A 72,089-nucleotide genomic window follows, 5' to 3' on the forward strand; every position below is an offset into this window, starting at 1 on the left:
CATCAAAAACTTGGAAATAAAATTCTAAAAGATTCTTAATGTTTTGATGTTAAAATGCTTTCAGTTTAATGTGCAGATTGGCTTTGTTGCACTTTTAAAGGAATGGTTCACTTCAAAATGAAAATTCTCTCATCATTTACTCACCCTCAAGTTGTTTCAAACCTGTATGGATTTCTTTATTCTGCTGAACACAAAGGAAGATATTTTGAAGAATGTCGGTAATCAGACAGTTGATGTACCCCATTGACTTCCATAGTAGGAAAAACATACTATGAAAGTCAATGGGGTACAACAACTGTTTGTTTACCGATATTCTTCAAAATATCTTCTTTTGTGTTCAGCAGAAGAAAGAAATTCATACAGGTTTGAAATAATTCGAGTGTGAGTAAATAATGACAGAATTTTCATTTTGAAGTGATCGAATCCTTTAACATTTGCTGTTAGTTGAAGTGGCCTGACATAGCAACATTGACTCAACCAATGGCATGAGTTCTGGGCAGGACAATGTCCTAAAATGAGTGGAGTGTTTGGAAATCCAAACTACCATCCGAGTACCGTCGCTCACTATACACAGAATACGTGTGATCGCAAATTTGAAAGTGAAAAACGGGCGCAAATTCAAAAGAGGTTTCACTACGTAGGCTACAATAACTCCCTGCACCACCCAGTGCTATCTGTAATATTGATGTTGTCACAAGTTTATTTACCGATGTGAAAGTTTCACTGTGACATCCTTAAAGTGGACTTCCTGGTTCTAGTGGTCTTTGCTGAGGATCTGTGCCGATGGCTGTCATGTTGACGAGGCCTTCACAGGGGATTGTCTAGTTGACAGGATCTCTGCTGACATTCAGGGATGCGTTGTGGTCGTGTCAAGGTGCAGGTCAACCATCTGATCTGGATATGGACCAGATGCGGCTGACAACGGTAACCTTGGGATAAACAGAAACTAATATTAGCATAGATGCCATTCTTCTTATGATTCCATATATGAATTATAGAAATGTGATAATGTGTTATGTGTATGCCAGGTTAAAGAGATTTGTTTTTGGCCTATATTTAAACTTACAGAGTGTGTCTGCTTCCCGAACAAGGCTAGGAAGACTGTTTCAGTGTTTGGGTGCTACATAGGAAAATGATCTACCGCTCGCAGTTGATTTTGATATTCTAGGTATTATCAACTGGCCAGAATTAGACGTGAAGGACTATAATGCGTTAAGAGCTTGCTCAAGTACTGAGGAGCTAAACCATTTAGTGCTTTGTAAGTAATTAGCAAGATTTTAAAATGTATGCGATGTTTAATAGGGAGTCAATGCAGTGTTGACACAGCCGGGCTAATATGGTCATACTTCCTGGTTCTAGTAAGAACACGAAGAGCATTATAATAGTCTAGCATTGAGGTTATGAACGCATGAACTTTTCTGCATTTGTCATTGAGAGCATATGTAGTAATTTAGATATGAAATATAGAGCTGAGGATCATCAGCAAAACAGTGAAAACTAAAGCCATGCTTCCTAATGATATCTCCCAAGTGTAGCATGTGCAGGGTGAACAGCAACGGTCCTAGTACTGAGCCTTGTGGTACTCCATACTGAACTTATGATCGATATAACAATTCTTCATTTACTGCTACAAATTGATAACGGTCAGATAAGTATGATTAGAACCATGCCAATTCAATTCCACTAATGCCAACGTAATTATCGAGTCTATTCAAAAGAACGTTGTGGTTGATTAGTATCAAATGCAGCACTAAGATCCAGTAACACTAATAGAGAGATAAAACTATGATCGGATGATTAGAGAAAATCATTTGTTACTCTAATGAGAGCAGTCTCACTGTGACACGGTCTAAATCCTGACTGGAGATCCTCGCAGATATAATTTCTTCCTAAAAAAAAAAAAAGGAATAGTTGTGAGGATACTGTTGAGTACTTTTGTAATTTTTCTACTTAAGAAAAAAAACAAATTTAATTAAAATAAAATATTATTAGGATTCAAAATCCTGCCTTTAAAAATTATTAGCTTGTTCAAATTTTCTAAAAGTTGTCTGCAACATCCAATTCAGAAAAATTGTCATTTGGTCATTTGTTTACTTGTGTCTTAGTGTTCCTTGCTTTAAAATGTCATTAGTCATATCATATGTTAGATTTTTTCCCATTGTAAACTTGACATTCCTTCTTGGAGTGCCTGCATTTTTTTTATCATCCTACTTTTTGTTTGCTCAATGTAAAAATATAAAATAAAAACATTTATGATGTGTGAATGCCACAATGTTCCATATTCAGAGCTGCCATGATATAACCTTCCAAATAAGCAATAATGAAGGCACATATCCAACATGGAAGCCTGTTGCTACGGTCAGTTTGTGGTCAGATGTCTTCACAGGCACTCTCTGTGGTCTGCTGGCGCAGGGATGAGCAAATCCTGTTGGTGAGTCATGGGACTTTGCAGAAAGCTCCATTCCTTCCCTTATCTCCGTTGTTGTTGCCAGAGTTTTCATGTTTACAACTGGACAGCTGAACATCTGCTGTGACGAGTCCTCCTCCTTCACTGTGAAACTGACTCACTCAGTCAGAGGCTTAATATCAAGGTCTGAGTAACTGGCTTCAGAAAGCAAAACAGATCTATCTATCCATCCATCCGTCCGTCCGTCCGTCTGTCTATCTCTCTGTCTATCTATCTATCTAAGGATTTATTTTTCTAATTTTAAACAAGGCTTTAAAATTTAAACCAAAATCTGTCAGTATGTGCATTTCATAAGAATTAAATTGTCTTATTCAATTTTCTTCCATTACAATTCTAATTGCAATTCTATGCTAATTTTGCTACTATAATTCAAATTTAATTTAGGAATTGAATTGTAATTTAAAAGGCATTCAAATTTCAGGACATCTGGTCAGTGGTCACCATCAGCACAGATCCTCAGCAAAGACCATCAAGAACCAGATAAGACTAATTTCGTCTCCATACTGGCGTGATGAATCCAAACTTCAAGCAAAAAGAACTGGATGAATGCTACAGATCCACAATTTGATTTCTGATTTGTGATGCAGCCTGAATCATCACACCGTCTTCGTTCATTGGCCACAACTGGCCCCCCGACTGAGCCTAGTTTCTCCCAATTTTTTTCTCCATTCTGTCACCTGTTGTAGTCCGGGTCGCCTCTGGCTTGCTTAGTTGGGGACACTTATTATTTTTATTCAACAATATTATTGTTTTGACTGCACTGACACTATTTAATGAGAACTGAACTGAGCTGGACGATGACATCACTGTTTTCTGCAGAACTGCTTTATTGATGAAATGAACTAATTCGATAATGATCTTTACGACAGAACTGAATCAACACTGAACTGACTTTGAGCAATGACAACACATACATTCATTTAGAGCCGCTGTACAGCCAAAATGAACTCTGTGTGCATCATTGAATAATTCTCCTGTTATCACTGTAAAGCTGCTTTGAAACAATCTGTATTGTATAAAGTGTGACTTGACTTGACATGCTATGGATAATAATGTCTCATAAACACCTTAAATGTTTCATCACTTATTAACATGCAAAAGCAAGTGTATGGAATTATTACGGTTGCTATTTTTTAAATGAGACATGCCTATAACATTTATGAGGTTTCCCTACCTGCAATCCACAAATCCCAAAGGTTTACTCCACCCTTAACATAACATTGCATCAGACACATACCACGTCTGGATCTTCTCACACTCACACACATTACAGCAGCATGAACTTAGCATTGGAGGCAATGTCTTCTTTTCCTGTGAGTGTCTATGTGTCAGTACCGATACGGCAAAGGCCTGCTGCTCTTGAAGCACACACTGCATATCTTTCTCATTGGCTCTCAGCATGCAAACAGCTGTCCAACTTCCCAATCTAATCTTGACCCTGGCCTGGTACTCGGTCGCTTGTCTGCTGGCCTTCACATCAGCTGATAATTGTGGTCAACATGAGGAAGTGGCTGAGATAACTGAGGGATTATTCAATGCTTAAGGGCATTAGGTAAGATGTGTGGAATCCAGTCATTACCTCAGTCATTTGCGCTTGAGCAATCCACACCCAATGCCACCTTTTTTGGGCAAATGGCTCATGTCATCATTGTGGAACTGGAAAAAACAGCATTAAAGATTGACATGTGCTTTGTATGGTGGGGTTGAGCTTTGGCAGTTGTTGAGCTTTGGTTGCTGTAGAGTGGGTAAAACAATCTGAATCACCACATTATTATGCCTCACCTTATTATTGAGTAAACCGGGATGAGACGGGTCAGGGACAATGAATATGAATGTAACATTCAAAGGCAAACATTTCCCTCTTCACAGCATTCCTGTTTCTGTTTTCCCCCATTAAATAGTTACCTGTGGTGTGGTTCTGGCACAGGCTGTTGGAATGTTCTGTATGCACCTGAAAATATCATCAATCAAAGTATTTACATTAAATCACACAATGGGATCCATATTAAAACAGAGGCTTTTGTTGCGTTCGCTTCCTTGGTGGTAGATTACGGGCACGCTTCCAATCTCACATAGAGCAGCCTTTGAGAGTGGAAAAAATTAAGATGGTATCTCGAGCCAAGGCATCATCATCAGAGGCATTGGAGAACCGCACGCTGTGTGTGGTTCTCATTCCCTCTTTGACTCAGCGCTCTGTGAAATTCATTTGAATCGGGTGATAACCGTAGCCTTTGACTTGTGTTGTACCCCCGAGGGGAAAGCCCAAAGTCTGACAGATATCTAGTCCCGCAGAAGTCCAGCTCTCTGTTCTTTGATGCCGCACTGTCCTTGGGTCCCTCACTGCTTTCCAATTAACATCCCATTTTGGTTTTATCGCTGTGTGTTGAATCAGATAACGGTGGAAAATAAACATTCTCCTAGCATAGGAGTTCATATCTCCAACTGGCAGTAACTGTTCCTACATGTTAAAAGACATGATATTGCTTTGCTGCTGTCTCTTTAAGAGGACTGCGTTTAATTATTATTTTGGTCATTTGATTAATCTGTTGATTATTTCTTTGATTACTTGAATAAAAAGCAACATTTTGCTGATTTATTGAAGAAGAAAAAAAGTATTATTTCACATGCTGTCCTTTTTATAATTACATTTTATTATTTTGTTACAGGTACTGCTCTCATAAAAAGACAATAGATGCATCCCATGCAGTTAATGCACTTATGTACTATTCAAAGCAATTTTTGTAGTAGAAATTTTGTATGCGATTACTGTGTTCACACTTAAAATTCCAACAAGAAAAAGTGCAATTTAAATGCCCTGAAAATACACTTATTTAACTGAAATGTTGGACACCTCATGCACCTTTCTTTTTTCTTTTTGGCGCACAGACCTGGCAAATTAAGGAAATTCTTTCAGCCCTATTCAGGACAGTCTTGGATGCACTGTAACCTGTCGTGTGTGAGAGCTAAAGATTCAGGGATTCATTCAGTTTAGGTCAGTCAACGTTTCATATATAATTCACAGCTCAGGCCTTTATTAATGAGGCTTCATCCACGGGAAAGAAGCAGTGTGCACAACTGTAGCTCACTTGCCAATTTTGCAGTTAGACCTATACATTGTCTCCAGACACATTTTGATGATATGATGCCGAATATTCCCTTCCATGTAGAGCATTCCCTCCATATATATTGACTTTGTCCACATTCATTAGCGTAGAAGAGCATGTCAAGCCTCTGTGTGTCTTTTCATCTGATCAGGTTGCCTTCTCTCTTTGTGTCTTTGTTTCTAGCTTCCTTTTAACCAATAGGCGTGTCACCCAAGAGCGACATTCCGCTACTCTTTCCACTGCCCTTCTCTCTTACAGGTCTCTTCCGACATCAGTTTCTCCTCACAAAGGTCTTCTTTCTTCCATCCGTGATGGAGACGGCAGCATCATGAGACGCCCACAGTCAGCATCTCTGTTTTGGTCAAATCATAAAAATTCCCTACAAGCTGAACAATGGAAAACAATAAGGCACCTGCAAAATAATGAGCCCTCAGTCAGCCGTGATGAGGCACGCAGGCATGATGGCTCGCTTTAAAGTGGCCAGCGATGAATGTACAACCACACCTGAAATCCCCTCCAATGGAATTCCCCCTATCACAAACACACAGTGTGCTCGGCGATGCAAATATGCCCTAATTTGCCCCCATATTTTCCTTGTGTTGTGAGATCAGAGAGTCGCAGGCCTTTGTCTGTGAACTTGAAGGCAGAGCTGTGCTGCAGTTTCACTTGTACGCGTCATTGTCACTATCACCGTCAGCGGTTTCAGCCCTTGCATGCACCACGTCACATGAATGCGAGCAGAAACTCTGCCTGGCTGAACAAAAGGCCAGCTGTTTGCTCTTGGCTCCCCTTTTAACTGCGGTGTGCGCGCGGGGAATTACTCACAAGTTCAAGTCTTCTTTCTGCCTTTCTTCCGTTCTCCAAAGGTTAAAATAATCCTATCCTTCAGAACACTGCCACAAAGCAGCTTCATTTAGCTCAGCCAATGGCCAGACCTAAGCCAACATCAACATCGTGTTTGGCTATGATGGATATTAAATGAGTTTTGGATGCCAGACAGAAGGTTAGGGGTGGTTGACTGTGGGCTTTCAGTGTTTAGTTGCCCTTTTTATGCCATACACTGTACTATCAGCTCTTTCACAGTGGTGACTCTCTCCTAGGTTCCCTATAGAGGTGACCCTCGTTGATCCCTGATCCCCCAGTCGGTACTAGGTAGAACCATGGCACAAATGGAAGCTTTGTTGGCTTGAATGTACGCTAGTGCTCAGGGAGTCAAGGGGTCAATGTGGAGGGGAGGAGGGAGGTGGAGAGTGACAAACCTTAAGTTGTTTCCTTGCAGAGTAAAAGGTGTTTCCTTCGAACATGGCAGTTGGGCATTCATTTTCGATTTAGATTTGAGCTTTAAAGTCAAACTTTTTGGTTTTGTTTGTTCGTTTAAATGTTTGAAGTAGCATAAGTGTGCAGATGTTGGAGAATTGCTGGATTAATTAACCTTCTGCTCATTGGGCCACTCAAGTATGCTTGCAAGTTCTCAAGCTTTTTTACCATGGCCTGTAATCCCTCTCTGAGTGTTCACAGGCCTTGTGCAGGTCAATTCTAGGGTCAACATTTCTGTGACAATAAATTGCATGTTTTTCACTTCTTCTTCTTTTAGAATTCAGAGCAGGATCAATTTGGTAGTTATTCATTAATGCAATAAAACCAAATGCAAATCTAACACTGCCTGTTGGAAAACTATCTAGTACGTCGTAGCACTGCAAAAATAAAAAGGGGAAACACACAGGGAAATTCTTGATACAGCTGAGTCACAGTTACTCTCGGTAAAAAAGTTTACAGTCGGTAAGATTTTAAAATGTTTTTAGAAGTCTCTTATTTATAAGGCTGTGCAAAAATACAGTAAAAGCAGCACTATTGTGAATATATTATTTAATATATTTTAAAATGCAATTTCTGATGGTAAAGCTGAATTTTCAGCAGTCATTACTTCAGTGTCACATGATCCTTCAGAAATCATTCTAATATACTCACTTGAAGCTCAGGTAATATTGCTCATTATTATCAGTGTTGAATGTTATCAAACAGTTGTGCTGCTTAATTGTGGAAACCATGTTTTTTATAATTCTTTAATGTTAAAAAAACACCAGTTATCTGAAATAGATTTTTTTTAACAATGTGAAAGTCTTTACTTCATTTTTTATGTACATGTTTTTTATTAACACAAAAACACTGTTTTAGGAACTGCACTTACTTGGTTCACTTCGAATGCATGTGAACCAAGTATATCCATATGTTTGCTTATGAAATTCTAAGCATTTTTACCCAAGTATGTGTCTATATGTTGTTTTACATTCAATTTAGTCCCCATAAATCTCTTAACACCTGTTAACCTCAGATGTTGTGTACAGATTGTATTGTATGTATTTTGCAGGTGAGATGGTTTGATGTGTTTTCTTAACATGTGTGTGGCTTCATGAGTTTGCCTGCAGCGTAGCTATGGTGTCATTAACATTCCAGCAGTCATAGCGGCACTGTTAACTCTCTGCTGCATGACGAGACAGCTCTGCCTGTACCTCTCTACCTGCTGCTCCTTCTCTCTGAACGTCGCTCTTACTTTTCTCACGCTGAACACCCACCTACACAAACAAATACACATACCAACCTCCATAACTTAGAAACTAAAAGCGAAATATTTATTTTTGTTACATGTGGGTGTCAGTTCTGACTCATATCTATCTTGTGCTGTCATTTTGAGAGGACTTCTACAAACAAGTAATTTTTCACACCACTTTATCTGCCTCTCTTGACAGATGCAAGACAGGTACATTTCAGGTAATTATCTGACTTGGGTTATGTGGTATGTTTTGGAAAGTGCTTGTTGTTTTGTACCAGGATTTGTCTGAAACGCCCTGACCATTGGTAGGTGTGCTGGTCTGGTCTCTCTGTTTGCCTAAGGTTTTTTTAGTGCCGCATATTTAGCATTTATACCTGTAGGGCTCAGAAAAGGCAGTACTTGTTGATAGTGCTTTCAGGGGATCCACTCTGATGTAATCAGTCTCTGTGCCTACATGTTGTGCAGTGAGAGTCCTCTTGACTCTGAGCCAAGAATGTACTAAGAATGACAAATATTGAAACCATGGAGCATTGCATTTATGTGCAAAGTGTTATCTGGTGTATATATAGGTATATACTGATACTATCTCAATTTGTTGATCGATATCTCAGTGTGTGGTTTAAGTTAAGGCAGTGTGTTCTCCTAATTATGTTAACGAAGCGCTCTTGCAGACTTGCAGAACTTCAGTAGTTGCACGTCTTGTGATTATGTGGGGTGGGGGGGGGGGCAGTATATTCTTTTAAATGCATGCAGAAGTCAGACTGTCAATGAACAATCTGTATTGTAGTTTTGATACGCTGTTAAAAGCAACTTGTTCACAAGGATGCAAAGTAAGAATTTATTTTAAAGTTACAAAATATTTAAGAAAGAATATCTTTATTTTACATAATCTGTACAGAGATGACATCCGTTTAACTAAATGACTTTGTAACAACAGCTAAGAAATAACTCTTATTAAATAGAAGACTGGAAAATTAAAGACAAGGAAGAGATTGTTTCATCGGTTTGCTGTACATAGTATAAAAAATTAGACAGAGCTACAAATGGAATCCATAATGTTGTACCCTGATTATTAGGCCTCTTGAGAAGGATAATAATTATTATCAATAATTATTTTACAAATATTGGAATGGCCTTGCCACCTTATTATAATAGCTAAAATATTGGCCTCTTTGGTACAATTAATTAGGTACAATACATTTTTCACAAAATTCAGTTTTACTATAAAAATAACATTTTCAATGGCAGTTTTTTTTTTTTTTACTAATCCCGCAACTTTTCAGTGCAAACATCGTAACAATCATCCGCTTTGGAAAGCAAGCGAAAGATCACATTTCAAGTATTGATAAAGATTTAAAGACAAGCAGGAAGAAGAATTCAGTTTGACATAGTTCAGGATTACTATACATTGCATAGTTCGTGCGGCACTTTATATTAAAAGGACTATGGGCAAGGGTAGGTCCACCTCTTTATACCCTTTTGAAGGCTTTGCATTATGCAAGTGCTTTAAATTGTGCATTTCGAGAGTTTTCGCAAGTGCTGTACTCCCTGTAAACCAGCTGGACAGAATGGAAGCGGCTCCGTGGAATGCACACCGCTGCAAGCGTTTGTCAGTCACAGAACTGTGCAGATGAAGGAAGTGGTGAAGTTTGTGATGTACCGGTTAGACCTCAAGATCTAGTTAAGAAGTCGGCCGCAGTCGAGACGTGCACACATTAGTAGAACGGCAGAAGTAGTTTCAAGATGATCTTGTCCAGAGGTGTTTGCAGTTTGAGTAGAAGCCTCACAATGGTTTAACAATGCCGCAGACAACTAGAGTCATTGCTAAGGGAATGCCTCTGAGAACGACTGGGATGATGACATGCACTGATTTTGAAATCTCCCCCTCAGCTGGAATGATTTGTCATGTTGTCTTAAACAAGCTGTTGAAGTGCTGGTGTTCTGAAGTAGAAGGGACATTGAGATATGCCAGTGCTTGTAAAACAGTTTCTAAGTACTTGTATCAAAGTGTGACACCAGTTTGTCTCCTTTTTGCAGTCGGAGAGGAAAGTATTGAGCCATTTTTTTTTAAGTCTAGAAATGGCAAACTAGAGAAAAACCAGGTTGTTGTTCCATTTCCCTTATCATCCCAAAGCCTTTTTGTTCATTAGAAGGACCCACCTGTCATACATCTGATGATCTACTGCTTGATGCACACACACACACACGTGCGTGATTGTACTTTGTGAGTGCACAAATATTAACACAATCTATATGCATGTGGTTCAGAAAGACTGTCACTGCTTACGTAACATGTCCTAACATGGATTTTGTTCAGGCACAGCCACACTCCTCCACGATCATGTTAGGCACGTCGCGCTTGACGATGTTGTACTCATCATCGAAGTAGAGCATGGACATGGTGCTGAGTTTAGTAGGTATGCAGCAGGAGTTGACCGATCCAGGACTCATGCCTCTCAGGCGGTACTGGTTAACCACAGCCGTGTGAAACGACGAGGCAGAGCCCGGAACACCTGCCATGTAAGCTGGGCAGCTGCCTTCACAGTAGTTCCCATAGTACCCTGCTGGCGCGATGATCCAGTCGTTCCAGCCAATGAGCCGGAAGTCAATGTAAAACTGCTGTCGGCAACACAAACCGCCATTGGTGCCGTCACACTCCAGGCCTCGCTTTCGGATGCGGTGCTTCCCTTCTGCCTGCTGGGCGCGAACCACCAGAAAGGGTCTGTGTGAGGGGTCGCTCGCGTCCACCAGGATGGGCAAAACGTTGGCAGCTTCGCATCCCTCGCAGTGGATGTCGAGGTCCTGACGGCGACCCCCTTTCACCAGCATTTCCCTTACAGCCTCGGACACAGGGAAGGTGTGCCAACCACTGCGTTTCAACTCCACACGTTTTTCCATCACGGGCCAGTGCATGTTCTGCCCACCGGGCTCATAGTAGTGCACTCTCACTGTCACTTTCCGTCGCAGTCCCTTTTCCTGAGCACCTGGCAACAGCTTGAAGTACAGCCACAGGTGTGCCTGCAACACGTAGAGGTTCTGATTCCCCTCATTGGAGATCAGGAAGTACAGGCTGGACTTAGATGGAGTCACGTCATCTGTAAGAGACCAAATAAGTTTGTTAATGGTGGTTCTTTCTTACAAAACAGTCTTGTTTATGCCTTTTGTCAGATTTGAAATGGCACAAACAGGTTGTGATTCTGCTGACGGCTACCTCTCCTTAGCCACATTCACTGACATAAACCCCCCAACTTGTCAAGATTTACTAGATGCCACAGGTCTGGGCCCAAGTCCAGTTGGCCTCATGGTTTGGGCTGAAGATGCTGGACCGGGTGAAAGGCTGGGGGTTGTCGGACGTGGGCCTTGCCCCAGGGGGTTCATTGAGTTCACAGGGAGAACTGTGAAAACCCAGAGCTTCTGGAGCCTCAGAGACTGACAACACAATGCTCTGTGAAAGGTATTAGGAGAGTGCTATGGCACAGCCTAGCATTGAGCGTGTGCCCTTCAAATGAGAAGCATTATGAGGTATTTACATGACACTGGCAACTAGTGAATTGCGTAGTCCAAGATGCAAGAGTTCATTTATGTGTGTGTGCACACATAAATTAACTCTTGCATCTTGGACTACTATATATATATATATAATTTGATTGCAAAGATTTATTTGACCACCCAATAAAATGAGGGAAATCCAGATATATTGAAAGCTGCACATGAATCATGTTCTCCGTAACCCTGATTTGAATGCCAGAGCTGTTTGGCATGTTTTGAAATAGTAAAACAACCATGTTTGCAAACAGATTAGTTTGGTTTAATGTCAACAACTTGCCACAAAGGGTGGCTTCTTCATTTCATAGCTTGATCTCACATACAGTAGCAGTGGCTTTACATGCACTTGGCTCGCCCTGCTTTTCAGAACATTTTAAAAACGATTGTCTTGAAAAAAAAAATTCAAAACTACAAACTAATCAGTAATCATTTTTTCACACAATACTGTATGACTTAATTTTCCAGTAAAAGTGTTATAATAGTTATTCTAGCTGTCAAAATTTCAGATAAACCCTAACCAAGTTTGTAAAGAAAACCTTAAAAAATCCAAAACACATATATTTTTATATATACGTTTATATTTTTTGAACAGGGCTGTCAAGGTTTGTTTATATCCCACAGTGCAGAAACACAGTCAAAGTTTATCAGTGACAGAGAATCAAGCCCTGGAGAGGTGTCAGGTGTGAACAAGTATGTTCTATGATGATAGGGAACACATTCACCGAACTGATTACTCCACCATTTACCTTGTTACCTGCTTTTATATGCCCCCTGGATACAAATATACTTGTATGGCCATGTGCTCAAGTGTTTCAGAACCTGCCTCAACAGCTCCTGCTAAAACTGAATTTAACAGGGCAAGGCTTTGTCCACTTTGCACTCTTCCATGAAAATGCGAACAGGGAGACAAGGTGCAGTATGTGTTGTGGCATACTTTCTCTCCATCAATATCAACACACTTACCTACATCAGAATTCTTTCATTACATTGACATCTTTAATTTAATAAAAACTGTCAAAACATTACAGTTATTTTATATTTTTAATGAGTTATATTTGAAGGAAATGAATGGTTCAGCTGTTAATTTCAAAATATTTAAAATATTTTTTTAAGTTTCAGTATGCTTGCTTCTTCTGCATCCTGTGGTTCACAGTCTGCGTTTAACTTTGATCTTTTCTGAGCTAGTTGATTGGCAGACCAGGTAAAAAGGTAAGTTATCTAATCAGTCAGCATGACAAATATTCATTTCAGCAATGCATTTCACATTTCACGCAGTTATTTCTGTTATAGTAAAACGCTATACAAATTTTTTAGCTTCCACTTCCCAGGTAATTATATATTTCATTTAATTGATAGACTCTTGATTTGTAGTCATTTCTTAACTTTAACAATGTGTTTATTAATCAATTAAGCTAAAAAGCCAATAGCCTACAAGACACCACACATGCAGAATACTGTCAAAATAAGCAGTCAACAGTACTTTTGAGAAAATGGACATTAGGTTTGTTTCTGTGTTTCACTTTAGACTAATCTCGTGTTAATTCAACTGCTTGTTGAAGATCAATAGATCAAGACCATGGCATGCTGCCTGATTAGATTTTGACTGTCAGCCAATCAGTTAGCACTACAGGCTCTAATGTCCCTGCTTGGATCAAATGTCAAAAAACAAAGATTTTCTAAAGAGATCAATTTGGCTCTTTGACCTTATGGACACTGTGCCACACTGAATAATGTCTAATAATGAAGTCTTAATATCCCGTGTTGAACTGGTCCTGAAGAGTTCAGCGAGTCCGAATGGTTACGCTGACAAATGAGAAGCGAGCATCTACCGCTCCGCTTCTGTGGCTACGGGACACCAAATACTTCTGAAATGGCCCATAGGACAGTGTCAATAGAGACCTGAAATTGGCAGCCGTCCTCTCCTGTACCTTGGCAGTCCTCTTCTTATTGCTCTCCTAAAGCATGGAGTGAGATAGGAGCCACCTTCTGGCTTGCCATCATAGCGCATAACAGCAGGGAAGAGCATGCAACACGTGAGGCAGCACAATTGCCTGCAGCTGCAGTGATTTGCACATTGCATACCTCACAAATTCCTCTTTTTGTACCTCTGAGCAGATTCAGAATAGATCTAGGGTTGTCCTAATGCTATGCCCTGGCTGGCAGCCTTCACTTGAGGGGTTAGTGCCAGCTGGCCTTGAGGCAGATGGGGGTTCGGAGAGCCAGTTTCATGATGCATTGCTGCTCAGTGGTTCAAAGGTGTCGTGAATAATAGGGGACACTGAAAAGAGGCCTGATAGAGCTTTGATATTTGAAATGCATTTTCAGAGTAGGATATAAGAAGGCCACCCCCCCCACCCCAGCCTCTGTCACCCACAACGACTCAAATGTCTCATGCATTATTCTGAGTGATTTCTTTTGTTGTTTTTGTTCCCAATGTTGACATATTGGGTTTAGCAAGAACGCACAGTACTCGCTCAATAATTGCCTTCTTTTGTTGCGCTGTCATGAGTGTGTTCAGATCATTCTTATTGGAGCAAGAAGTCCGAATAATGTCCAAGCTAATTGTGCTGCAGTGTGTAAGACTAGAAGATAAAGAAGCCAGTTTTACAAGATTGAATGTGCATCAAACCGAGATATTGGAAAATGTATTCAAAAAATGATAAAATATTTACATATCAATTATCCTTCCTAATAATGACGACAGATTACGATTATAAAAATCTGCTTCTATCATATAATTTTGTTATCCATGTTTTTTAACACTTTACAAGCTCCATACATTTCCCTGTAAATTGAGCTGAACCGCGGATCTATAATAGATGAACTGGTTCAAAAAATGAAATACAGAGCTTCATCACTTTGCTCTGGAACTAATGGGTAACTATGCTAGTTACAGGGTTCCCGTTCCTTTTGACCAATGAATTTCCATGACATATTCAGGTGTCAGACAGGGTTACTTGCTGCATAAGTGTTTTTAAAAGTAATTGAATATACATTTCCATTACTTTTCTGACCATTTCATAATTACCTCAAATTTCCAGGTTATCTATGACCATGGGAACTCTTATTTAAGTGTTATAAATTCCTTTGAAGTAAATACAAAGGCATTAGTTTTATTCATTTTAACAAGTTTTTTATTGCTATATTGTCTGTTAATAAGGAAAAAGGCAGGGCATGTCCTTGCCCTCTTATTAACAAATTATCTGTAATGCTTTGATTGCCATGTTTTTGATGCTCTTTTGGCGTTCCCGAAGATGATCCAGGATTTTAATTGCCTCAACACCCACCTAGCAAAATTCATCATTTGACAAATTACTCATTATTTTCTGTCAGCATCTCTAATTGTATGTTAAGAGAGGGTCACGTAATCTAATTGCTCCAGTCATAATCATACACATATTAGATCAAGGATGCAGGTCTCAGTAGCAAAATTGCAACACTTGTTTAAAGCAATTCAGTAATATTCAGTACTGTAATTTACTACATCACTGCAAAAACTTTGTCATGAAAATCTTGTATTGGCTAAATTCTAATCACAGAATGCACACACATACATACATGCCTATATATATATAGAGAGAGAGAGAGAGAGGCATGTATGCATGTGTGTGCATTCTGTGATTATTAAAACTATTCTTTTTTATTATAAGTATTAAATCTAATCTATTAAAGAAAGATAGATAGATTCCAACTACACATAAATAGTGCAATGCATGAAAATGGAAAATATGTTCCCTATGACGGCAGTAGGCAGTGGTTTTGGAACAGGAACACACTGAATGTCACAGCTTACTAAAGTCAGACAAGGAGGTCACCGTGGCATGTACTGACACCATGGTAACACTTTATTTTAATGTGTCCTTGTATTTACTATAGTAATAGATTTGGCATAATTACATGCAACTAACCCTAAACCAAACCCCAATCCTACCCTAACCCTATAGTAAGCACATGTAGTTAACTGCTAATACTTTTGGTACAAAGTATTGATAACTATTTGACCAGCAAATGAAATATTTGATCTGTAAAACATGTTTAGTGATTGATGATTGCATCCTCTAAAATAAATCCCCTCCATAAATTTAAGTTACAGCCAAGAAATTGAAATCTTTGTACTTTGTGCTCAACTGTAGTGACATGTTGAAAGTTTCAGGTATGCCAAAATGTGCTTAAATATGATTTCATAACTAATATAATACACATTATCAATACTTCTACAATGAAGGTAAAAGTAGCCATGCAGCATGCTATTTCTTGTACACACCTGACTCGGCGAAACTGATTATTTCCGACGTTTCTTCTTGCACCTCGTTGTAGGCAGCATGTCCATCTAAGTTGGGAATTTCAACCCTCCCGTCCTCCCTAACTTTACCCGCGTGAAGTTTGCGCAGCGCCGTTACCATGGCAGCTTTGGGAATGGGATGCGTGATATTTGGTCTCTCTCTCATCTGCAGTCGGTTCAATATGTGCCTTTTAACCGCCTCCAGAAAGTCCGTGTCCATTCGCCCCGAATCATCCGAGTGCCCAAGTCCACAAGAGACACACTGAGACTCCTGAGATACTGTCTCAGCTCCCAGACTACATTGAACCGAGAGCATGCAAGCCATTAAACAGGTTAGAGAGAGGATGTAAATACTCATTTTCTTAAATAACGTGTCCATACAACAAACAAATCAGTTCATTAATTCAATTGATCTATAAACAAGACAGAGTTGTACTTCCAACAACCTCCTTTGACAGATCTCCATTCATCATCATGCTCGCGGTCATTTTTGAGAGACGTTCACAGAAAGTGTAAACACGGTAAACACATTGATTAATAATGAGGGCTAGTCGCAAAAATATCAGTCTTAATTGATGCCAGTTAAAAAGCGCGAAAACTCCGCATCTCCGGGGTAACTGACAAATTGACTTGTGTGAAGAATCAAAACAAACCGGCTATTAGTCTTGTATTCCTTTAAAGTTCAGTGTAGTCAAAACTCTTTCTTGTTTGAAGACAAAATTGCACTTTCCACCGAATGTCAAGTGCTCGTGCTCCTCTTCTCTCTGTAATAGTGTTGTGAATTGTGTATGTTCTCTCGTATTTCTTCAGCCTCAGGAGGGATGTTGTCCTTTGGTCTTTTCTCTCGTGTAATCACGACACTAAAGCACCTCGCGCTGAAACTTTTTTATAGTTCAAACCACGTGGGACGCCCAGCCAACTGGACGCGAGAGATTAATATAGGCTACGCTAAAACAGGTTACGCTATTAGCGTGCTGCATGACCACTGGATCTGCAAATGATAGGCTATAGCAACCTTTTTCACATTAACCTTTTCAATGTCAACATACAAGACTGCAGTGTTTGTCATAGCTCAACTTAAATCTGTTTCTTTCAAAAAGCAGAACAATAGGCTACATAAGCATAGCCTAATATCTAAAGTAGGCTACAAGCAGTTGTTGCTTTTGACGTCAGTTTATGCATCGAGTGTTTTTTTTTTTAAAGTAATAAAGCAGCACCTGTATGGTTTGATGGTGATTATAATTGTCATTCATTTTAGATTCAATTTATAAAATATGCACTTAAATGATGGAGACGCTTTTGCAAGGCCCGAGACAATTCTTAAGAAATTTCTCTCAAGTGTCGCTTTGTTTGGCAAATTAACACGCCGGTTTAAAATTTCAGTGTTAATAGACTTTTTGTAATGCGGGTAGGAGCGGGATTACAATGTCAAATTTTGTTCTTAGGTGATATGGTGCCATCTATCGCTTCAATAAAATAAATACATGTTACATTGTCAAGGTACTAGGCAACATTAATCCGTATACATTTGAAAACGGCCTTTTCGACTTTAATTCTGAGCTTTTCTCTTTATCAGAGAAAATCTTTAACAATTTTGTCATATAAAATAATGTAATATTCATTGTTATCATATTGAATATAGCGTAGGCTACATATTTAGTAGGCTAATAATGTAGCCTACGCTATATTTATTTAATTAATGGTTCTGGTTTCTGTATTTGTAAAGGAAATTATTTAAAGAAAAAATTAATAACTTTTGCATTTGCATTTGTAATTCTGCAAAAATAAACAACAAAAACACCTTTTTGTGGAGTATACAGGCTTTGTGCCACTGCAGAATAATTTCTGTGCCACTTCTGCAAAGATGACTTAAGTGGCATCTTCATATGGATTATCAGCATATATAAACACGTTTTACCCACACATGTGGTTTGTCCTAATATATAACAATTGTAATTAATTCCCAACTGAATGCAGTTCAATACTATTTAAAGATGACACATTGTCTTGTGTTCAGTTCTTTGATGCCACTTGCAACTTGGATTTTTCATAATAGAATACCATTTACTTGGTAAATTATCCATTTATATTGTGGATGAAGGATACTGAGATGGTCTACATCTGTTTTTTGTTGTTGTTGTTTTTTTTTCATTAGAATTAACTGATTGAATGTTGATCACATAATATACAAAAATACTGTGTAGAATAATCCCAAGAGTTAAGATGATTGTTGAATATGCTAAAGATTTATGCTAAATCTGTTTGATTTGTACATTTGTTGAATTTTTGTATGGTGTGACTGGCATAGTTTGTCGCCCTCAAGTGGTAATAAATACTACATGCATGTAGAAATGTATGTACAATATTATAATTGGTATGATATATTTTTTTACTAGTGGGTGCAGGACATTATAGTTCATTTATGGAAGTGATGATAGCAAAATAAAGTAAACTGAGACATATTATACCCAAAAATTATTCATACAGTGGACTACCAGTAAAATTGCTAAAAATTTGGGACCAAAAATTATTCAGACACTTTGACCTGACCATGGTTTGCTTAAGTGTTTTTTCTTTAATTGCTAATGCGAGCTTTTTACACCACATACTGAACAAAATTAAGCAGTGCTAGGTAATTTGTTGACCTAAATTGGTATTATCTAATTGTGTTCTTAAATTTAACAGTTGACAGCTATTCAACCTAATTCATTTGTGAGACAGTCTAACAGAAGGATGGCCAAAACCAGTGGAATATCAACTGATTTGATAACTCTGCGTTCTTGTCATATTTTATTACCATTTTTGAAACTATAGCGAATAAACTGTGATATTGTGAGAAATGTTGAAGGTGTCTGAATAAATTTTGGTTTGACTATACTGTATATGCATAATTTATATATTTTTGAATATCTAACTATTTTAAATTTTTTTAGCTAGCATAGTTTATTTAAAACAAACATGCTACAGATTTAGTTTTCTAGGAATATCTGTTCTTAAACATTGCTAGATTACTTTTTAAATCTGAAAAAAAGAAATAACAATGATAACATAACTACTGCTGTAACAAATTTGAATTGTTGAGAATGGATTCCACATTACTCGCGTAATGCATTACTTATTAAATCATTTAAGGGCAGCCATCTTGAAACAATGTGAAGGCAAGAAAATAAATGGTTGCATGATGCTACTGTTCTGCCAGCAATATCCGTGGATCTTACAAAACACACAGAGAACATTACAAAATGTTTTGTTCAATGTAATGTAATGACAATGTTTGGATTGAATACTATCATATAATGAAAATTCAAATCAGCAGTTTTGACCGGTATTTCACATTTAGTTAAGATTCTTTCACGTAAAACTTTGATACACAGTAAAATAATAAGGCTAAGTGCGGCTCTTACAGAAATGACACATTCTGTAAAACTGAAAAGCCCAAATTGGTGGTTTTTCAGAGTAAATGTGAATCACAATCGAGAAATATCGCAGTCTGTGTCAATTAAATTTTACAGAGCAATATTCTGATAGCACCTCAGAGTGCAAGTATGTACATTTTTCAGGGAAATCAAGCTACAAATATCTAACTTATAGTTGTTGATTATTGTCTATACACATTAAATTGGTTGTGCCATACAAAATGACAAACTTCACCTTCAAGGTAATAATTACAGACGCTGTAAAGAGTTTTTACATGACTGAATTCCATTTTAATGCAAACGTTCTCCCGCAAGGATATGGGTATTGTTGCTAATGCCTTTCCTTTTCTCACAGAGAAAGTAGAATGCACTGAAAACATCAGATTTATCCCACTGTCATATGCCACACTGAAATCATATCCTGTCCTTGTAGGGGTTTACCACCCAGGACTAACAGCAAGTCAGGCATATGGAGAAACATGGCGTCCTCGTTTTCCTCTGTCAGGTCACCACTATTCCCCTTCTTGCGAACAGCTTCCTGATTCTCAAAGGTGAGACAGCTTCCTTTTAGCTTAGTGTCTTTCAGTGCAGTACTCAAATCTGGCAAACACTTCTTATTGTCCATGTAGAAAGTCTGGAGCTCAATACAGGGCTCTTGCATTGTGCTGCGGGACGGTTGGCACTTGTTCTTAAAAGGTCTCAGCTTGTTACTGATGTTGTGAGAGTAGGGTATTTCCCTGAAAAAGATGTTGTTTGGTGCTGTTGGCTGGAAACTCTTGCCTAGGCCAATGCTGCAGTGATGGATCCGGCACAGAGAGGCAGATCCAGGCAACAATGCAAGCTTCTTCCAGGTCTCTGTCTTCAGGTTGAACCTCCACAAGCTGTTCTGAGGGGAACTCTGGGTTTCCCATCCACCAAAGATGAGCATGCTGTCTTTGAACAATACAGCAGAGTGACCAACCAGCCTGGAGGGACCAGAACTGCAGAGTAAGAAATATGTGTTTAGATGTTTCTGATTAGTTTTTCCTCAGTCGCTTTGGCTCATTTTTTGAAACAGAACTATAATTCTCTAAACTGTAAATCCAATTGCAAAACTGTTTTATAATGGGACATCTCAACTCTATCCAAAATATGTCGGTAAATTGGCCAATGCCACCAAAGATTTTGTTATAGAGCGAGTCGTACAGGTTCAAATGTTTAGATGTTTTTTTTTTTTCACCATGGAGTGTATCCTGGAAATGTTCGCTACATACAAATGTTTTGTTCTACTTTTTTGTTGATACTGCCTGCTTACCTTATGTCAGTTTTGTTTAGAGGAATGCTATTGTTTACCACACTGAGCTTTTTTCGATACAACTTAATTGAATGGATCAGTTTACATGTGACGGTTCACACGATGAAAGAATGTTTAGAAGTTGTATGACAATTTTACTGGGAATAATTGTGATCATGAAGCCAGGGAATTTAGATGGATATTACAGGCAGAATTAAAGAATGAAGGAACGCTGGATGTTAATAAAGAAACTCACTGGAAATTGATGCGGCTCCAGGTTTGACTGGAAAAATTCCAGCTCCACAGGTCCTTCTGTTCTCTAAGGCCCTGCAAGCCACCGAAGAGGTACATACAGTCCTGGTGTGTCATAGCTGAGTGACCATGTCTGGGACCAGGCCCACCTTGTGCACTGCTTAGTAGTGACCACATCCTGGAATCTAACATGCAGTAAATATAATTAGTTTGGACAGGTCATTCAGCTATATGTAAATTACAAAAATCATCCCTGAGGTGGATAACAGTAAATATTCAGTCTTACCAAAAAGCATAAATATGTAATAACACTCACCAAAATCAAATTTCCAGAATTCTTTTGTTGATCCTCTTATATCAATGTATCCACCGTAGACATACATAAATGACCCAAAGATGACAGCACTGTGCCCTTTTCTGTTTGCTGGTGTCACTCCCTGCAAAAACAGTTTACTATAATAAAAGGACCATCAAGTGTTTCAGCTGTAAGTCTTGTAAAATCAAAGATGTTTACCTGTAAAGTTTCTCTCTCTGTTTTCCAGTTAATCCAACACTCTTTAACTGCAGAGAATATAAAACTGAAGAGGTGAACAACTAAGTGACATATTGCTGTGGTAAAACAAAATCTTCATTTATGCAATTCAAGTGTTGCTGTCAGTAAAGCAAAAGGGGACAAAACAAATTGTAAAAAATCTGAAATTCAGATTAATTTTGACCAATAAATTTTTTATCTTAGATTGGTTATGCTTATAATTTGTCATAAAATTGTAGTGCAAATTGTAGTAAAATGTATGAATTTTCAAGTGGACCCCACTGAATATGCAATAAAAAAATACCTGTATCAAACACCCAAAAAGGAATTTTTGAGTTAGTATACGATGAATCTTGCATTCCTCCGAAGACATAGAGAAATTCCTTAGAAGAAAAAGTGGAAATAATTATATGATTATAAGAAATATGAAAAATGAAATCTATGTAAATATATGAAAATGTACATTTTACAATGCCACATTGTTCCTCATAACTGGTGAACACCCAATCCCCAACTGTGAGTTTGTTATTATTAATAAATTAATTTATAATTACCTGATGTGCTACCATGGTGTGCTCCTCCAGTTCTTCAGGTGCTTCTTCACTATTACAAGGAAGCTCGGTCCACTCATTACAGACTAAAAATATAGACATTTCCCCTGAATTATAATCAGTCAGTGCTGCAGGAACTAACCATTAACTGTGCAATAACAAGTGCAAGTGTCCAAAGCAGCAGACAGACACAGATAAATAACAATAACATACCCACATTATATTTCCAGAAATCTCTCAGTGAGCATTTTTCTCTACCACCTAGTAAGTAAACATGTCCTCTGTGGGCACAAGAAGCATGCTTGTAACGATCAGATGGTGCAGGGCAGTGCTGCGGCACTGGGGTCCACAAGCAAGCACCGCTCCCCTGGTTCATGCTTGGGCTTTGAGAGTCTCATGGGTTAATCCCTGTGAACACAAGCATGAAATACACAAGGGCTACTAATGAAGTCAGGTTAACAATACTTCCTAGAATAGCAGACACAGCAGAACAAGAATATTGCAATGAAAGGAATTTTTATTATGGGGTTAGGTAATAGATTAGGAAAGTGTTGAGCAAATATTTGACTAGAAAACAGGTATTTAGTAAGCAACATTGGAGATTTTAGACCAGGGTTCACCAATCTCGGTCCTGGAGGGCCGCTGTCCTGCAGAGTTTAGCTCCAACCAGCTCCAACACACCTGTTTGAAAGTTTCTAGTATGCCTAGTGAGACCTTGATTAGCTGGTTCAGGTGTGTTTAATTGGGGTTGGAGCTAAACTCTGCAGGACAGCGGCCCTCCAGGACTGAGATTGGTGAACCCTGTTTTAGACCATATAATGTAAAAAAAAATGGCTTTTATATAAACAGTTTAATACACAAAAGAGAAACATTTTGACACAGTAATGTTCAAATTGTCTATTTCACCATTAAAAATAGAGCCACGGAATTGATTGAATGACTCAAAGTGACTCTCACCCAAAATAAGTTACTTGTTGCCACTACTGGCATAATGTATACTGTATGTAGGCTATATGAATATACACAGTATAACCAATATGCTTACTGATAAGGGAACAGATGTTATTTCCTGTTCTTTCTTTTTTTGTTTTTGTTTACCGACAACAATAGCCTACCGTTTCCGATGTAGGCCATGTATCTTCTCACTCACACTCTTTTCTAGCTTTGTACAGAAGACATTGTTGAAATTGTAATGTTTGGTAATGGTTTAATCTCTAACAAAGTATGCTAATTGTTTTCTTTTCTTTTTTTAAATTAACTTTTTGAAAATGAAATCTCTTCCATAACACCTCACATTAAACCTAAAAAATGATTAATCGTATTAGTCTTGAAGTAAATTATCAAGTAAATACAGTAGACCTAAAGGTCCACGTTTATGTTGCCCAGCACCGCGTGATCATTCGTAAATGCCCAGCCCGTTATACATCTACTATCATTGGCATTTAAAATGGGCACGTGAAAGTAACTAAGATACATTACCTAATCGCTTTACAGTGGTCGCTGAGTAATTACTTGCATACATATAAACAAGAAGTTTATATAGGCTATGTGACTTGTTATTAAAGAAAGTCCTAAATGTGTCACATGACCGCGGTGAAGAACTGCTTCAAAACTGATAGCAACGAGTGGATAGAGGTCGTCGAGAGAAGCGCAAATGTTTGTTATTTTTTGCCTTTTTGCTGACTGTAATATAACCGTTTAGATTGCGTTGTTTACAAATGTAGAATAACTTACCGCTAAAAATCGTCGGTGAATGTCTGTGTCCTCCCATTGATCTTCATTGGAAAGATGTTGTGAAGTATCGCTGCCAGACAGAGTGCCAGTAGAAGAGAAGGAGGGGCGAAGAACATTCTGTTGCGTTAATTCTCTCTCAAGAGGGTATCGACTGTAACCCATAGACTGTAAAAGAAAAAGAAAAAAAGAAGGCTGTACACTCGCGAGCTTGTAAACTCCGAAGCAGCCTGGTCTGTGAAACCGGGGATAGAGTCTTCCTACTTAATTTATGACCAGTCTTCCATTTCCTTGCATACCAGAAATGAGGAAATTTGCTTATGACAGCCAGAACATCCAGGATACAATACAAACATGTTGAAACCTGGCTGCCATGAGGACCTAGGAGTATGTCATCATCGGTCACATGCTATTTCAGTAAGAAGAGTGTCAATACCCTCACAGTTCCCCACCAACCAAGAGGTCTTCTAAATGCAGACATTTACTCCCATGATGCAGACAGAGCCACTCTGCTGGGGATGAATGAGAGGGTCATGTGAAGACACTTTTGTCATAATACTGTGCACTGACTTCGGTTCTTCATTCAGCATCATTATACTTTAAACACGTACCAGTAGGCTAAATGACTCCATTCTTGTACTTAACACTACGCTCTGCAACTGGATCCTTGATTTCCTGACTAACAGAAAGTGCTCCTCTCACAACAAAGAGGTCCTCAAAACTGTGTTCTAAGCACGTAACTGGATGTTACACGAGGTTGTGAGGGACCTTGTACCGCAAAGACAACAATTTCTCAATGTAAAATGAAAGAAATGATTGTTGACTTCAGGAAGTTGACTGTAGCCCACTCCCTCCAGCTTAAATTTCCACTGAGGACTTCTCCTGTAACCACAACACCTCCTTAGTGAAGAAGGCCTGACAAGCCTACTTCACTTTCTGGAGAAACTCAAAACCATACAGTAGACTAGTCGTTAGTCTTTAGTGTAGAATCTTTTAGGCTCACTTGTATATTAACTGTCTGAATTTTATATTGTTATTTGCCTGTAAATGGTATCATTATCATTTATTCATTCATTCATTCAAGTTCAACAATAGGGGGCATCAATAACCTATTTACTGTACGCTATCTTTGCTATCATTACCAGTGGGTAGACTAGAAATAATTTACAATGTCAACTTGCAATGTTAATATTTTTTCAGATAACATTTTAATAACTAATTTTAATAAACTATTTTTTTTTCTTACACAGTACAAAAAGGTCTTTATAAAATAAAAAAAATCTGTTTTTAATAGTTTAGGAACAGGGCTCTCATATTTGGTAATCCTTGGCATAAAATAGGCTATTTTAAAGTCACCAAATTGACTACTCATATTTTTCTGGAATATGTCAGTATTTATTAAATTATTTATCCATGCATTATTATTATTATTATTAATTATTATTTCAAATTCATGTCCCCTCATAATCTTTAATCAAAATAACTTCCCTTCTCTCTTGCAACGACATCTCTTCTCTGATGACGTGTTCACTGGTGCGAGGGCGTGACATCTTGTCACTTACATGAGATCATCACAGCAATAGCAAACAACAATGGTCCATATCAATCAACCCCCGATGGGGAAAAAAAAGTCCCATCCATCCTTAATTTTTCTTGATCGAGAAGCCGTTTTACTTGGATATACATCACAATAGAGAAGATAAGACTATTGCAACCTCTGTTTCATGCAGACTTTTAAAACCAGTGTGTGTGATATGTTATATAACTATAGTTTTGTATATTATGATAAATTAGGGTATTTCTGTGACAGTTATTCACTACCTTTGAATGGATAAAAAATTAATTAGCATATACGAAGCATTTAAGGTCTTATCATACCTATATTTTAACAGTTTTTGTTAACATTTGTTAGTCTTAAGGTCAACACTGAGGTAAAATCATGCATGGAGATTGCAAATTTGTGTATAAAAGTTGCAGTTATGAATACAGTATTTTTCTATTAAAGTCATACCATTTACTATACACTGACTCTCTAAACATAACATACATCACAAGTTATGGCTGGTATCTCTAGCAGCATATCTGTTCATTACATCATATCCTGTTCATCCCTTCTCACGAGGGCGGGGTCTACGTTTAACGACATCATATCCTGTTCTGGTGCATGTCCAGAGGGTGGGGTTTATGACACCAGCAGCTTCAGCTTCAGAGGAACTACAGGGTGTATCGGAACAGGCGATTAATGCGTTCCACAAGATAGCAGAAGAGACTGTGGAGGACAAAGTCACCGAGAGGTAATGTGTATATTGTTGTTCCTATTTATCCATTCTTTTGCTCGTTTTTGAAATCTAGAAATTATCTTCTACGCCAGCTCGAGCTTTTGTTACTGTTCGACAGTCAGTTATTAGAAGTCCCTCTGTGCATATTTCAGTCTTTATGAAAAATGTCAGTTGAATAAGACAGCCGTTATAATTATTTTGCTAGTTGGACCCAGCTGATGACAGATCACGCGAGACGGGCGTTTTTGCGGATGTTGCGCGTGTTTGATTGATGTGAAGGTTTATTTTCAAAGCACCAACGTTATGTTCTGCTTAGCCTAGTACGTGTATGAATCAAAGATATTTAACACTTTCAGTGACTAGAGTACAGCATGTGTCCCTTATATTGCTTTTCTTTTTCAGCAAATAAAGTAGTAAAGCAAGTCAATTTAGGTGCTAAAACGGCAAAAAATATGTCACGTTAAACTCACTTGGTCAAATTAATTAAATATGACTTATTTTTCTGTTCAGTTTCTCTGTTGGACCCTTTTACAAGAACTGAAACATATGCCTACCTAAACCCTAAATACATATACATACATTAAACGCATACAATTAAATTGTGTTTTTATTAAGAATTAAGAATTACAAATTTGCACAATGAAGTTGTCATTCAGAAGTGGCATTATGTTTGGGACCAAATATTAGTTTGTAGTTATTGCTAAACTTGTATTTCCCATAATTAAAAATAAAATAAAAATAGACCTATATTATTTTTGTATTGTGGCTTTTTTGTCTTTCTGTTGGATACCGTTTAGAACATGAAACAATATATATATATATATAATTTTTTATTTTTTTATTTTTTTTGGACACCAAAGTGTTCATGGAATGTTTCACTTCCATTTGTGTATGAAAAGTGTTAATTTTACTTCTTACTAATCTTTCAGGGACTCTGAGCCTACTAGCCTATATTCACCTAAATAATAATGGTAAAAATGTAGACTGCACTACATGCGTTTCACCTCTTTTTTCCATCTCAACTGTTTCCTTTATGTTTACACAAAACAGTCCAGCTCTGAATCGTTTAGACTTACAACCCATTTTAGTTGATCTTTAGTAAACCATATTGCTTTTTTGACCATTAATGAAAGATGGCTGTAAAGATGTGCTTCTCTGTCTCAGTAGTTTGATTATTATTAAATATAGATGCAGATGTCCTTGTATCTAGCATATTAACCTTGAAAGCAAGACTGCATGTAGGCTGACTTGAGCAGAAGCTGTAATGTCAGCTATTTGGTTTGTTTTTATTTTAAATTCTGAGTGGTCACAGGTTTTACCAGTCAATAGGTTGTTTGGGTGTGACCTCTCTGGCAATAGTGTCTGTTCCCTTATCACCCTTCAGTATGGGACTTGTAAAGTCATGGACCAGTTACCTCAATGTTTTTGATCTTTACATTTATTATTATAGTATTTTATGTGCATATTTAATCAACTCCCAGTAGTACCTGACCTGTTCATATTTCTGAACTTTTGTATACCTTTTAATACCTTGATTGATAGCGTCTTGCGTGACATTATCTTGGAAGCTATAATGCTTATTTAATGAACAACATTATAAAAAGACGTATACATTCTTGTGCAGTGCCACACATTGAAATAACAGTTTCTCCTTACTAAGGAGTCCTTAGGTGGATGGGGCTTGTTCAACAGGTTTTTATTTATTTTTTAGGTGGCTTGCAGTGCACTTGAATTGGCTAGTTTGAAACAAGTCAAGCCTCTGGATTCAACACATGTTTGAAGCTTTGCAATTTTTTTTCTGGACTTTGTTCCAGACAGAATCTGTCTTTGTTTCCTCAGTTTACTTAGCTATTTAATAGTTTTCAGCATTAATTAGGTCAGTGATTCCTAACCAGTTGTCTGTGTTGCATTGGGTACTTGAGCAGGTTTCGAGTCTTAAGCAGGTTAGAGTCCGAAAGATTTTGAGACTTTGTTCCCTGTAGTCATGTTATATCATTAAAATCTGGACACATGTTTACTTGTAGGTGATATTTCATACTTTCTGAGCTCTCTGGTGTTTACATTTTACTATTTATTTTTATATCTGGATTTCTTTTATTAATACATTTGCCATCAGGTCTTTCTCAAATAGAGTTTCTGATGGTCCCTGAACTGTAAAAAAAATGTGCTCTGGAAAAAGCTGAAGTGTTAGAAAGAGAGTGAGTCATTGCAAAAATGGCCACTTTAATAATATTGGTATCACTAAATCAATCAAAAAGGAACACACATCTGCTTTGGTGTTGAATGTGTACTAGAGGCTTAGGCTATTGCTGATGTTGTGTGGGTATTTAAGAAAAAAATAGGTGAAGAAAGACCAGATTTGATTTTGAGAATGGCTGTAGAATAATCATTCATTGTTTTGTCAGTAATCACCTGCTCAGACGCTTTTTTTAAATGTTCCTCAACAAAATATCCCAATTTAACAGTGAAGTCATGTGTCTCTACTCAGTTTATGAATAGGATAAAGTTAAAACTTAATAGGATTAAACCTAATTCTAGATGATTGAGTGAACATTCTCGCTATCTAAGTCATAATGCTCCAGATGTCATGTTGATGTGTAACTATGTTGACCCTGTCGGTGTAGAATTTCATCAGATTATAATGGGTAAAATATAGGCCGAAAAGTTGAATCATTCATTGTACGCCCCTCTTTGTTGCATATATTATGTTTTATCTATAATATTGTATTTAAATACCCCGTTTACAGGTGTATAGGGCTGGGTATTGCCAAAATCCTCACAATATGCAATCTTTAAAAAGTTTGGGGTTGGATTTGTTTTTAAAAAGTCATGCTCACCAATAATATTATCACTATTTAAAATGGCTGTTTTTATTTTAATTTTAAAATGTAATTTATTCCTGTGATGGCAAAGCTGAATTTTCAGCAGCCATCACTCCAGTCTTCAGTGTCACATGATCCTTGAAAAATATTTATATTTAGAACAGAAGCATATTAGAAATCATTCTATTATGCTGATTTGGTGCTTATCTATCTTATAATCAATGTTGAAAATAGTTGTTCAAAAGAGCAGCATTAATTTGAAATAGACCCCACACATTGTGGGTTTTTGAACATGTTTTCAGTTCACATTCATGAATCATGTCTTTATGTCAAACTTGTTTGTTAATGTTTTAGAGCTGGGCTTCTTCCCCTGAAAAAATCTCCTCTGTGGTAGTGATTGCTTTCTGAGGTGAATCAGGGTACTTTTTGAAGAAACCAACCTAGTTAAGTTTATGAATGTCATCAGTTTTCCTTAGATTTGTTTCTCTTTTACTATGTCATGTGATCTTCTGATAAAAAAAACAAAAGGTTGGTTAAAGGGCAAGTTCTGCTTTTTATTATAGGCCGTCTCCTACCAGCATCATTAGTATGCTCTGTGCGCTTCCTTTTAGGCAATAGGTGCTGATTTGCCACATTCCCCAGCAGGTAGCAGATCCGGGTTGGCAGTTAATAAGTTAAGTTAATGCAGATCTTCTCGGTGTTGAGGAATAGTTCAAAGAATGTTTTTTTTTTAACACGCTTTGATGCACTGTCGATATCTTCTTTAATAGACGCGATGGCGGAATCTACAAATCTCAATTCTCCAGCGGCAGTCATCTTTGTTGTAAACTAATTCACTCTTTGGTGAAGTGAATGATTGATTACGTTACTGTTGATCATCTGTCCATCATCGTATAAAGCCCGCCCTGACAATTTGATTGGTCCTAACAGCTCTGGTTCGAGCATTTGCTCCACGACGGATCAAGTCCAGACCGAACTTCCCGACCTCAAATGTTGTGGGCGGGGCTAAGTTCGGCTGGCATCCAGGCTATTGAAAATAATGTCCAGAATGTTCTGTAGAATTTTTTCTTTTGTGTTCAGAAGTCTGGAATAATATTAGGGTGTAACCTAACTTTTAATTTGTGACAGTAATCTTTTTCTTAAACTTATTTTATTTTGGCATAATGTTGTTCTTGATGTCATGATCATTCACTTTATAGGCTAGGCTAATTCATTATTCTTGTGTAATCTGGATTGCAGAGGGTCATGATGAACTAGTCATACCAGTGGGGAATGTGAGGCCAGGAGCTGGTTCAGTAATTTGTCTCTTGGGTTTGACTTTGTGCTTCTAAATGCTCCCACATGGGATGTTTCTCTTGCTCTGCATATCCCTTGAGAGCCCAATGTAGTCTGTCTCTGAGTATGTGTTAAAAGGGTTTGAGATAAACAGAGAGGGATCTGCTGTGTGGTTCGGTCCATTTTTGTGAATCTACATGGAGGTCTCTGCCAGTGTTTTCTTTAAAAAAATATTTGCTACAGACTTATTTTAAAACTTTTATATACATATAATTAAAGGTCATATAATTATCAGTTTTGCCAATAATTGGAAAAAAAGATCAATAATCTCAATTAACGGCAGATGCCTTTTCACATTTGCTCATAAATAGTAACTTAAGTGTAACATTCATTTAAGTAACAATTAAAAAAAAATGTCTGTTCCCAGATTGGTTGCATAAGGTTTTACCTGTAATTTATTTGAATGGAAAGTTCCTTATGTTTGCCTAACAGCTAAGCAAATAGTTTTCCCTCCCTGTAAATGAAATGGGGAGATACTTGAGACGTTTATTTCACTTGCTCTGGAGAATGTTTTCACAGTGCTGTTGAAATGAAGTCCACCTTTCCCACAGAGCAGGGAGTAGAGGCAAGTTGGAAATTATTTTGCTACTCTTACTTGGTTATTCACATTATAGAGTGAAAATATTACCCAATAGCAATGTGCAAAGAGATTGTCCGTCAGAAGAGATTTACCTTTCTCCATGCTCGTTCTGGATAACAACATGGCTGTAGCGTCCCAGTTCAACACCATAGCCTTTATATATCTGAATGAAGCCTCTGTGTCCCAGCTCTAGATGGTTAGTATTCAGCAGAGATGCTCACCTTGAGTAAGAGGGAGAAACAAGCTCCTTGGGTGACAGATTTGCTTTTCTGCACAGATTTAGCACATTTTTTTAGTTTATTCGTAAATTATCAAATCTGACAAAATATAGCAGATCCTGGTTGGCAGTTAATAGGTTAAGTTAATGCAAAAGTGTCGAGGAATAGTTCACAAAATGTTTTTTGTTTTTTTTTACTCACCGTCATATTGTTCCAATTCCAAACCTGTTTGGCTTTTTTTTTTCTGTGAAACACAAAATTACATTTTGAAGAATTTTATATTGAAAATAATGTCCAGAATGTTCTATAGATTTTTTTTCTTTTGTGTTCCATAGAGGTCTGGAATAACATGAGGGTGTAACCTGACTTTTAATTAAAGTACTATGTGTAGAAGGCTGTATTGACTGATTGCATTGACAGCTACCATTCTTTCCTTTCTCTCTCTTCATTTTATTTCAAAATTGAACCTGCATCTCCCAAATGAGCACCACAGATCAATGACCTATTTTATCAGTAACAAACAAATCAATATCTAGACCTTCTTTTATTGCCTTTTCTTTGATCCTACAAACAAAATTATAGAAAAATATGCCCACATTCTATGGCATGAAAGAGCATGAATAACAGAGCATTATAGGAACCACGGCGGCTTCAAAAGCATACGTGGATGGTTACATTCTCCTCCAAGTATTCAGTATGTTTAAAAGAATGTTTCTTTTTGGAGGTTCAGACATAAAATCATCTCAAATAAGATTGCTGATGACCCTCTGCAATCCAGATTACTCAAGATTGAATAATGAATTATAAAGTTTATGATCATGACATTAAGAACACCAGAACATTATGCCAGAATAAATGAGTTTAAGAAAAAGAGTCCTGTTACAAATTAGAAAAGCATTGAGGAAGGTCACCTTTATCTTGAATTAAGTGTTTTTTGCTTTTTATTTTTTACATTTTTTTCCAATACAGATACAAAAACATCTGATCATAAATTGACCAATTTAATATTTGTAATGTATGTTGATCTGGGGCTGGGCAGGCATGTTTGAAGGAAGTGAGTGGTGCAATGGAATAATTAAATCATACACCATCCATATGTGTCCAAATACCAACAGGCTCATTGAAAAAATTATATAGGGTCATTCAGTGTCAAATCAACCAAATTGCAGAAACTTCCCCGAAATATTAAATGTCATGGATGTATATTTACGGTGTAATCCACTATTTTGTAGAAGGGGGTCAAAAATGACTAATTTCAACTGAGATTTGGAGCCAAATTACACGGGGGAAAAATGACTTTTTAAAAGATTGCAACATCATTTTTTTATTTTTACACCGAGATTGGTAGGTCTATTAGTTAAATCGATTTACTTTAGCAATCTTTGTTGCATTATGCCAACGGTGACCGTTCAAAAATGGGGAAAAAAGCACTTGTGTTTTTTGCCCCAATTTTGCATGCCTGTAACTCAAGAAGTATTAAAGATATCTTAATATCCTTTTATATTTTGGTTTTTAACAAAGCTTTCTTTTGGTATCTTCATTTAAAGGCCCCATATGGTACAATGCCAGAGATGAGAATTTACATATAATGTTGAAACTAGAAATGCATCTTTTTTTTTTTTTTTCTATCAACACAATTGCATTGAATATACCTGTCTGAGAGCCATAAATATTGTTTTTCCAAAGTTTGCATGCCTATCACTCAAAAAGTATGTGTATGCATATATGTTCATCACTAAATACTGGACAAAGGTTGGTGATTTAACCCCTTTTTCTGAATTGATTCCTGATGACTGTACATTTCTTAACTCTACCCGCCCAAATGGACGCGGGGGTGGGCTAGTGACAATTTGGAAAAAAAAGAACTGTGGAATAATTCTGATACCAGACTTTTAAGACAAACATGCAGAAAGGCCAAGCGTCAATGGAAAAAGGATAAATTACATATTTATTTTCAGTTGCTCAAAGACCACTTATCGCCTTATTAGAGTGCTGCTATGTCTGCAAAAGCTACGTATTTTTTTAATTAAAAAAAATTATTTTAGACACAAGATTTTGTTTTTGGTTATTAATTCTGTTATAAATCCTCCGGTCAATACGATGTCTGTTGCCTCTGATGCTTTATGTGAAAGCTTCTTGAGATTTTTTTTTTAATGACAAAATCTCTAATTTATGACCCAAAGTAAGCTCCTCCCACATCGAACCTCCTATCCCTTCGTTGCATCCAGGGATGTTTTTGATCCTATCTCTCAACAAATTCTTATTGACACCCTCGCTAATCAAAAACCCTGCTTTTGTTCTCTTGGTATTATACATCCAAGATTTTTTTTTATTAATTGTTGACTCTGTTGGGCCGGGTTTGTTGTCTTTTCTTTGTGTCTCTTGGTTCTGTTCCTTCCTGCTACTCTTAAAGTGGCTTACTGTCACTTCCTTGCTCAAGAAGCCTTCACTGGACCCTTCTGCTTTGAATAACTTTCGTCCTATTTCTGTCTTACCATTCATCTCTAAGGTATTGGGAAAATTTTTTGACCAACTTCAGTCTTTTCTCAACTGTAATTTTATTTCTGATTTTTTAAAATCTGGTTTTAAGTCTGTTCACAGCACTGAATACGCCCTCTTGAGAGTGTTAAATTACCTTTTGTTTTTAGCTACTGACTCTGGTGACTCTGTGGTCCTTGTTCTTTTAGATTTATCTGCAGCATTTGATTCTATGTGTTGACCACTCGACACTGATTTCTAGATTAGAGTCATGGGTGGGGTTAAAATGAACAGTCATCAAATGTTTTCAATCATATTTATCTGACAAAGTTTTTAGTCAAGTTAGGTAGTTTTTCCTACCTGAGAAAACTACCTAAGAGATTGCTCTCTTGAGAGATTGCTGAGAGATTGCTCATCTCGCCTGTGGTCTTCCTCAAGGTTCGATGTTGGCGCCTTCCCTCTTTTCTTTGTATAGCTATGTTACCTTTGAGTTCCATTCTAGGAAGACAAGGGATGTCTTTCCATTTATACGCCGACGATACCCAGATCTATTTACCGATAAATAGAAATTATCCTTCAGTATTTACATCTCTATTAATGTGCTTGGACTAGGTTAAATCTTGGCTAGCCTACAATTTTTTATATTTAAATGAAGATATAACTGAGGTGATCGTTTTTGATCCCACAATTTTCAGGCCAACAGCATTAATTTGGGAAGCTTATCTGCTTTTAGATCATCGTGTGTGCGGAACTTAGGTATTCTTTAGGATAAATCTTTAAAACTTGACAAACATATTTAATCTGTAATTGGATCTAGCTTTTATCAACTTAGTCTTTTGTCAAAAATCAAACACTTTCTATCTAACAAATCTCTAGAGATGGCTGTTCATGCTTTTATTACTTCTATACTGTGGTATTTCCAAGTCTCAAATTGCTTGCCATTGGATAGCGGCCTGCAAGCTGTTTTATTGACACATTTTCCCGGTTGAAACACTGATCAATTTAAGAGACAGGATTCATTTTGGTAAGTTATACTGTATCTTTTAACGTACCTTCTGGTGTTCACTCATGTTTATTTTGAGCTGTATAGTAGTAAAGAGGACATGAGATGAACAGTTCAGATGCGCTTGATCACGTGCTGCCGAACTGAGGCGGCTACAGTGATCTGTCACGGCGCATTAAAAAGTGCCTAAATGACTTTTATTGTTTGAATTTCGTAATAAAATCGACAGAATTTTAAAGTTGAGTTAACTTCATATTAAAAGCAACAAGGCAAGTGTCTGTTGTAGTCATCGTTGATTTTGGCCCTACAAAACCATTTCAGTAGAAGATTTTTGGTAGCCAAAATTTCGGTGCATCCCTCAACCTAAACCAAACACAGGACACCCGTGTGCTCAGCATCACAAGTGCAATTCTGTACCAAGTACACTGCAGTGGGGGCAGTTAGAGAGTCAGACTGGTAATCTGAAGGTTGTGGGTTCGATTCTCAATAGGCAGGAAATTACTGAGGTGCTCTTGAGCAAGGCACCTAACCCCCAATTGCTCCTTGGGCGCCGCAGCAAAAATGGCTGCCCAAAGCTCTGGGTGTGTGTGTCCATCCATGGTTTGCAGTGTGTTTGTGTGCTCACTACTCACTACTCTTAATGTGTGCATTAACTTGGAAAGGTTAAATGCAGAGGACACATTCTGAGTATGGGTTACTATATTTGACCTTCACAGGTCACTAATAATATTACCAAGCAAGTTTACTACACTAGAAAACCCAAATGGAGCTGATTATGTGATGATGCATGTGTGAAAATGTGTATGCTTAAAAAAAAAAACATGCACAGCATCATAGGTCATAGTAAGAGTAGTACTATGCAAGGAACCACACAAAAAGTCTTTATTAATAAATAGCCTAACCTGCCCCTGTAATCATAATTTATGAAAAGAATAAACGTTTTTTTTATTACTTCCTTTAGTGTCCATTTCAACTGGAAACCACAATGAATTGTATGTGTAGTAGGCTGTTTTTGGAGTTTAGTAATGTAGATAGAGGTACGGGGTTTTTTCCCCAACTGTTTTTTTTCCAATCTGCTTTGTTATTTGTAGCAGGACATTAACATAAATGAAACTAAAATGTACTAAATGGTTATTAATGTCTTTTTTTACATTTTATTCTAGTATGTGTAACAAGTAAGAAATGCTGACTGACTGTTTGTACGTTTCTATAGCCTATATGTTGCTTGATCAAAATTGATTTGTTTTAATCATATATTTTAGGTCCAGAAAAAGAATGAGTTTGTCCGTGAGGTGATCTACTACCCCCGCTGCACTAAGGCCATGTGCATTACATTAAGTTTAGAAAATAGGCCTATGATGCAGTTTGGCAAGAAAGTCCCATGAATACATCTAAGAGGAATGCTCTCATCAGTATGTCAGAGGGTTTTCCAGAGACTGACTGTTTTTTCATTGCTCTTTTGCTAATGTATTATCTTTTTCCATTTCTTTTCAACCCTCTTTTTAGCTTTTCACTGTTATTACACTATTACTGAATTTTATCATTACTTTTGGTGCTCTGTTTTATTTCGAGGCATTCCTCTATACTCACATTCACCTGAAAGATCTGATAGAGAATGCTTTCTGCCTCTCAGGTGTGTGTGTGTGTGTGTCCATTGTTTGTTTACCCATTCTTCACCAGGGCATTGCCGTTGAATCAAAGCTTATGACCTGCCTGTACTAGCTCATGTTATTTATTTGTACTGTAGCCTATTTGTTCCCCCGCTGAACATTCCTTTTTTCGGTCTCTGTTGTAGATGAGAGCTTATCTCTGCTGTCTGTTTCCAGCTGGTACTGGTCTCGAGGGTATGAGAGCGTACAGGGAAAGTATGCAGGGAAGTGAGTGTATGATGTAGAAGGGGAGAGAGGGGGATGTTTGGAGCCCTATCAGGTCTTGGCCCAGTTTTCCCCTCTGTTTTTCCCATCAATCCAGGCAGGAAGTTCCATACAAGCCTAGCTCAGTGAAGAAAGTCATCTGGTTTCCTGTAGGTTAGATATTTCCTCTCGCACAGCATGTCAGAGGATCTATATAGTTTTTTTTTATTATTATTTTGTAAAATCAATTCCAGAAAGACAACTTCAAGCTAAACTTCTTTATAGCTGTTGAAATATTTATTCTCTGCTATCAAGATAGCTTGCCTTTAATACCCCAAGTTTATGAGCAGAGTTTAATGTCAGCTTTGAGCACGCTCATTTCATAAGTATACAATCTGTATTTATTGAGGCTGTCAACCATTAAAAAATAACAATATTAAAATGTACTATGTTAAACGTACACTACCGTTTATTATTTTGGGCTCTGTTCATTTTTTATAAGAAATTAATACTTTTATTAAGCAAGTACTTATGCATTTTCTGTTCATCAAAGAATCCTAAAAAAAAGCATCATGGTTTCCACAAAAATATTAAGCAGAACAACCTTTTTTTTTAACCTTGATAATAATAAAAATAAATGTTTCTTGAGCACACACATTAGAATGGTTTCTGAAGGATCATGTGACAATGAAGACACTTAAACAGTAGTAGGCTAAATGTTAATTAATTGCTTGCAGTAATTTTGACACATTTAGTATTATAAACCGAGTCAGGGTCAACCTCAGTGTTTTTGAAAGTTGACATTAAAACACTCAGTAAACTCCAAATAAAAGGGGTAATATTGTCTTGATTTGCAACATCAATCCAAGGTACTTTTATGTATTTGGCAGGTGTTTCCATCAAAAAAGTTGTGTTTTTCAGTAACTGTGATAACTGGCAATTGAACTCATGATCTTGCCTATGGCTATGGCTGGCAACAGCTGATATTTAGGAACACCATTAAAATGGCACAATTAAGTGGAACAATCACTTCCTTTTAAAAAAGACTGTACAATCAGATAAAAAGGAACTACACAAAAGGGGGAAAAATTATTTATGTATCCCAATACCGCACTGTTCTCAGTCAAGTCTGAACTAGTATTGCACTAGATATTACATTTTTGTATTACTCATCATACCAGGGTTTTTAATATAGTTAAAATAATGATGATAATTTAGCTTGTATGTATTCTGTCCTTTGTAACAATTACCCTTAGAATGCTTTATCAGTGAATGAAGTGTGCCATGTGAAATAGCCTAATGCTGGCCCTGACCCATTCACCGTCACCTGCTCTGCTTTGCTCTGGCCTCTTCTTTATCCTTGCCTGAGCTCTCCTGACGTGTCCCATGATTGTCCCCAGCAGCCCTGCAATCAGAGAGGGTGAAGCTGAATAGGTCAGCTTGCCACTCCACTCAAGCAGAGGGCATACCTCTCCTGTGCACGAAATCAGTGACCCTCTTCTAAACTGGCATCCATTTAAACGGCTGAAAATGAGAGAAACTGTGCTGCGTGGGAATAGAACCATCATTGATCTCTGAGCTTCTCCCTCAGCTGTAGAGAGGCTCACTGGGCGACACAGCTGAAGAATGCTCATCGCTTTTAGTGGCACGGCAGCTCCACAGACCCTACTCACAGGGGTTTGGTGATGAACGAGTGTAGCAGAATGTGGACAGTACTCAGGGAATCCTAATGAACTCCTCCAGCCTGGGGAGGAGGAGGAGAAGGGCCATCATTAATGTTTCAGAAGCTTAAGAAGCATGCATATGTAGGTCATATCCATATCTGTCATCATTTTAGTTTGCCCAGCCCCTGTTTAACCCTGTTTAACTGGCATTTTCTGTAACGTTGATGACATTGTGCATGTATTATTCCACTGTGTTGTCATTTGGGTTTTACCAGTACAATCTTTTAGCACTATTTTCCTAAGTGTTCCTAGAAAGTGCTGCTATCTACAATCAAATAAAACCACTGACCATTGTTTTTGTTACATTATTGAATATGTTTGGGGTCGGTTAGAACAAAAAAAAAAAAATTAATAGTTTTATTCAGGAGTGATGCATTACATTCAAAACACATTCAGTTTAAATCAAATGACAGTAAATACTTTTTAATTGTTACAAACCATTTCTATTTTGAATAAATGTTATTTTGAACGTTTTGATAAAAATCATGGTTTCCACAAAAATATTAAGTAGCACAACTGTTTTCTGTAACAAGAATGTAACGTTAGCAGTAAATATTTGAGGTATATATTATAAAATGCATGATCTTATTGGTCAAATAAATGCATCAGTGGGGTCTTACTGACTTACTCTTGTCTAAACTTTTGAATGGTAGTGTACATTATTACATTTTATTATTTTTTGCTATTTTTGGGATATTGCCCATCCCCAACATGACTAAATGGGACAACAAGCATCTTAAATGGACAGCTTTAAATAAGCCTTCGTTAGCAGATTCCTGCGTCTTCCTGCACGATGCCCTAGTTTCCTATTGAAGCTTTTTTTTGTGTGTGTGTTTTTTGGGACCACCAGGAACAATAGCTGGAAGCAGTGGGTCATGTTCCCCTTTCCTCTGCTCAAGAAGACTAGTATGAAAAGTTCTTCTGTGGTCTTATTATTCTCCTATGAATGGTCTTATGAATCATAACAAGATGCAGAAATAGCCTGTTTGGATTTCAGACCTAATTAAGCTTAATTAAGTATCATCCTCAATAATCAGCTGTTCTCCAAAGATAATGCACCATATAACAATAGTGCTCAAATTACACATGACCGTTCGCAAAGACCCGCCCCCTTTAATTACTGTTGCTATGTCCGACAAGCTATGCCACTCTCACGCGGCGCCACACATCATGTTCTCACGCAGTGAAAAATACATTGCTGAGCAAAGAGGACTCTGAGAACACGCTGACAGACAGGGCAGAGCAGGTTACTTTTGATATGGAACAGTCTCAACTTTCAAATTTGGTCATTTTTTTAAAATATAAATTTAAACAATAAATGCCGTTTTGTGGCTCTTTAATGTGTTGTGACTGTTCGCTGTAGCGCCTCAGTTAAAGCTACAATAATGTTGTTTCTTTTCGCCACTAGGGGTCACTAACCTCTTACAATAACAAAGGCGTAGGTTGATGACGTTGATGAATAAGCAGAATTATGGAACTTGCCGTCATGCCGAAGGATCTAATAACGTTTATGGATGAGTGAATAGTATACATGGATGTTTTTTAACATAACTGTGGAATGAAGCAGGTCGCGATTGCTAATAAGAGACAGATATTAGCGTCACACACGAGTCCCGCGGATATAAAGGAATAAGGACATTTCATTCTACCGAACTACCCGCAAGTGCAAGTTACTACTCACACAGGTCAGTTTATTTGACGAATGAAACTTGTGAGGTGATGCAGCGGTTTCATTTGGTCTACACTATCATACTAAACTGCATCTGAGTGTGTTGAAAGTTAAAATGTTATTCTATGTGTTAGTTTGTTGGCTATATGAGACTAGTAGTAAGCTAGATCAACATTAGAATAGTGACCATTGATTAGTTTTATGTATATTTGCTCACCTGTCTAATAAAGTACATGCAAGAGTGGCGTCTCTGTCAAGTCGAAGTTAGTTGCGGACGTGGAGCTCTTGGCATCTCGAAAACGCCACGCTGATATTGATCCTCGTTTTATTTCTCCTTTTGTCCCAAAGTCTGCTTGCCATGGTCCATGATGTTTGAACGAAACAACAACAGTGTGACGCTAGACGTAACGCAGTTGTCCACGTCTGTCGCCATGGTTACTATGGCAGTACGAGGGGAAACCAGGGATAATGCGGATATTACATCATTGACAGGTGACAATGACCAGGGACGAGCCATTATTTAAAATCGCAATTTCTCTGAAATTAAAAATAGGGCTGGGTATCGTTCAAAAAATTTCGATACCAATACCGATACCGATACCTTGATTTCAATACCGGTTCCTGAACGATACTTTTTTCGATACCAATTTTATGAAATCCATTTTAACAAGATTACACATTACCTCAGAAAAACTTTGGTTTTATTTTTTCAGTTTGACTCATGCTCCTTAGCCAGTGCACAAAGGAACACACTTTTTTTTATAAAGAGGTCAAGCTCACCAAAGCTGAATTTGTTTGATCAAAAATACAGTAAAACCTGTAACATTGTGAAATAGTATTACAATTTAAAATCTTATTTGAATATATTTCAAAATTTATTCCTGTGATGTCAAAGCTGAATTTTCAAAATCATTACTTCAGTGTCACATGATCCTTCAGAAATATGAAAACAGTTTGCTGCTTAATATTTTGGAAACTATGATACATTTTTTCATGATTCTTTGATGAATAAAAATTTCAAAAGAACAGCATTTATTTGAAACAGAAATCTTTTGTAACATTACACATGTTTTAAGGTCATTTTAAGGTCATCCTTACTGAAAAAAAATTCTGACTAACCAATAGGCCTACATTTTTGAACGGCAGTGTACACTCAGTAGACTATTATTGCAATATAAACACTGTCAGAGTGATCAACAAGGTATCTCTTCATTTACCAGTCGAAGACGGAGCAACTTTCTGCTATATGTTTACTCCGTGGCGTGCACTGTCAAGGGCTTCATCATATCTGTCGCGGTACCGGTCTTTGCAGCAATTATTTTACCGCAAATGCTGCATCGCGCGCTGTTGGCATCAAGCCTGGAGAAATGTAGGCACACTTTTGATCAACTTTTCCACATCTTTAGGGTATTATGTGTGTGTGCTCGCGTCTCATATGAGTATGTGCGCAGAGAGTTTGTGTGTGTGTGCTCGCGTCTCATGAGTATGTGCGAGAGTTTGTGTGTGTGCGCGCGTCTCATATGAGTATGTGCGCAGAGAGTTTGTGTGTGTGTGCTCGCGTCTCATGAGTATGTGCGCGAGTTTGTGTGTCTGCACGTCTCATATGAGTATGTTCCGCGCATCTTGTGTGTGTAGAGTTTGCGTGTATGTGCGTGAGCGACTTTAGGTGTGCCGTTGTGCATTTAATATGTATTTGTTTGAGCACTGACGTTGACGAGTTAACCCCTTAGGTATCGAAATCTGGTACCGAACAAGAAGTCATTTTTCGATACTCGATAGTATCGAGGCAATTCGGTCGGTACCTAAAAAGTATCGAACTCGGTACCCAGCCCTAATTAAAAATCTTTGGGAACTTTTGGGATATTGTAAGTACAAAATTGCAGGAAATATATCACACTGTGCAAGTGATTTTTGGATATTTTATTACAAAAATCTTACATATTGTACCTTTAAAGCTGCACGTGAACTGATCATCTCTTCTAGTTAATTTATAGCATCAAGTAAACATGAATGAACATCATAAGGAATGTTGTTTCAACCGCAGAAAGACGTCAGTACACATCCTTTTTCAAGGTTTAAGTGCCATTTATGCAATAATCAGTCTGTTGATGTGATTTTTACTTTTTTCTTTTTTTTTTCTTTTTTTTTTTTTTATAATGGTGTGTACTTTTCAAGTAATGCATCATAAGTGGTTTATTGTGCTCATCTGTAGATGTGTGCTGCTCATAAAAATAAACCCAGGGCTTTCCTTCCACAACATTTTAATTTAATAAATGGGTGTTTTCCCTGGTGTTGCGTTGGCAAGTGAGAGCCATTGCTACAGATGTCCAGAAGAAGAAAGATGCAAAATAAAAAAGATACCCTTACCAATGTTTTGTGAAATGTATTGATGTATGGAGAAATTCACTCAAGTGATTATGAGATTTTTCCATTTATACCATCTGCACTTTGAATGGCTGGATTAGTTCCACCTTGTTGTTGCATTGCACACACTACAAAATTATGTTGCAATAATAACAAACCGGTTTGAAAATATGGCAGCGTCTGTGACTGCTCGAGACATGCTCAGATCACTTCTCTGACTGGCTCTTACTTGACAAGCATCGTGATGCAACAAGCACTAATTTAGCCGCAATCCTAGGGTTTTGTCGCAGACCTTGGAAATCTGTCTGTGACAGCAAAGTCCAACCAAAAGTCATGTAGTGTGAGCTTCCCTTAGACAACATACAGACCCTTTCCAAAAAATTTGAATATCATGGAAAAGTTTATTTATTTCCATAATTCCATTCAAAACGTTAAACTTCCATAGATTATAGATTCAGGGCCCACAACTTAAACGATTTCAAGTATTTAGTTGTTTATTTGTACATAATTTGGGCTTCCAGCTCATAAAACCCACGAAAACAGGATTTCAAAAAATTCGAATATTACATGAAATCACACAGTAATTACACAGTGATACCATGGTCATTGAACCAGGTTTTGGTTCTTTTGGCAGTGTGGGCAGGTGCAAATCCTGCTGGAAAATGAAGTCAGCATCTCCATAAAGCTTGTCTGCTGAAGGAAGCATGAAGTGCTCTGAAAATGTCCTGGTAGACGGCTGCGTTGAGTGGACAGCACAGTGGACCAACACCAGCCGATGACATGGCTCCCCAAACCAACACAGACTGTGGAAACTTCACACTGGACTTCAAGCATCTTGGATTGTGTGTCTCTCCATTCTTCCTCCAGACTCTGGGACCTTGGTTTCCAAATGAGATGCAAACTTTGCTCTCATCAGAAAAGAGGACTTTGGTCCACTGTGCTTTATTAAATCCAGAGTCAACGCAGCCGTCTACCAGGACATTTTCAGAGCACTTCATGCTTCCTTCATTTTCCAGCAGGATTTGCACCTGCCCACACTGCCAAAAGAACCAAAACCTGGTTCAATGACCATGGTATCACTGTGTAATTACTGTGTGATTTCATGTAATATTCTAATTTTTTGAAATCCTGTTTTCGTGGGTTTTATGAGCTGGAAGCCCAAATTATGTACAAATAAACAACTAAATACTTGAAATCGTTTAAGTTGTGGGCCCTGAATCTATAATCTATGGAAGTTTAACGTTTTGAATAGAATTATGGAAATAAAACTTTTTCATGATATTCTAATTTTTTGTATATTGTTGATCCTGGAACAACATTCCTGTCTGAAAACACAACCATAACGTATCCCTAAAATCAGAGGGAAAATATTTGTGAATAACACTGATGTAGAAGCACACAGCCCTGGTTGTACGTCTAAACTTCACATAAATTGTAAACTTGTCCTTTAAATCTAATTGGTTAATTGGAATGTTGATCCAAGAACATGTACTTGGTTGCCCCAATGTACTTTTGAAAAATGTCATGGTATTGCATTTGATAATTGCGTGGGAAATGTTTTTGTCCTCCTTTTTAGGTTATTGTGGTATTAATCATGTACATGGCAAAAACATATGTTGCTTTTTTGTAAATGTGATGTGAGTGACAAGAGGAAGCCTCCAAAAATAAAAATAAGATTACTCTTACTGGTGCTGGGCAATAAACCCTTTTTTTAAATCCAACAGGCTTTGTAGTAATACTAATAACTTTCTACATAATTTGCATAATTTATTAAGAAACATGCCATATTGATTACCTTTACAAATCTGAAAGTTTTATTAAAGTATAGTGTTAATTCTAAAATGCTTTGGAACCAGCATGATAAAATATATTTGTTCAAGTTCAAATGCACACCTGTTCTAGTGTTGATGGTTCAGCTTCTCCATAATACTTTTGTTTCTCCACAGGTGGTGCCAGTTTGTCTGTGGGCGTCTTGTGGTGTACCTGAGGGAGACAATTAGAAATGGCAGCCAATAAGAGTAGGGGTCAGAGCTCCCTCGCCCTGCACAAGGTCATTATGGTGGGCAGTGGAGGCGTAGGAAAGTCCGCCCTCACTCTTCAGTTTATGTATGATGAGGTAAGTCAACAGACCATATGTTGTACAAAATCTGGTAGATGCAGGAGATTACTTACTCCATAAGTGTAAAAAAAAAAGTGTTTCTAGTCTTGTAGATACTTTTGTTCTCTGCATTGCCATGTTTTTTTTTACTTTATCAGTGATATTGGTATTTTTTTTTCTCCTTTAGTTTGTTGAAGATTATGAGCCCACAAAGGCTGACAGCTACAGGAAGAAAGTGGTGTTGGACGGAGAAGAAGTGCAGATTGACATTTTGGACACAGCTGGGCAGGAAGACTACGCGGCCATCCGAGACAATTATTTCCGTAGCGGGGAGGGTTTCCTGTTGGTGTTCTCCATAACAGAGCACGAGTCTTTCACAGCCACAGCAGAATTCAGGTCTGTGGTATTGCACCATTCTTGCTACTTGAATTGTAAGCTACTGTAGCATAATCAGAAAATTGGATCTCCCATTGTGGCCTTGTATAATCGGAAAATTGGACCACTCAACATTAAATGTATCAGTGCTTGTTTGCAGGGAGCAGATCCTGCGGGTTAAAGCTGAGGAGGAGAAGATTCCACTGGTTTTAATTGGAAATAAGTCGGACCTTGAGGATCGGAGGAAGGTTTCAGTGGCGGAGGCCAGAGGAAAAGCAGAAGAGTGGGGTGTGCAGTATGTAGAGACTTCTGCCAAGACACGAGCCAATGTGGACAAGGTACATTTTCTGCTTGTTTTTTTTCTAAATTTAGATGATTCATTTATAACGTGTAAGTTTCGGTTTAAATGGTGTGTGTATTGTGGTGGGCTGAATGAGGACACAGACCAAACTGACTTGCAGAGCACACGTCCCCAGTGGGTTTATATCTTAACATGGGAATTACTGTGCTCAAAGGTTGATGAAGTGATGAAGGTGCAGAAAAGGTATGTGGCTTTCCAGTGTTAGAAGGCCAGTGCTGATCAGTTAATCCTCACTTGAATCTGGAGAAGCAAAGAGAACACACTATTAGCATTTTCTGCAGTGGAGAACTAGCTCACCCTTTCATTCTCTTGCTCTGCTAATATTCTCTCTTCTTAATGAAGCACAGGTGTGGCCGATCAGCACTTGTTAATGGCTGCTGATTGAATGTTGAGTAGTAATTACAGGCCGATGCACTCTGGAGACTTGTCACAATATGTATAAATATAAATTAGGTTTTTATTTCAATTTATCTTTTTTATTTAAAAAAAAAAAAAATTTTTTAAAACCATTTAGAAGCATAGTAACAAATTGTTCCATTGCCGCCCATAACCATATACTTGCTTTGATAATATGCATCCAGTCTGTATTCCGGAATGATAGATGCCTTGAATGCAAAAATATGATGGTGGCCACAGTTTATTAAATGTAGCAGAAGAATCCAATTTTGGATTATTTTCTGTGTAATACAGTCTCTGATGGAAGTATAGCATCAGTATGTGTTCCAGTGCCACAATTCAAACGAGTGTTTGCTGTTCATTAAGCAAAAAGTACGTCAAGTCTTTATCTCTTTAATTCTACTTGGTTGTTAATTTTTTTAATGCATTTTGTTAAATATCTTTTTGCTGCTACAATTATACATTTTATTATACTGATAAATGTTTGTTTGATCTAATGAGGGAGGTTTGAGCTGCAAAGTGAAACAACAAAAAGAATAGTCTTTTTCTCTAATTTTTTTTATTATTTAATCCAAAAAATGAGCAAAATATTTTTGCACTGATAATTTTCGTTTTCATACAACCTTGTCATACTGAGCAATAATGAACCTTTTGTTTTTCCAAAGGTATTTTTTGATCTAATGAGGGAAGTCCGTGCTAAAAAGATGTCAGAAAATAAGGACAAAAACGGGAAGGGAAAAAATAAGAAGAATAAGAAGAGCTTCAAAGAGCGATGCTGTTTACTTTGAACTACACATGGACTTTTCCTCGCCAAATCTACTTGCAACTCTGTGGGGAAACTCCAGCAGAGCGCTTTTTCTTTATTAAAATAACTTGATGCGTAAGGTTTTGTACTTGGAGAGGTAAGCCTTTATCACAATCGTTTATTTGCTTAGTTAATTTCAAACAACTAGATTTAAGAATGGTATGCATATGTTTTAATGGACGATGATGACCACTATATGGCTACTGGTTAAAGAAGACTGTGGCACTTTAGGACTTTATAAAATGTAGTTGGCCAACATGCGCCCAACACTAACTTTATAATATCTTTCCCTCCACAGTTTTTAGTTGGCAAATTTATCTCTTCTTCTTTTCTTTTTTTTTTTTTTTTTTTTTTTTGTGCACATCTTTTCAGTATTTTTGTGTCAGGTTTTTTCAAATCTATCCATTTTTATTTCAACTCCTGTTGACACCATCATGGTATAGAGAGCAAGAAATGTTTGTGTAGATGTCAGTACTGTGATTTTCAACTTTGAAAACCTACTATGAATGACGCCATTGAAAAGCACACGTGGTACTGAGGACAGAATGCGAAGCATTGATCAATAGCGCCGCCTGGTGGTTTAAAAGTATATATTTCAGGAAGTCCTCATGCCTAACTACAAGTTACTAACCTCTGTGAACTTATCTGCCTTTATGCTTTGGTGTTTTATTGAAATATTTTTGTAAAACTTGTTACATTTTCACCACTGTCTTATGAGAAGAATGTATTCTGTGTGAAAATGTGCCAACAAGCATCATGACTTTGCAGCATTTTCAGACTGAACATAAGACACATTTTATTTAGTGTTTGTTTAGCACTCTGAGCTTGGAGCTGCGGTTTCACCAGTAATTTAAAACGGCTCTTTTATACAAATATCACCTAACCTAAACTGCTGTTTGTATTGTAGTTTTCCACTGCTTTTAGAAGAACAATGTCAAGTATGTTGCCAAATAAACATTTTTCCTCCTTTGTATCACTTGTTCTTCACTTCTAAGATTTAAAGAATTTTTAGCCATCAAAAGTCCTGTATGATCCTGTATTAGGTTAAGTCAAATCAAGTCATTGATGTCATCGTCCTGCTCAGTTCAGTTCTCATCCAATAGTGTCAGTGCAGTCAGATCAATAATATTGCTGAATATTAAGTGTCCCCAACTAAGCAAGCCAAAGATGACGGTGGCAAGGAACCCAGACTCCATCAGATGACATAAATGGAGGGAAAACATTGGGATAAACCAGGCAAGGGTTGAGGGACCAGTTCTCTGGAAAAACAAACATGTTGTGATTTATGATTCCTAGTCTGCATCACAAGTCAGATTGTAGATTGAGCATTCAGAATATTTGATCCAGCTCCTGCTGAAAGATTGGATACATCACACCAGCATTTGGAGGGATGAGTTGAAGCTGGTTAATAATTGTGTTTTCTAAGGATAATAACTTAAGACTTCTGTACTTTATGTATTGGTTTATACATTTTAAATATTTAATTTAATAATTATATATTGTTTATTATCATTATTATAGATATCATTATTACCAGTATATATTTATTATTATTAATAAACAACAAACCATTTAAAAAATAAAAAATAAATCCAACCAGGCTTTGTTGGTACCTTGATGCTGATCATCAACTTTCTGTCAATTCAGGCTTTGATCCTTTAGTTTAGGTGTGACATCAGTAGCGAACGGCCAATCACATGCTTAGAGTGAAACTGCGATTCATTTCTCGCGAGAGAAGCATCGTGAAAGAAAAAGTCTTGCTATATCAGTGCAAGTAAAAGTTGTGAAGTTAATTTGTACAGTTAATAAAGGTATAGAGAGAATTGAACATTTAAGCTAATTTTATAGCTTTTTCTATTGATTCTAAAGCGTATTTATATTACTTTTATATATGTATTCATTTAAACTGCGTAAAAATAATTGATAAACTAAAATTGTACGTGTGATCGATTAATAATTACATAATATCTAAATCATACAAAATTATTATTCTAAATTAGTGTTACTAAAAAACAGATGATTTTGTCTTTAAAAATCATTTGCTATGTAGGCTAGTGACCTTTAATTTGGAGAAACAGGTGGAGTGGAGTGACTTGGTCCAATTTCTGTTTGCAACCTCTTACCTGGAACATAACCTGCCCCGGACCAGGTTAGCCGTGGAGCGCGAGTTACTATGGCGATGAACACTGCTAAAAGCCAAACCACTTTCATGGTGCCTAAAACCCAGGGTTGGCGCAAACTAAACTGAAACATACCTGGCTAGCCACCTAAACCGGCTTCATGGTATAGGCCTCTAGTGGGCCACACTCCAACATATTTACATTTAGAAAAGCTAAAATTATAATTTTTTATTTATAAATTGACTAGGCATGATTTGTTTCTATTAGTGTTGGATCTCAAATTCATCAGCAGTAATATCTGTTGCACAGTAAATAAAAATCAGAGAGGTAGATTATATCAATATTTCATCACAAGGTAATAATCAGTTTGAAACTTTATTTTCACCACTGCATCATGAATATTCTGCTCTATTGGAATAGCAGAAGAACAAAGACAGCGGTGTTCTATCAGTAGTGCTGATAAACCTGCAGTTTTCCACTGGATGGCAGTCATGCTGTTTCCACAGATTCAGATTGTGCTGCTGGCTTCCGCATTTCTGAATATATTGATCAGGATCAGTGGTTCGCATGAACAGTTGTTAATGCAATCCCATTTGTTACACGTACATGGCATTTGGTAGCAATAGCCAATAAGTACCTTAATGGAGACTACAATTAGACAAGGTTATGCATGATTATACGGTATGTTTTCTTTTGTAATTAAGAAACATTAAGTTTAGAGACCAAGCAATTTTGCACTGATATCCACCCTTTGCCATTTTCAGTAAAGGAACATGTCATGCTTGTCCATGCATTGCATTTCTTTATACATCCTCTCAAGCCATTAGAGTGTTATCAGGGAAAAGCTAAATCAGAAGATTTGACATTAACATTATACTTCAACAGATAATCTTATATTAAAACAATGAAATAATGATTGCTGTCAAATATTTAATTCAAAGTTGCTTTTGTGTTGCTTTTGTGCTTTTGTACCATATACATGTGTGCATGTGTGTGTGTGTGTGTGTGTGTATATATATATATATATATATATATATATATATATATATATATATATATATATATATATATATATATATAATTTTTTTAAAGGTAACAGTTTAATATAAGATCTGCTATTACGCTTTAGACAAGGTCTCTGCTTCCTATTATTTGGGTTGTGGAATTAAGTATTATTAGTATAAACCCATACAGAACAACAAAATATGTGAGAAAATTATGAATAATAGATCATTTACTTTCTGTGTCTTAGGCTGTTTCACATTTTTAAAAGATAGTCTAGTTCTGTTTGGAAGGGAGAAGTAGTGGAGGAGTGGATATAAGATTGCATATTGATCAAAAGGCTTCTTTCAAATGTCATTTGCATTCACCTTGTGCACAATGTGTATTCATAAACCCTGCATTGGTACATGATTGATGTTGTCATCATTTTTACAACTTCTTTAATCAAAAGGAGATGTCTTGATGTTTACAGTATGAGAGCTTGCTGTTGTTTGTATTAAAGCAACCATTACAACAAAAGTATGTGCTGAAAACTGAACTGAACTGATATTAGTCTTATTTTAAGACAATCTTGGGGAACATTTGTGGTTGTGGTTACAGTTCAGAGGCAGAATCAGCCAACCAAATGTCTCAAGAAGTCTCCCTCTGGGCATGTTTTATAGCTCTCTGTGAGTCTATGCTCCCATATCACCATTATGAATCCCATAGCCAGTGAACTTTTAAAAATAAGATTATAGAGGGATATTTTCTTCATATTTAACACAAAAACATCCTGCTTTTTTTCCACGACTTCTGTCTTCTGAAAGAATACTTCTGTGATTGATCATGCTTTTTTCAGTAATGATTTCTGACTAAATTTGAGTTGCAAGAAAGGAAGGTGAGGCCAGTCACCGATTTTCTTCTATATCCACAGATAGACACTAATATATAGGCACAAGACATTTTCCCTGATGCGATCACGCCATCACTGTGTGGAACTGTTGCACTGCTCTTAATATTCACTCAAGTGTTTGTAATAAGACTCTTATTAAAAAAATCAGCTGTTTTGCTGAGGATTATTGCAGCCGTATTTTACTAATGTCCTTTACTAATATCCTAATATCTCAAGGCTGAATAGTTCATCTCTGGTTTCTTCGCTGAAAAATACTTCAAATAAATCTTAAAGCTATTATTTCACTGGCTGTAAATTGCACATCTTAGAACAGAACTGATAAATGCCATCCTCCAAGGTCTAAGGGGGGAAATCACTGAAAATGAATTGTACCCGCCAATTGTGTTTATTTGCACATGATGTCTGCATTGTTTGAAAGACATTATGCAAATTATGTAATTATGCAAAGCAGCTCATGAAGAAGCACCCTATCCATCCGTCCATCCATCCATTCTTTCTATCAATTGTTCATCTATTTATCCATCCATAATCTATTATTTCTGTCAGTTGTTCTCATCCATCCATTCTGTCAGTTGTTCACCATCCATCCATTCATCATCTATTCTTTCTGTCAATTGTTCTCCATCCATCCATTCTTTCTGTCAATTGTTCTCCATCATATATTCTTTCTGTTAATTGTTCTCCATCTATCCATTCATCATCTATTCTTTCTGTCAATTGTTCTCCATCCATCCATCCATCCATCCATCCATCCATCCATCCATCCATCCATCCATCCATCCATCCATCCATCCATCCATCCATCCATCCATCCATCGTCAATTATTGTCATCCATCCATCCATCCATCCAATAATATATTTAATCATCATTTGATGAATAACTAATGCATGACTGCTAAATCATCCTTTAAAATATATATATATATTTAAAGTTTACGTCACTGAAAAGCACTGCAACTGTTTTGAGAAAATTGCAATTGGCCTATAGCTTATGCCTTTATCCATTACAACAATGTAATTCTGTTACCTGTGTGAAATGTCATTACAGTATTTAAATGAGTTGTTTAGCATAATGCTCCTTTGACTCAGTCGGGACAGATGAGGCTGTAGGCTGATGATTGAATCTCTGTCCATGGTACTGAAGATCACTTTGTAGTCCAGCAATCCTCCAGATTGATTCGGCAGCTCTCCGCAGGTGCAGAACCACAGTCTGACTCTCATTAACTGATAGCAGCTGAGATGGAAATATCAGCAGGGAAAAAGTGAATCAGTGCTCAGCCCAGAGACTGTCACACAGAGGCCAGAGCCCTGAGGATGTTAGATGTAAAGGCCTGCATGGTCTTGCTGGGGCACAGTGTAAGTTGTTACTGCCACTGTCCACCACTTCTTTCCGGAGGATGAAATAGCAAAGTAGGACAGTAAAGCTGATAAGACTCTGAAGTTTCTGAAGTTTGACAGAAGTACAATGAAACACCTCTGCTAAATGTGATTTCTGTTATTAGGTCAGATGCAGCGCTAAGTCAAGGCACTGCATGTTTTTCATTACTAGTCTAATAAAAGTTTTTTTTTAGCTGTCTATGAAAGAGGACAACAAAAGAAAAAGTCTTGCTATATCAGTGCAAATAAAGTTGTGAAGTTAATTTGTACAATTGATAAAGGTATAGAGAGAATTGAACATTTGATTGGACTAAGTTTGGTTTGCAACCTCTTACCTGGAACATAACCTGCCCCGGACCAGGTTAGCCGTGGAGCGCGAGTTACTATGGCGATGAACACTGCTAAAAGCCAAACCACTTTCATGGTGCCAAAAACCCAGGGTTGGCGCAAACTAAACTGAAACATACCTGGCTAGCCACCTAAACCGGCTTCATGGTATAGGCCGCTGGTTCTTGGTTTTAAATACAATGCAATGCACTGTTAGCTGCATTAGATGGAAGTCATTTTCAAAGTCAAAAATGTCAATAAATTGACCCAATTTACTTTGTCAAAAGGATATAGTTTACTGATAAAATGACTGATAAAATTAAATTCTCTCTGAGCATTATCTCAATTTTAAAATGATAAAAAACAAATGGTCCTTCAGTTCAAATGGACTATTTCATCTATTCATTTAATTGTTGTTCTTAAGACTCAGCTCATGCCTCTGACGACTTCCCCACAATAGGGCGGAGGGAATCTAATCATAGGAGCTCACTGCTTCCGTTTATCAGGCCTGGAGGGGACCGGCTCCTTTGCATATTCATAATGCTGTTCTCCATTGTTATGAGGACTTAAGAGATGAGCTACAGCATATAGCACTGGGAGCACAGCCCTGTTCAACGACCAAATAAACAGCGTTCAGAGAAACTGCTAATTACCCACAGAATCAGGTCAAGCACAAGACGTCCGAGCTGAAAACCTCTTACGATAAGATCTAATTACAGCATGACCCATTAACACAGTGTAAAGTTAACATTTTGGTGAATAAAAATATTCAACATAAATGTGATGCGTTCTTGAAGATCTAAGGGTCAGTGTGAACTCATTAGTTGATCTCAATGGCTTTTCATTCATTACGATATTTTCAGATAGACACTTTTAAAGGATATCTGACAGTGAATTTAAAAAAAGCCTTGAGACTAATTATGCTTTTTTTACTTTGTTGGATTTGCCTTTAATCAGATGAGATGTGCTTGACCAATATGCCAAAGTTTTAGTCTTCTTTGCAATGACTGAATTATAAAAGTCTTCGATGAAGGCTTTAAATAGAGATGATGTTTTAGTTTTGAGAACTATTCAAATGCTTTTTGAAAACCGCATCTTTTCATGTTTTCTATGAATAACAAAAATGCAGTCATGTTTTCAAGTGTTTATTCTTTTTTTTCCCCCACTGTCTAATTTTCCATCCACCTTGCAATTTAGAGACACTGCTTCTTATCCGCCTGCTGAAAGAGAGCCTCTGATGGAGCTAGATTGGATGTAATGACATCTGTTCATCTGAATCCCGTAGACCAATCATAAGGTTTAAAGAAGAGGTGGACTGCACATTACAGGGTGTCAGAGCTGTTAGTGTTAACACACAGAATGGCAAACTCCTATTAGAGCCAACAGCCAGGCTTTACAGACAGATGCCCTTCTCCCAGAGGAGGTCATTATTGCTCTGGCTGAGCTAGACTCACTGCAAGGAAGAAGTTTCGTGTACGGCACTCCTCTGAATGAAGTTGCAGACGAGTGGCTGACGAAAACCTGTAGTGATGTAGTTAGAGCACAAAAAAATAATGGATTATCATGATGTTAAATTTCCTGGAGGAATGTCGGATTATATATCTAGATGGGTTTGAAATGTGATGAATCCATCTGACAGAGTAGTCCTAACCTCAAGGCATTAGAATATGACAGCAACTAATGGTGAATTTTGACAGACCACAGAGGAATATTGTCGGACTTGAAACACCTGCAGCATAATGCACCTTTTTCCCAGTCAAAGCACATCACTTTCACATCTATTGCGATCTCAAAATTCCGGCCAGTTGATATTACCTAGAATATCAAAATCGACTGCTGGCGGTAGATCCTTTTCCTCTTTAATACCAAAACTTTGGAACAGTCTAACATTGTCTGGGAAGCAGACACACTCTGTCAGTTCAAATCTAGACTAAAAACACATCTCTTTGGCCTAGTATACACATAACACATTTTATAATTCAATGTTAGGCTGCATAGTTTAGGTCAGCCGGAACCGGGAACACTTCCCATAAATCCTGATTGTTACATCATAAGAAGGATGGCGTCTATGCTAATATTAGTCTCTCTGTTTATCCGAGGTTTACCGCAGTCCGCCGTATCCAGGCTGTATCCAGATCTGATGAAGGACCTGCACCTGGACACGATGACAAGGCAGTCCTGAAATGTCAACTAGTCTCTCCCATGTGAAGGCCTCCTTCCCTTCCTTTTACCTCTGTACAGATAACACATTGTTGAGTCACCACGCGATAAATAATTATGTATTATACATTTTTAAGGCCAGACAAGTAGTTTGTTGGGGGTTGATTTGTAAAGAAGGACTACATGCCTGCGTAGTGTGTATATATATTCAAACGCACATACCTATGGACTGAACACGTGATATGCATATGCGCGACGTCGGTGTTCACGCAGAGGTTTGCGCAGAGATAACTGATAATCATTTGCACCTTGGAACCTATTTCTGGGAGTGCGTTCTCCAGCCACCTGGCACTGTTTTGTGTGGATGGGCAGCCGGAGATTTTCCTGTTAGAATGGTGTTGTGTTAGCCCTAAGTTAATAACTAATGATCTTCGCAACGGAAGTGAATCAATCAATCAATCAAAACTTTAGCTGGACAATAACTTTATCCTATAGCTGCTGTAAAGCCAAAACAATCTCTGTTACTGTAATTTCCTATTATCACTGTAAAGCATGCTTTAAAACAATTCATATTGTTAAAAGCGCTATATAAATGAAGGTGACTTGACTTGACTTGACTTGACTTCCCAGAACATTTCAATGACTGTTTCCTTGCACTGAGAAGCTCCAGACGTTTTAATAATTTAACTTATTAAAGATGAAGATGTTGTCTGTGTAGATTATATAAACATGATTTGTTGTTTATTTTTAAAGGGTGAACATTTTAACACTCATCACTATGAATTTACAAAATTCAAATAAACTTAACTTGAAATTAAATGACTGGAACAGTTTGCAGAAGTATATTGTTTTAATACTAATTCTTTAAAGTCCCCCTGTAGTCAATAATATTATCCCTTAAAACTCATCTTTGATCACCAAAATGACATATTTAAACGTTTTTTTTTCCATGAAAAAAATAAATCTTCTTAAAATAGCTTGAATGTAACTCTACACCCTTTGCCTCATTTAGTATATAGGTTCTATGAATATGCAAATTAGCCCCACCTCCACTCACTCACACCAACTCAGAGATCCTCTCGTTGACGTGATTGGTTACAAGGTAGTTTGTGACGTCAGAAACACCAGCATTTTCGAATCGCGTTTTTGAGACTGGCTTTGGTTCACTGCAGTTTTAAGGAGAAAATACTCAGCAATGGTGTTGACTTATGAATTTGCACATGGTTTGTCTTAAAGCATATTAAAAACACCACATAGACATATAAACAACATTAAAATCTTGATTTTCACCACAGGGGGACTTAAATGCAAACATTACATTGAAATGTTCCCTTTTTAAGCTGTCTTTAAATATGGCCCTAAAGTAGAACTCAATGTAAACAAGAATCCAAATTTGTCTTTATTCTCTCATGACCACTGTGGTAAAGTGGTAGTTTTGAGTCTGGGAGAGATATCATGTCTCATGGGATACAGAAGTTCACTACAGAGCCAACCAATTATGTAGCTTAAACTTTGGCTGAATACAAATGCAGCCTGTTCTTTGCTGCCACTGACTGCTGAAGCCCTTCAACAGTGTGGAAACTGACAGCCTGTCAGTTTTTGCTGTATCCTTAAACAAAATGTACAGCTACAGATCCCTCCATACAGTAGTTTCCATCCTTCATCTCAATTTTTAAGAGTTTTGTTTGATTTCCTTTTTTTATATTGTGCCTAATGTAAGATGTAGTTGCCAAATATACGTTTGGGATTACTCACCAAAATCAAGCTGACGTCAAACATCTCATTGTGTCCATAATAATATATGTGGTGTATTTTTCAGTGCATGACAGTTGGAGCTCTCTTTGGTGGTCTTAATTGCATCTTGCCGTCAAACAGTGGTTATCAGAGGGGCCTTTGACAGCGGTGTATTCCATAGGGAGTGGTAATCACCTGACTGATAGAACAGCTCTGCGTGCATCTGTCTTCCCCTTGTTGTAACGTGATGATAAAGCATTAGGTAGCCTTTCATGCAGACTTTGATGTCTGCAGCATCTTAATCTGGCTCTCATTTTGCGTGTGCTTGCGTCTCGAATGTTTATTTCAAATGCCTGTGTCGTATGTTCAGAGCAAATAGTCCGATTCAAATGTCAATATTTGTTTTTTAAGTGAAAACAGCTGGCTCTAATTAGAATTAATGATGCACAATATATTGGTGTCATATCTTTTTGTATGTATTTATTTGTAATATTGTTCATTTATCAGTTATTGGCCGTATCACAACAAAAATAATCAGTAGCGGCCAGAGTGTTAAAGTGATAGTCCTCCCAAAAATGAAAATTCTGTCATTAATAACTCACCCTCAAGTTGTTCCAAACCCGTAAGATTTTCGTTCATCTTTAGAACACAAATGAAGATTAAATCTGAGAGATTTCTGTTCCTTCCATATGGCTACGCAACAACCACTTAGATGCTTCAAAAAGTTCATAAAGAGATCGTAAAACTAATAGGCCTACATATGAATTCAACGGTTTAGTCCAAATTTCTAAAGAGACTCGATCGCTTTATATGATGAACAGATTGAATTTAGGCTTATTTATTTATAAACATTCTTCAACTCACATATCAGTTGTGATAAATGGAAGCTCAAGCATATTCACTTGACGTGCGAGAAACAATGAGGTTCATTCTCGTGTTACACAGCACGTTTGAGCTTTTGTTTATGTTCTCTGATCAGTGTTTACATGTGAATAAAAGCCTAAATTCAATCTGTTCATCATATAAAGCGATCGTGTTTCTTCCGAAAATTTGGACTAAACCGCTTGATTCAAATGGATTAGTTTTACGATCTCTTTATGAACTTTTTGAAGCGTCAAAGTGTCAATTGCGTTGCTGTCTATAGAGAGAAAGCTCTCAGATCTCATCAAAAAGATCTTCATTTGTGTACCAAAGATGAATGTCTTACAGGTTTGGAATGACATTATGGTGAGTAATTAATGACAGAATAGTCATTTTTGGGTGAACTAATCAATTTAATATTGGTGCAATTAGAACAATTAGAATGATTTTCTGTTGGTCTGAGTGTATTTTATAGCTGAGGTTTCTTATTGATATAAGATAGTGGTTTTATTCCTAATGTTTTTTTCTTGGTAAAACATGAATGCTTTTGAAAATAAACTGAAAAACAAATCTTTTAAAAAGGTCACATTGACAGATTGCACTTATATGTCATGTTTACCCTGGCAAATTCAATAATGCGGCCAACATCAACAACGCGATGATTACTTAGAGCTCAGACTAAGCATTGACAAAGTGCATTAGTACATTTTTTGAAACACTCTTTTAATTTCAAAATGAGAAGAGGGTTGAGAAGGAAGTCAAACAGATATGGAATCAAGACCCTGTTCCTCTGGGCACCATTCCAAAAAAAGTTCTATTGCCGCTCACTGCTTACCAACCATGCACAATGCCTCTTTTGACTTTAAATGATTGTGGGTTATTCGGTGAACGTGATAAATGGCCTGGACTGAAACTGGGTCCCAGAAACACATAATGGGGGGCTACAGTGGCACAGGGGAATGAACAGAGGTGCCTTTGACTGTTGACCCTGACAGCACAGGGTAATAGAGGTGGAGACGGTCGCGCCGAGGAAAGATAGCCTAGACTACACCTCTGTCTCATGAAATAAAATAAAGAAAAAAAAAAATCACAAAGTGTTGTGCAACATGCTGTTTTTTGTCTGTACTCTCAAAGTACGGACGACTTCATCGGCGCCAGCTGCAAATAGAGGCAAACTAGATGTCAGTCATGGAAAATGAGTAATTGATTTCCTATTAAAATCAATATTACACACATAAACATGTAATTGAATGTCTAGGGGTGTTGGCTTCATAATCGTCAGCATAAACTGCTACATCAATCAATCGCGATGAAATGCAAACAAATCAGCCTCCTGTGTCGATAAGTCACACGGCTTGTATATTTTCTTGCGGGTTCAAGAAACAGCAGTGGACGTTATAGATAATTTGATATTTTTCTTGAATTTCCTACTTAGGAAAGACAAAGGGTCAGCCCAGTTCACGTGGCAAACTGAGTCAATTTAAAAGCAGATCACTAGAAGGGAGCAAACAATGGCAAGCAATCTCAAATCGTCATTCTCGGGGTTGAGGGAGTTATCGCACACAGAAATTATGACCAGTAATAACATTCACAGACAGACAGAGCCCAACACACACACATCACTGTGTTAGCTTTCCATTACGCTGCTTACTAATGGTGTTTGTTTGGAGGTGATTGATATTTTACCGCCAGCTTTGACTTAATCGGAAAGAGTAGAGCTCCAGGTAATGTGGTGTATACTGATAATGATTCATACACCAGAGCTGTCAATCAGGAAGTAACTTAAATAAATTGGTCTGTTTGGGTGTTTTCATGGGGTGTTTTCATGGCCTGTTTTTGCTTTGCCCTTCAAGATTTATGTCATACAGCAGGTTAATTTCTGTTTAATGCAATGCATATACTCATATTCCGCTTTTATTTTCTGTTAGGGTTGGACCAAACTCAGAAATATCACCCTTTCGGTTCCCGGGTTGGCATTTTAATTGAACTGGCAATGTATCACAAAAAGTTGAATTGGAATTCGAATAGAAATGGGAACTGAATTATAAATCAACAGGTAATGGTATTCGTTTCTAATTGAAACTGACCATTTGAATTCCTGCATACTATTCTGCATCCTGTCCGTTACTTCAATTCAAATTAAACTCCAGTTCCAGCACTGAATTGCAATTTAGTAAACATTTTCTTTTTAGTTCTGAATGGTGCACCAACCTATTTTCGATGGAGGAAGCCAGTCGAGCACTTTGCTTCAAACTCTCACCAGGATGCTTTTTCATATCTGAGTATAAAAGCCAAGAATCCATAATGGATTCATCAGCTGTCGTGTTCTCTGCTTGAATTATTCTCTTTGGTGATAATTAGACATTCCTAGCGTTTGTGATCACAGAAAGCTCACCATGCGTTCAGTTGACACTGACACTGTTCTTCTGGCGGTGTTCTATAAGGAAAAACCAGCCGTTGTTCTATTTGCTGCATGGGTGAATTCAGACAAAGGGATTGCGAGTCTTCTAATGCACAGCTCTGAGCCGGCCCTTGTCTCACACATGACTTGCATTTGCGTAAAGGTCACTCTGTATTGGGATAAAGAAATCCTCTGGGGTGCTAAGAAACAATTATACTCTAAGAGAGAGAGAGAGAGAGAGGTACTAATTCTGTCGACACATAGTGTGAGTGGTTTCTGCTTTAGGTCTGAATTAACAAACTAATTGGCAAACTCACCAGTGGTTCAGTGGACATGCTCATTACCTTCCTGTCTTGCAAAACACACAATGAATGGCTGGTTCTTCTTCTGACTTTGTGATCTGCAAGGGAGTATCTTAGGATAAATCATAGATGTCCCTTGGTAGGAATTGTTTGTCAGTAAATCATTGAGAAGAAATCCATTAGAGGACAAAGAGGAAATTTGAACACCTGCAGTAGCCAAGGCTGTGGTAATAAACACGTCCCTGAAATAAATAAATGTGATCTGCACATTGAGCCACTTCTGGGTGCTTTTTGTCATTTGCCAGTGTTGAGCATCCAGGAAAGCATCAGTAAGATGAAAAGTCTCTGGAGACTAACTCACCTGGGAAAGGATGCGGATCTTAATCATGAGGGACCCAGTTCTTTGGCATTTCTCTCAGTGTCGCCATGCCCTTCAGAATTTCATAGAAGGCAGAGTCATTTGCATATTTGCCAATCGTGATTTCCATACCAATGACTAAAACCAAAGTGAGCAGTTGTGAAATTTGAATATTTATCTTTAACTTTTTCCCTGTAGAAATTTAAAAAATGTATCACTATACCCCAAGTGTCTCAACATCCACCCTTGTCCCCTCTTTTTTCTTTATCCAGTAATATGATTTCTTGATATCTGAAGTGGGTTTATGAACGCGTCGTGGGAGCTATCTGTACATGAATTCAAATGTAATTAGGTACTTCAAACTGCCTTTACTGACACATTCAGAGCACTTTGAATTTGTGCTGGAATATTTGCATGAAGAATAACTGCTTAATTTGCTCACTTGCAACATGGCATCTCTCTCTCTCTCTCTCTCTCTCTCTCTCTCTCTCTCTCTCTCTCTCTCTCTCTCTCTCTCTCTCTCTCTCTCTCTCTCTCTCTCTCTCATTCTCTCTCTCTCATTTCTTATATGTCCAATAGGGTGCGCCCATGCACTTCAAACAAGAGTGGATGGATACAGCTCTTCTGCAGATGTACGGTCAACACAGTATGAAAACTACACAAACTGTATTTTTTATAGTATGAAATAATGTGGAAAAATGTGCATTCGGTCAATCGTTATCATTAAATAAATAGGAAGTGGTCAGCTACAGTGCTGCCTTGGGCAACAGTCATTATACAGAAATATTTGGCTGCTGTGTGCCGCCATTGACCAATCAGAATCTAAGCCAGAAAGCCACTGCAATAAATCAGGTAAAACTAATACATAAATCATAAAGTGCTGTAGCTCTAGTAATATTAGTAGTATTTTTTTTCTCCCATTAGACTGAAATAAGAATGTCCAAGAACATTCTAAATAAATATTTTTTTTTTATATAAGATGTGTTAAACTGATTAATCCTCAAAATAGCAGTCTGTGAGCAGTCATTCTATACCAGTGCAATACATTATATAATAAAACAGATTATATATATTCTATAACTGTATATTAATTATAATTATATTACACAGCCTCTAGTGGTTTCTTGCTTTATTAATATTTGTATATGTAGTGGAAGGTCTAGTGTTGGCTCACATGCTTTTTGACCGATTTAGCTGCACAGGATTTGGATGAGTAAAATGCTAAAGGACAAGTTCAAGGTTTTATGTGTCACATGTGCAGAATTGCAATAGCAGGGAAGACTTTCTGAAGCGCCTAAAGGTTATTGTGGAGAATAGTAGAAAAAGTAATAAACAGCAAAAGAAAGAAAGTGTAGCCTATGTTACTCTTCTGGGGAAGGTGAGCAGTATGCATCAATTTTTGCATACTTAAGATCTGGATGGCTTGAGGGTAGTAATTCCTCCTGAGACTCACCAAGTTGGCCCTCAAGCTTTGGTGTAGTGTTTTTCCTGCCACGGTAGCAATAAGAGACCATTGTCAGAGTATCTTTAATAATTCTAGGCCACATGGCAGATGTCCTCCAAGTTATTCACTCCTTTCATTCAGCCAGTTATGTCAATTAAATATTGCTCTCAAATAAGCCCAAGGCCGGAGTCAATCACAAGGCTATGGCTCAGATAACTAGGTTGAGCTGTTGATTAGTTCACACAAAAATAAAATGCTGTCATCATTTACTCACCTTCATGTTGTTCCAAACCGACATAAATTTATTACTTCTGTGAAGCACAAAATGCACTTGTAAAGAAATATACTGGTCGTTTAATTCAATACAGTTACAATGACGGGGCAAATCTTTCAAACTTCAAAAAAGCACTTAAAAGTACAATTAAAAGGTCACCTTGGCATGTGAAAGTTTAACCCTTAAATGTATGAATGTTTCGCCAATCATTATTATATATTCGGGTCTTTAGCGACCCGGATATATCTAACATGGATGGATCTCTATGCCGCGATTATATAAAACTCTCCTTATATTAGAGTAACAATTACAGAAGAATAAAATAAGGCCTATTTTGGAGCTTGGAAGGGTTCCGTTTGCAGCAGATGTTTTATAACATCATTGCTGACAGCTTCTTCACCAGATCCACCATCAAGTAACAGTGACACTAATATTTGATTGCGTTCAGTTATTGCTCTGCAGTAAATCACTGAGCCATTTCAAGATTTCCTGATGATACTTCCTATTCTTTTGTTTTCTGCCTATGGTAACTATGAGTGAAACATCACTTTAAGATTAAATTATTGTTGAGCAGAAAAAATATACTCACACTATTACATACCTCGTGTCGTTAGCGACCCTATACTATCTTTACAAAACATGAATAGGAAAACAGGCATTCTTTTATAATTGTATTTTTTTTTCTTGTTATATTGTTTATAATTAATTGATTGAGGAATACTAAGAGGGTTGATGTCTAACTTTAAAAAATTAATGAGGAGGAGGGTAGTGAATGACGTCCCGGGTCACTAAAGACCAGAGGAATGCGTTTAAGGGTTAGATGTCTGATTTATGAACTAACTGTTCCTTTGAGCCAGAATTATAGGCTGTAACCTGTCTGAATGAACATTTCCATTGTACAAAAGATTCTTTTTAGTGGAAAAAGGTTATTCAGATTAGTAAACATTTTCTTTACAAAAATGGTTATTTTAAGAACTGTTCACTGAAAGGTTATTTGAAGAACCCAAAATGCTTATTCTATGGTTCAAAATAGAATAACCATTTTGGGTCCTATGCTGCAAAAGCCCTCTTTTTGGAACCTTTATATTTTAACTCGATTAATTCACAACAGTTTTCTTAAATTTCACTAAACTTACATTTCGGTTGGTTCCTCACACAAAGCTAGCATACGACTTGAAACAATTGAAACATATAGCATAGTTGAATTGACCATGGTGCTTTTATGATGTTGATATAGAAGCGTGAAGTATGAGGTCCTAGGCTCGACGAGGTACAACTGCCCACCACCCACCTACCTGATCTGAGATCTGCCTGGCAGCAAGTTAAGGATCCACAGACAGAGTGAGGAATTCAGACCCAAGTCCCTGAACTTGACGACAAGCCTGAGGCAAACTATGGTATTGAATGCTGAGCTGAAGTCAATCAACATCACGCTCAGAGTTCTCCTTCCTGTGGGAAAGGTACACAAAGAATGGCATCATCCTAGAGGATGCACAGTCCCTGTGAAGTTTTGCATGTTCAAGACCTGAGGTCTGTCACTTAAACCGAGCAAGTTGCTATGACAACAGCAGAAAACCAACCGTCTTGAATCTTTTTTTCATTATGTGTGTGAGTATGCATGTTTGTGTGTGTGTGTGTGTGTTTCTAGGAGCGATAGGAAGAGTCTAAGGAAGACAAAGAAACAAATTACCTACCTAATTAGCTAATTAATGAGATGCTGTGCATGTGTGTCATCTGTGAAGAATATGAAGACATTTCAGTGATGCAAGATTCAGCCAAAATGGCTAAATCAAACATCTTGTACCAAACAATTTCAAGCTACATTAGATACAAGAACGTACCCATACTGTATTCAGGATGATTGGAGGGACCAAATCATTGAAAAATATATTAGTAAATCACTAAACTGTGATGTTGGAGGGCACGTGTCTTTCTAATGTCTATGGTGGTTATGGCTCTGGTCAGATATTGTATAATGAGCTGTGGCGAGAGTTGATGTGCCTCATCTAAGAGAGAATTCAGTCTTTCCTGATTGATGTCCTTGCTCTAAGTAATAATTCTTTGCCAATCTTGTTACGCCTCAGACCCTTATACATTTAGACACATTCAGACCTGGGCTAGTAGCCTATTATGATGTTGTCCAATCCTTACAAAATAAATTTAAGAAAATATTTATAATATACATCAAGCGTAGCGTCAGTTCTGGCAGGTCACGTTAGTCAAGCTCGTATCAGCTGACTCTCGGCTGATCCACGTCTAGCTATAGGAATAGCTATCACTGTATACATATATAAGCTCCTTCAGTATTATCAGCAGCTATCGCATTTCTCAGGAGCTAATTACCCTCCCCTATCCCCAGCTCCTCCTCTCGTCAGTCAGGATTTGGCAGTCTGATTACCCCTGAATCAGACTAAAATTTTCTAATTATGTTGTACATTCAAATTAATTAATGATATCTACAATACATTCATGTTGGTTCTGTTCTGTTTACCCTAAGGGGGGTTATTGCTGTGGAGTTCTTGCCCAGAACAGAACCATACCGCCAAACCTAACTGTATGCTAAATGTCAATCGTATTTGACGATATGGTCCTGACAGAAATGTATTTACTTTACAACAATGTTTGTTATCATTTGATTAGGTATTATAAACTAGCAGTGATCAATTTTACAGCTTTTTTGTTAATGTAAGTAATGTTTTCTTTTACAAACTGTGTTAATGCATTTTATTAAAATGAATGTACTATGAATAAATGCTGTAAAAACCCAATGCATTAACTAATGTCAATGGATTAAACCTTACCAGTAATGTTTAATTAAAGCGTTACCAGTATTTCGCTATAAATAACACCAGAGCATTCTGCATAGGGGTTTGAATAGGTGAGTCGTTTTACTAATCAGTTCGTAATATGAAATAATTCACTGAAGAATTGGATTTTCCAATGCTACACACGATGATGCCATAGGCATAAATGACAGGTGGGACATGTCCCCACCACTTTTTGAAACATCTCGCGGCAGGAATGTACTTGATAGAAAGAATCTATCAAGAATCTACAGATTCTCCACACACTCCAAAGTTATGCCACTGGTGGAGGACAGTTTTTGTCTAACTTGCTCAGATGTGATAAGCAGTGTGCATGACAGCCTCAGTGGTGACACTTCTAATTGTTGGGAAAACTAGCTTGTTAAACAAACTAAATTATTTGGAACGCAGCTACTGTCTCATTACTGACAAATATAATTAAAGTAATCGTTGCTACTGAATTACTTAGTCCCCAACAGCACTGCTATAGTTGTACACACACCAAGGTACTTTAACAAATATTACCATGGAACATGTCCAGATAGAATGGTTTTGTCATGCTACAAAAATGCAATGGAACCTCTTTTAATTAGTGAACAGAGGCTCTGCAAGTGTTTGTTGTGCACTTGATTGCCATTCTCAGCCAAATCAACAGTGCAATTATTAAATCTTAGAGATGTCAGATAAATTAACAGCTAGTGTAGGATTCAGTAGGCTTCTGCGCTCATCAGTGATTTGAAAGCATAGACACCCAGAGTGAAGCTATTTGATGTAGACAGCCCTCTATTGTGGAATCAAAGGATCGGCAGGTTCCTGATGAGCGAGGAGCAAGTAGTTTGTCACACAAATTGATGTCAACTGGGTGCTTGGTGAACAATTATGCTGAACCCTGGGATGTTTCATTCAGTAAGCCTAGCTATTTACATAGACTGCTAAGACAACATTTGCATTGCTTGTTGTAATGAGGCATTGCTGAAGTTATGCAAAATACCCCCGAAGATCAACAAACATCATTGTGCTATAGATAATAGAAAAACATCTAACTCATAATTAACTGTGTAACCACACTGACTTAATGCCATTTTGTAATATTGTTAATAAACAGTCAATGTTCTTTCTGCTAAATGAGAAGTGTAACATCAGTTTGAGAAAAAAAATAACAGCGACTAACAGCGACTGAAAAAATAACAAAACTTCAGCTCAAAAAAAGGGTTCCATTATGAAGTTTGCAGCTGGAACAGTCAGTTTGACATGTAAAGCGACCAACCGCTTTATTAATGGGCGAGTTTATCTGAAATAGTTAGTACCACAATAATAGATGGTATGAAAAAACTCAATCAAATATTAACAGCAGCATGAATGATAGAAGTGACCTTTTTTTGTCTAACGTAAAGTATGATGATGCCATGAATCTCGCAACTCTTAGCTTGATACCTTCTGAACCCAATTAATACAAGCCTGCCCTCTTTGACCCCATAAATTTCATATCAGCCATGCAGGCAATCTGATTGCCACTTGCAAAAGTGCTTTACTTTTGTATGTGCAATGTGCATGAAATAGTCAGTGAATAGACTATGTGCAGAAGCTTTTTATCCAATGGGACTTATGACGGTCATGACAGCATATAGGTGAAATGTATAAATGCCTGGGACGATCTGATTTATAGGGTGCAGGTACAGTGTTAACCTCTTCTGTAGTGGACAGCGGTCACATAGCCATCAGCTGCCTTGTGCCATTTAATTAATTTTTTCAGTAGGTCTTTAGATGCAGTTGTTTATGGGGTTTTGTCTTTACAAAGAAACTAAATAATTCTCAATATAATTTGATTTCAATCTTCTCTTGCTAGCAATCAAAGGAAGTATGCTGGCTTTGAAACAAATAATGAACTCAGTGGTCAAACAGGGCAGGTGGATGTTTTTCTGAGTGCATGCGAGCTTGTTCACAGTCCTCTGTTCTATTAAGGATTTATGCTTCTCACCATTTATGCAAACACTTTAGGCTGCTGCAGTGACTCTGTATTGAGAGCACTTTAAGAGATGTGCTTGAAAACATGTCTTTTTTAATGGGCCTGGACAGTTCTTTGTGTCCCATTGGGCTGCAGGGTGTAGACTTGGAATTAAGCCTTTTTCCCTGTTATTATTTGATTCACGGAACTGGACACCAGTTATCTTACCAAGAAAAATCTTTATTCGTCAGCATAGGAGAGAAACTTGAGAAGATGTTGTATTCGTGCCAGGTCTATGTGTTCCCGATGTTTCTCTGCCGTACAGTAAGATTGAGCTTATATACACCACTGAGCGACTTTCAACTTCCTTGCAAGGTAGAAAAACTATGTTTTAAAATGGAATGTATACCTCATGCTTACACATGGTACAATCCACTTTCCATATTAAGAAACTATTTCTCAGTGTATACATTCGTGGTACATTTGCATCAGTTGAAAAACATTCCTTTCCTTGAAAAGAGCATGCTAATTGTACACATTTAATGTATCATCATCACTGGAACATCTCTGCTCATTGCACACATACCTCTAAGCCGGCCATTCCCAAACTGTGGTCGGTGAGGGTACTGCAGGTGGTTCGTGGAAAGGCAAAATAAAATATAAAATAATATTTTTTTTACCTTCATTTTACCAGGAAATTCCCATAAAAAAAGTAAAACGAATATGTAGGCCTATATTGATATACAATTTAAATTAAACTGTCAAGTTATTGTGTGATTACTAAAATACGCTAGTGGCGCTCGGCAGTGACGTTCAAGTTCAGTGCCGTTAGAACCACATGGATCGGTGAGTAGCAACAGGTTCTCTGAAGAGAAAAGTGGCAGAGGCAGATATGTTCTCATTATCACATCACACGTGATTTATATCACACATTTATAGGCAGTTTATATGAAACGAAATGTTTATAAATGGAATGAATAAGGCCTGTTATTATTTTAATTTCCCGTTAGTTTCTTGACCTTGCGTTTCTGAAATGTTTTGCGGATGTGCTTGTTAAGTGCACAAACTCAAGCCTAACGTTACTTTTTGAGGACTTGTAAAACTCTGAAGATTAATAATCCCCTAAAATCGCCAAAGGTTTTGAAATGTTGACTATATCAAGTGTTCTGTATAGATTTCATACTCCATTGCTATGGAAAGCCTGTTGTTCAAATGAACCTGATTATGCCCTCGGGCGCTTGAGTAAATAAATAAATTAAATATGTGGCAGCCGTTGTGTGCAGTAAACTTTCTTTTAACAAGCCGTAGGCTATGTACTGATGTGATGACCAGTTATAGTTTTAGTGCTAGTAAGCCTATTTAGAGGTGCGGATTAATTCAGGTAGGACTGTGTGTAGACATATTTTATTATGTGTATTATGAGGTGGTCCGCGAAAATTCTTGATTACAAATAGTGGTCCACACACACAAAAAGTTTGAAAACCCCTGCTCTAAGCAAAATATATAACTCTCCCAGCTCCCCTCCTTGTGTCTAAAACATAATCCTTAAACAGGTGTCCATGCAATCTATAGTCTAATTCATGCATTTTAAACATCATAAGATAATACAACTGATTATGAATACTAATAAAGGATAATAATACAGATACATAATATTAAATAATTAAATTATGTTAAAAGATGAAATTTTAGTCTTCAAGGGCTTTTCATCAGCTGCTCCTTAGCAAATTCATGTCCCTCCTACTTTACTGTGCATCAGCCAAGTTTTGGGTGCATAAACCGTAGTGTGATACAGCCTAGAGCGAGGAGTACTTGGATTCATCTGCAAAGATCTGCTCATTGTCTGGCACAGGTAGGCAAGTTGTTATGAAAGGAGATCCATTTTATAAAGTGCATGCGTACAAATGTCTGTTGTTGAGTGTCTTGTGAGATTTTATTATTATTATTATTTATTAATTTACTATTATTAAACTATGTTAATTACAAATTAATTATTATAATACAATTATATAGTATAATATAGTTTAATAATTTTTTATTTTTTATTATTCAAGATTTAAAGGGCTTTACACACACACACACACACACATACTTTAATTATAAGAATAATTTGAACAACATCTGTGTTAGAAGTGACTTTACTTTTCATTGGAGCCAAGTTCATTAAACATTCATAATTTGTTATTTTATGCTTGACAAGATTCATCAGGCATAACATATCCACTGTTACATAAAACAGACAGGAAAAAATGTGCTTCTTTAATTGTCATATTAAAAGTCATGTTGTTGACTCGGGAATGTGAATGATAGGAAGCCATAACCTTGTTAACATAGGGAGCAAGAACTGTTGTAGTTTGAAATATTCCACCCATTTGCATTTTCCCTGTGTCATATCCCATTCAATAGGTTCATATCCCAATAAAAAAAATATTTTTTTTTAAATATATTTTGAGATAATACAGTGCATTTTTAGCACTTGAATATATTCTTTGTCTGATAGAATGTTTGCATGTAAAAATCACCATTTGCAAAATATAAAAGTGTCAATGATTCAGTGGTTCACAAAAGAAAACCAGATTGAACATATCTGAAAATGGATGTGAGAACCTCAAATTACTGTGGCTCAGTTGTCAATCTCAGAGCAGTAGCTGACTAATCTCTATTAGTGCAGTACTGAAACATTGATTATAAGTCATTTTTATATTGCAGGTTGCTTTGGCTGAATGAAAAGAAATCTTAATACAAAGGGGTTCTAATAATCAAGCATCACGTTAGTTCAGGCAGGCCACGTCAGCCAAGCTCACATTAGCTGATAGCCCGCTGTTCATGACGTGTTCCAATCCAGTGTCGACATCTACAGCGGAACATATAAACTCCCATTCCTTCAGCATTTCCTCCATAGCATCGCTGCTCGCATTTAAACTCCCTCCTCAAATCCCAACTCCATCCAACCGAACCTTTAATCATTCTGACTATTTTGTTTTTCCTGTACAGTTCAAAACTTTGCAAGCTTTTCTATCATGTATTTGTATTTTCAAAACACATATGACTTTTTATTATAATATAATATATATAGCCTACTCCATAATATTTGTTCTTGCCTTGCAGTTTTAGTGGTTTCAGGCACACAAAAATATATAATTTCCATTGTTCTAATCATCCACTAGCTAAATGTCTCTTGTTCAAAGTCTTAAACGTCAGTCTCTTTTTTTTAATTATCTGCTGTCAGTTTTATTGAATTCCAAGAGGTGTGAGCTGTGCCAGAAGAAAACAATGGCTTGATGGCTTTACACATAGAAACAACAAATGGCTCAAGGCAGATTTGCTCTGAAGCCAAAAAGTAAAAATTTATGGCTAAACATCAGTGATCCATCACTCGAACTGATTATAGTCTCATGTGACTGAACAGTATGTGTGGCATGAAAAGCTTTGAGATACTTTGGCAATAGAGGTCACCTATGGGTCCAACATTTTTTATATTCATGAATAGTTCGTACAGCACAATAAGTAAGCTTCATAAGCTTCCAAAAGGGAGGAGTGTATACATGTTTTTATTTTATTTTGTGCAATATTGGTACTAATGTTGATGTCCAATGTAAAATCTGGGTCCTGAAACAAAGCCAGTTGGAGAAATGCTGGAAAGCAAAATTGCTATATTTAGATCTAGTGGAACTTCTTGTTTTGGCATTAGCCGCCCTCCACCAAACACTTTCATTAGCATCTGTGGACCTGTGTGCTGGTCTGTGTCACTAGGATTGATAGATACTTGTTTATATCATAAATTAAATGACATGTCCAACCAAGCCAAATGACTTAGGCTATGATAATTGTCAGCATACTACAGTTAAGGTGTTTGTATACTGTAAATGACTTACGCTACAATATGTGTGTATATAAATATATTTATCTTTACAATACTTAATGTAAAACATAAAAGCCAAGTTTTGTGGCTTTAGATATTCTAATCAAATGTTAATCAAAATAGTCAGTATAATCTGTTTAATTATCAATATGGCTGAAATAGAGTCAAGATGATGAATAGTTTGAATGCAGATATCAACTATGCCAAGTACGCCGTGAAGAAACAATGCCTCTCTGATCTGGGCACTATGCCCGACAGTATAAAATTACTAAAACTGAGTCATCAGCACATCATTTATGGAAGCAGGCTACTGTATTGCTATTAAAGTCTGTTGTATAATTTAGTTGGAAACTTGCAACTTATCATCATAAAACACCAGCCTGTGTAAGCTGCCAACATCCTATTACGGGAATGACACTGATTCACCCCGTTGAAGTAAGATAGACATTTACAACAGTGACCCAAATCCATGTCATTGATTAAACCCTGAGAGGTTCCATCTGATAGAGTTTTACTGGACTGGTGATGGACAGGAAACAAATATTACTATCTGGGTCACATGATACTGAAGCCACTGTTCTAATACGCTTCATTTGCTTAGGTTTATTTACATTGCACATCTGACCTATTGGTAATATTGACTTTCCCCCTTGGTCTGTCAAAATGACATTTATTTGACAAGTACACACACTACTGCTTACAACACTATTTTTAATCAGTGCTGACCTATTTATTAAATAAGCCTTTTAGGATATTTGTTATTATTACAACCATATGTTCCTTTTAAAAGATCAGAAAATTCATGAGGGAACATGGGTATTGGCCTGTTGCCCTGTTTTTCAGCTCTGCTTGTGAATTCAATATAAACAGTATGAAAATGTGATTAACACTGATCAGATGGAAATATCCCAATATCCCTTTCATGTTTAAGATATTGAGGTTTTATTTTGGTGTATAGAGTGACATAAGATTCAGCTCAGCCCAAACTCGTCCTTTTTATAAATATACAGTACTGTGCAAAAGTCTTAGGCATATTAATATCCCCCCCCCCCCCCCCCCCCCCAAAAAAAAAGGTTTTAAGTCAGTTATTTATATCTTTTGCTGTAGTGTGTCAGTAGGAAATATCAGTTTACATTTCCAAACATTCTTTTTGCCATTAATTGTAATAATCCAGTGAGATTTGTGTATGCACAAGGAGTCTGACAACAGCCGGTATGATCTGATCTCACCATCATCGAGTCCGTCTGTGATTACATGAAGAAACAGAAAAAAACTGAGACAAACTAAATCCAGAAGAACTGCGGGAACGTCTCCAAGATGCTTGAAGAACCCTTCCTGCAAAGCTACCTGAAAAACTACGCGCAAGTGTACCTGGACAAAAGCCGTTTTAAATGCAAAGGGTCGTTACACCATATATTGATTTGAATTAGTTAATAGAAGTTAAATCATAAATAAATTCAATTTCTGATTTTATTTTTGAAAGCTTTCTCACTTTACAGCATTTTAACACAAGTGCCAGTACTTTTCACAGTACTGTAGCTTTGCAGGAAGGTTTCTTCAAGCATCTTGGAGACGTTCCCGCAGTTCTTCTGGATTTAGTTTGTCTCAGTTTTTTCTGTTTCTTCATGTAATCACAGACGGACTCGATGATGGTGAGATCAGATCATACCGGCTGTTGTCAAGACTCCTTGTGCATACAGAAATCTCACTGGATTATTACAATTAATGGCAAAAAGAATGTTTGGAAATGTAAACTGATATTTCCTACTGACACACTACAGCAAAAGATATACAGACCCTTTCCAAAAAATTAGAATATCATGGAAAAGTTTATTTATTTCCATAATTCCATTCAAAACGTTAAACTTCCATAGATTATAGATTCAGGGCCCACAACTTAAACGATTTCAAGTATTTAGTTGCTTATTTGTACATAATTTGGGCTTCCAGCTCATAAAACCCATGAAAACAGGATTTAAAAAAATTTGAATATTACATGAAATCACACAGTAATTACACAGTGATACCATGGTCATTGAACCAGGTTTTGGTTCTTTTGGCAGTGTGGGCAGGTGCAAATCCTGCTGGAAAATGAAGGAAGCATGAAGTGCTCTGAAAATGTCCTGGTAGACGGCTGCGTTGACTCTGGATTTAATAAAG

The 72,089-nt window shown here is 37.3% G+C and overlaps 3 protein-coding genes across 5 annotated transcripts; 1 reads left to right on the forward strand and 2 right to left on the reverse strand.

Moving 5' to 3' along the window:
- Positions 1-9,891: 9,891 nt before the first annotated feature.
- On the reverse strand, positions 9,892-16,812 carry inhbb (inhibin subunit beta B). The gene is made up of 2 exons (XM_079881228.1): positions 15,933-16,812; positions 9,892-11,217 (listed from the first exon to the last, which is right to left on the reverse strand). The coding sequence occupies exons 1-2, from the start codon at positions 16,327-16,329 to the stop codon at positions 10,436-10,438; spliced, it is 1,179 nt and encodes a 392-aa protein (XP_079737354.1). The 5' UTR covers positions 16,330-16,812; the 3' UTR covers positions 9,892-10,435.
- Positions 16,813-19,056: 2,244 nt separating this feature from the next.
- Positions 19,057-25,160, reverse strand: klhdc3l (kelch domain containing 3-like). 3 transcript variants are annotated; one of them, XM_079882320.1, is made up of 8 exons: positions 23,454-25,160; positions 22,188-22,382; positions 21,978-22,060; positions 21,728-21,806; positions 21,406-21,452; positions 21,208-21,328; positions 20,896-21,076; positions 19,057-20,346 (listed from the first exon to the last, which is right to left on the reverse strand). In XM_079882320.1, the coding sequence occupies exons 2-8, from the start codon at positions 22,348-22,350 to the stop codon at positions 19,752-19,754; spliced, it is 1,269 nt and encodes a 422-aa protein (XP_079738446.1). In that variant the 5' UTR covers positions 22,351-22,382; positions 23,454-25,160; the 3' UTR covers positions 19,057-19,751. The 3 variants fall into 3 exon arrangements, with proteins under 3 accessions (XP_079738446.1, XP_079738445.1, XP_079738447.1); XM_079882319.1 differs by having other exon boundaries at positions 23,709-24,394; XM_079882321.1 differs by lacking the exon at positions 23,454-25,160 and having other exon boundaries at positions 22,192-22,265.
- Positions 25,161-25,867: 707 nt separating this feature from the next.
- Positions 25,868-47,038, forward strand: ralba (v-ral simian leukemia viral oncogene homolog Ba (ras related)). The gene is made up of 5 exons (XM_079881566.1): positions 25,868-25,999; positions 43,977-44,146; positions 44,316-44,524; positions 44,664-44,841; positions 45,926-47,038. The coding sequence occupies exons 2-5, from the start codon at positions 44,033-44,035 to the stop codon at positions 46,046-46,048; spliced, it is 624 nt and encodes a 207-aa protein (XP_079737692.1). The 5' UTR covers positions 25,868-25,999; positions 43,977-44,032; the 3' UTR covers positions 46,049-47,038.
- The last annotated feature ends 25,051 nt before the right edge of the window (positions 47,039-72,089 follow it).

The sequence above is a fragment of the Squalius cephalus genome, assembly GCF_949319135.1.
Source record: "Squalius cephalus genome assembly, chromosome: 9".
Classification (NCBI taxonomy): domain Eukaryota; kingdom Metazoa; phylum Chordata; class Actinopteri; order Cypriniformes; family Leuciscidae; genus Squalius; species Squalius cephalus.

What these genes read in the sequence shown, in the direction of transcription:
- ralba (XM_079881566.1), top strand. Translation starts at nt 44,033, where the DNA reads ATGGCAGCCAATAAGAGTAGGGGTCAGAGCTCCCTCGCCCTGCACAAG. An exon ending in ACAGCCACAGCAGAATTCAG is followed by an intron (nt 44,525 to 44,663) that starts GTCTGTGGTATT and finishes GCTTGTTTGCAG; the next exon opens with GGAGCAGATCCTGCGGGTTA. An exon ending in CACGAGCCAATGTGGACAAG is followed by an intron (nt 44,842 to 45,925) that starts GTACATTTTCTG and finishes GTTTTTCCAAAG; the next exon opens with GTATTTTTTGATCTAATGAG.
- inhbb (XM_079881228.1), bottom strand. Translation starts at nt 16,329, where the DNA reads ATGGACACGTTATTTAAGAAAATGAGTATTTACATCCTCTCTCTAACC. An exon ending in AATCAGTTTCGCCGAGTCAG is followed by an intron (nt 11,218 to 15,932) that starts GTGTGTACAAGA and finishes GGTCTCTTACAG; the next exon opens with ATGACGTGACTCCATCTAAG.
- klhdc3l (XM_079882320.1), bottom strand. Translation starts at nt 22,350, where the DNA reads ATGAACCAGGGGAGCGGTGCTTGCTTGTGGACCCCAGTGCCGCAGCAC. An exon ending in ACACCATGGTAGCACATCAG is followed by an intron (nt 21,807 to 21,977) that starts GTAATTATAAAT and finishes TTTTCTTCTAAG; the next exon opens with GAATTTCTCTATGTCTTCGG. An exon ending in ATTCTGGAAATTTGATTTTG is followed by an intron (nt 21,077 to 21,207) that starts GTGAGTGTTATT and finishes ACTGCATGTTAG; the next exon opens with ATTCCAGGATGTGGTCACTA.